At 46.3% G+C, this 65,954-nt stretch overlaps 2 protein-coding genes across 2 annotated transcripts; both read left to right on the forward strand.

Moving 5' to 3' along the window:
* The first annotated feature begins 26,447 nt into the window (after positions 1-26,447).
* LOC144124290 (uncharacterized) lies at positions 26,448-36,261 on the forward strand. Its single transcript, XM_077656926.1, has 5 exons — positions 26,448-26,558; positions 30,817-30,968; positions 34,896-34,963; positions 35,517-35,603; positions 36,075-36,261. Exons 1-5 carry the CDS (start codon positions 26,448-26,450, stop codon positions 36,197-36,199), a joined length of 543 nt encoding a protein of 180 aa, XP_077513052.1. The 3' UTR covers positions 36,200-36,261.
* Positions 36,262-41,069: 4,808 nt separating this feature from the next.
* LOC144125556 (uncharacterized) lies at positions 41,070-52,783 on the forward strand. Its single transcript, XM_077659041.1, has 6 exons — positions 41,070-41,172; positions 44,948-45,042; positions 47,558-47,709; positions 48,996-49,063; positions 50,195-50,281; positions 50,821-52,783. Coding segments are annotated over exons 1-6 (528 nt in total). The 5' UTR covers positions 41,070-41,171; the 3' UTR covers positions 50,946-52,783.
* The last annotated feature ends 13,171 nt before the right edge of the window (positions 52,784-65,954 follow it).

Raw genomic sequence — 65,954 nt, forward strand, 5'->3', positions numbered from 1 at the left:
CGGTCCTTCTGGCGCCTGCCGAAGCGAAGCACAAGCAACCGAGTGAGCTCCCGGATGCTTTCGGAGTAAGTGCGGTCCGGTTCAACATTAAAGAGAACACTGTTATTGCTAAACACCCCTGTAAAGCGCTAGAACTCTGCTAGAGTGGTGACCCGCAACAAAAGCCCTTTGCATATTGTGCACGTTAGCCAGATATCGCGCGGCACTAGCGCCGCCAGAAATGCAAGCGAAGGAAGCAGAATATCCGGCTGGTATCGGACTATATATAATATAAAGTTCTCAAAGCTCCCTCTTGCGCAAGTCAGAAAAAGCAAAGCATGCCAGGGGCGCCGATACTGACTTTGGCTTCCTATACTGGATTTGCTTCCTTCCATTACAAAAACTTATTTAGATATTCTCTAAACAGCCCATTGACCTCTGTCTATAAAGTCTACTGAAGAACCCTAGAGAGCAGTCTACGGGCAATACAAATCCTATAGACAGTCTAAGACAATCTATAGATTTACGACCATGCACTTTTATAGACTTTTGTCTATAGACAGTCTATAGACTATGAGTTGACAAAAAAAAAATATCTAAGAAATCGATAGTCTATAAGAAGTCTATAGACTATCTATAGACCATTTTTATAAGGATTGGCAAAACTGCGCGGACAAGACAAAGAAGAGAAAGGAATACGATGGCACGAGCTCTGCCGCATTCCTTCCTCTTCCTTGTCTTGTCTGGGTTGTTTTGTCACGATGAATTCCCAACATGCCCGTTCATCCATCGTAATTTGGTTTTGCGTCCCAAAGCGACTCAGGCAATGAGGGACGTCTCAGTGGAGGGTTCCGGAATTTTTCGACCACATGGTGTTGTTTAATGAGCACAGGCATGGTACAGTCTACGGGCCTTTAGCATTTCGCCTCCAATGGAACGGGACCGCCGTAGCTGGGATCAAACTCGGGTATTTTGGGCCAGCAGCCGAGGTCCACAACCACTGAGCCACCACGGTGCAAAGCTTGCTTGGTTTCGGCCTGAGTCAGAATGGGTTCTGAGGTCGGCCCACGTTTCTATAATTCTATACGCGAATATTCAATGTACCCATCGCACGTTGCTTATCAGAACTCATTTGTAGAAGCAGGCGCGCCGATTGCGGATTATTGGCAACGATTTTGGAGCGTCTGATGTGATAAAATATATCTTGACAAACGATTTTCATGCGCCATAAGCTCCCGATCGTAATTTTTGCACTCGTCATCGCTTTATGTTGCGTATAGTGCGCGCACTTAGAGTGCACAGAGCGCGTAGAGTGCAAACGCCTTCGCAAGTATATGTGCCACTATATATATAGTTTTAACCAAACACCTAAAGAAGTATTTTCCCTTCGCAATAGAAATAGTATGAAATCCTTGTTGAGCTACGCTGTTAATTTAGTATTCTATTTGATAGTTTCTATGTCTTTTCTCTTCTTCCTCCTTTTTACGAAGTAGCTTTTTTGTCTGTTTCTATGCCTGTATATGCCTGTTGCATTGCCTGTTGCCGGGCCCTCCCACTCAAGCCTATTTGACCTTACGGCAGGCCCGCATATGTACTTCAGCACTTGAAATAAGCAATACTATTATTATTATTATTACCATTCTTATTATTACTCGAAATAACTCACCCTCAGTGGAGAACCGAAAATGAATCATCTGTTTAATACTTGCACAACAACCGCCATGAAAAAGCACTGAAAACCTCGGCAATCCAATGCGGGATATATGTACAACGTGGAGTAGCTTTAGCTGCTCCAATACGCTGGTCGCTTGTAGATATGAGGATCATAAGAGCTATAAAAATCAAAGATCTTGAGGCCACAAATCATGGCCAGATTCCACGTACAACTGAAACTAGCGTCATCTGTTTGTACTCATTAGACAACAGAGCGTAACTGAAAAACGCTGTTGTAATGTTGAGGGATCACGGCGAGATACCTGGCGAGCATAGTGATTATTATGAACGGCTCGTCATCCCTGCTGCAAAACGTTTCTTGCCAGATGATTTCTGCGCTGACAACGAGTTGCTCCGACGGCCATATAAAATCATTATTTTGTACTGAATATTCGATATTCCCTTGGTGATTTTTAGTGTTGAGCGTCACGCTGCACAGTGCCAGCCGTCCAAAGAGAAAGCCTTTGTCCCGGTTTTCTAAGCTTTCACTTAGTTGATAGAGAAAGAGAGAGATAGTGGAGAAGAACCTTCATTCTGTAAACATAATGTTTCAAGCTTAGGCGTAGAGATTAAAAGCATAACTGTATAAAGTAGACTAGAATTCAGTCTACGAATGTCTATAGATACTATTTCAAATCGTAATCAAAGGAATTTCATGTAGCTTCGAGTTGGTTGGCTGGGTGTGTCTGCCGTGCATAAGATGAATTTTAATTTTCAAGATGACAAAAGGCACAGAGAACATGCAAAAGCATTAAAGCCCTTATCCAGGGTGTTTCATCTAATATTTTACACAATTAAAAAAAAGTATTTTTGAGTTATAAGACCGCTTTTGTCGGCATAGCATTGTTATTGGTGGAGGTGCGCGAACTGGCAGAATGGTTAGCTAATATTGAATAGTGAACTTTTTAACTATTACTGTTAGCCTCCTTAATTATTGAGGGGCGTATAGTCCACCGTACGTAATACCCATATCAGTTTTTAGAATTTCGAAAACGCGGTTAATATCGGCGGTGTGGCCCAACAAATTTTGGCTATTTCGACGTGTTACGTGTACTGGAGAGGACGTTTGCCGGGAAGCTTCACGAAAGCGCATGTATCTTGGTGCCATGTAGGCAATATTTGTGGCGCCACTGCGCCGATGGTAACCGCGCTTTTGAAATTTTAAAAACTGATATGCAGATTGCTTACAATAGGCTACAGGGCTCTCACACATTAGGAACCCTAACGATCACAGTTAAAAACTTTATTATTCAATATTAGAGAACCAGTCTGCTAGTTAGCACGTGTTAGCTGTATTCTGATATATTACACTGGGTAAAATGCTATGCCGAAAAGTGCGCTCTTTTAACTCAAAAATCCTATTTTTTGAAAATTGTGTAAAGTCGTGGGTGAAACGCCCTGTAAATTCACAAAAGCAGCTTTCGTGCACCAAGATGCAAGTTCTAGCTTAATAGAAGCACAGATCAGTTTGTTACAAACACGAACTAGTTCCACAAAACAATGACAAAGACACGGAAAGATGATAATTTAAAGTTTTTGAACCCTTAACGCAAAGGAGTTAAAAGACAAATGTAAAAATTGCATCTGCGTACGCAATTACACTGTCGTAAGACTTAAGCCAGGAGGCGCTGCAGAAATTCTTCATAAACATTTAGTAATCGCAGAGAAAAAAAAATAAAACCGACCAAATGTTAGATAATTTGATATGAGCCTTAAACGGCACTTGAAAAATAGTTCTATCATGATGCTGGAGAAGACCTAGACAATCCGCGTTGAACAGGTCACGTCGCAAGGACAGAAGCCAGCCTCTAAGCTGCATCTCTACGATTTTGCAGCCGCTTTTTACCTGTCCACTCAGAGATACGAAAATTGCCGACACGCAGACTGGAGCATACAAATTGTGAACTCGGGAGAGAAAATAAGCAATTAGTTTTAGCGATTCCATCTTCAAACGATCCCATTCTCGCCTTGACGTAAAAAATACTTTCCGTTCTGAAGTTATAGCGTTAACTGCCACGTGTGGCAGAAAAGCTGGCGTCTTCGTTGGCGCCATTGGCTCTCACTGAAGAATTCACAGAAAATCTCCAGAGAAGCAACCGATGTGCCATAATATCCACCTAGGTCATGTGACCTTTTGGCGCCATCACAGCTGCCTGCCCATCGAATTGTGGAAAAAGTGCCCACGAAGGCAAGTTACACTGAATTTAATTATGGGTGACGAGAGGCTGCTCGGAAAGAGCAAGCTTGATCTCACAAGCCCTACTGGTGACAGCAACTTGCTACCACGGTTTGGCTTTGCGCCGCCGTGGCAGGCTATTGAGCGCAGCTAAACTTCAGCCATTGCTGAGCGCTAAATTTGCTCCAAACTATCTTTCTGATTTAGTCTATCTCTAACTCCGACCTTCTGGCAATAAGGCAATAAAAATGAAGCTCGCAGTAACATAAAGTATAGCTTTTAAAGCAGTAAACTGAACATTGAGCATGGACATTGAACATTGACCTTTCGAATGATGTGACCGGCCGTTGCTCGCGAAGCAGAGCGTGCAGCCATCCTTCAGAACAAATAGGGAACGCTGGAGATGTCCGAGGCAGAGAAGAGTCTCAAACAACTTTAATGTATGTTTTTTTTTTAAACTCTGATAAACATTCAGCAGAGAGCTTCCTCACGTGCAGTTCATCCTTCGCAATAACGTCATTACTTGTCCCGCCCTATATTTCTTCACCCCAGTGCCAGAATTGTTTTCTAAGCTTGTAACCTCAAACAAATAGCTTCCAACAGACGTAACAACCTTAGAGCGAAAAGCCTCCCATATAAATTTGACTAAACTATACATGGCAAGCCTGTGCTCTTCCTCTTGTAATGAAAATAGGGCAGCGATCTTGACAAATCTTAAAAACCTTGCAGATATCTCACAGCGCTGGTTCTAGTTGTGATGCAAACCCTTCAATAGATTACCTTTCGTTGATGACGCAGGTATTTGATGCATTTCCTTCGGCAATCGTCTTACTCGATCAAGATATGGACGGAGATCTCGACTGCGCAAAATCCGTTCGGACAGATTACGACAAGGAGTCCAAAAAAGCGACCTATACGTGGGTACTAAGAGGACAAAATGGACAAGCAGGGTGAGTGTCAAATCACTGGGTAAAGCAGTCCGTGCTACTGCATCCAGTAGAGTATAATGCGCTATTGTTTACAAATTATTCCTTTCATGGGTGGAAGTTGAGAATTTCATAGTTGACGTGCATTGCAGAAACAGTGTTCGCTGGAAATGATATTTGAGCCAATATCGGGTAGGGGGGGACAGTTTATATCCTAAGCTCGATTTGCTGTTTGTTTCTACCGTAATTTAGGTAATGTACTTAATCGATAATTGGCGATCAGATTTCCGGGCTGTCGAAATGTTTATGTGCGCAAAGGTCTGGTATTTCGGGTGCGAATGCTCATGATGCGGGCAGTCAAGTAATGCTAGACCTCTCTAACACGAGCTTATGTCATAAAATTATGACGGTAATTACAAAGTGAACAAGGGAGGGGAAATCCTGAGGGTGCTTGACTTAAGCAGAAACATTCAGGCTTTCTCCTTCCTTGTTCAATTTGTGATTATCAGGAACCATCTGCCCAGGCTCGGGCTATTACGACGGTATATATAGTTCGTCGTATTGAGTTCAGAGGCGTAAAAGCAGCTAAGGCTATAGCTAAGGCAAGTACAGCCAAAAATATAACAGCCTTAATTTGAAGCTTATAGGAGTATAGACGCCTAACTTTTGGGTGCGCGTTTTTTTTTTTGTAGGAATGCTTAAGGCATCACTTTAGATTTATACCTACGTGGTATTCTCCTACGACCGCTAAATAATCGATAATTAAATTTCTTTCTCGTGCTGTTCTTGTTTCGGTTTCAACAGCCGAACGATGACTTTGACGTCGAGTCTGGTTACAGGTCACGTGAGGCATGAAGAAACTGCGATATAATCGCTGCTTCTACATTCGTTATTCCGGCTCTTGAGGGAGGCTGGTTTGAGCACTGCAGTCAATTAGAACGATGAAGCAACGATTATATCGCAGTTTTTCTATGTATATATAGTGTGACTAATATACCACACTTTGACGTCACAGCCATAGTTCGACTTTTGAAACCGAAACCGAAAAAGCCTGACAAAAAAAATCGATTATAAATTATTTAACGGTCGTAGGCAAATACCACATAGTGATTCATGCATAATTGTGCCTTCCGCGTCATTGTAGAAGTGGAAACATGCTTCTAAATTTAGGTGTCTATACTCCTCTAATGGTAAAGGAGGCGCAAACAGATACGTGAAAAAGCCGTTATCTAATACGTGGTCTCGTTCTCATGGCACGGAATACATATTAGACATGCTTAACTGAATAATGTTTTGAGTGTAAGAAATCTAATTGCGGAAGTTTTTCACTATCTTATGACGGTGATTGTGAGCGAAGTAACGCAAAGTAAGCGCTGTAGACAAGATGAAAAAAAAAACGGTCGCTTTACATAGACATCATGTGAATTGGCCGGGCTAGCATTGTGCATCGCCATTATTTTGCTTTGTTTATCTTTGTTTTGTAGTGCATACTGTGGCTATGCTTTCGGATTCATGATATTGCTATGTAATTCAGGTGGCACATAGAGTGCATTTGTGTTCATGCTCACACTCTGTATTCATAATTAGTCTTCATCAGCGCGAAAAACATGGACTAAGAGAAAGGGTGCCAAGCAGTGCTCTGTCTCACAAGTGAGAAGGACAGTAAAACAATAATAAAAAAATAAGTGTGTAAGCCACTGTTCCATGATCCTCAGGCGTTATTTTGTCATCGTGATAAGTTAATGAGAATTGTCTGAAACCTCTCATATCTGGAGAGGTGGGCTTGAATGCGTAATCCGTCTTTCCGTTCAGCTGTTCGATGCGAATCTGATTTTTCGTATGAAATGATTGGTTGACACCCCTCGTGCTGGTTTCTTGTTTGCCACCGTGTTCGCCGTCTCAATTCTATCATGTGGGTTTCCATGGCAGGTAATAAGCGCAGGAGACACAGACGTTACAATAGTTATCAGAGTAGTTCTATCCGTGCCTATCTGTTGCGCGGCTTTCGTTCTGCAGTTATCCGGCTTGTGGGCGCAAAAGCAGGTTGCCCACCTGGGACCTAGGCCACGCGAACTTGTGACGTATTCGGGCCTACCCACCGCGACAGGAGGCAAAGAGCTATTATATTCCTGGTGTTCGTATTCTCAGAAAAAGTTATTTGGGCTTGGATGACAATGCACGAAGGAAAACACGTGGTGAACTGTGATAACGTGATAACATGCCGATGCGGCCATTCTGTGTACCGCGTTGCTGCCACGTGCCGATAAGATCATCGAGTGCGTTAACGTGTGCGGTCACGTGATGTTCGACACCCTTTCCCACTTAACTATATTGATGTCCTGTTCTTGTACACTTTTGCTAATAAACGTTTGCCCCCGGCTTCGACGCGTCGAAATGTGAACGTTACAGTGGCGACGAACACTGCACTTGACGTTTAGGCCGGGGCCGGTCTTCGTCTAAAGATCTTCAGCTGCAGGCAGTCTCTTAAACTTTATGCGCTGACGTTATATTACCTGCACGAATAACAGTCTATCCCTTAGCGAAAAAAGGCTCTGCTAAAGATGCATTTCAAACGCATTTATTAATTTCGTATTTATTTTGCATTTTCTTGTCCCTATGCTTAAATTGCAATACCAATGCTTTCTAAGTATGCTAGGATTACTATTCTGAATATTCATGCCAATGCATAAAAAATGCATTTTCTGTCCGCTTACCTATTTATTATACGTAAAAATATACTTAAATCACGCATTGAATACATCAAAAATGTACTAAACATACACATTATATACATTAAAATATACAATTATTACATTAAATATATGCTAGAAATATTCAATAAATACATTAAAGCTATACTAAAAATATACATAAATACATTACATTACATTAAAAATACACTAAAAATATACAATGAATACATTCAAAATATTTTCACTTCGGCTCGGCTTACAAAAGGAGCGCTGGTCGCATTTGCCGGATAATACTGATCAGTGTTGTCAACAGCAGAAGTAATGACTGAACTCGTTAAATCATCAGGAGACCTACAATCCCAGATAAAACGCGTTGTTATCAAGAAGTCTAGCCATTGCGAGGTCACGTGACGGGACCTGAGCGTGAAAGATGCTGCCACGCAGGAAATGCCGACAGAAAGTGACGTCAGCAAGCACGAATTCTTCCGACAAGCCTAATACTTGGCTTGGCTTATATTTCCCTCGAGAGGGGAGACATTATCTCGCCCCGTGAGGCGCTTTTTGCCCAAAGCCTGTGGGCCCCCAAATTGTCGCACAAGCGTCGGAGTGGTCGCGTTCCAATCTACGGTCCATCTAGAACCGAAGTGTTAGTCGTAACTTGCGTCAGGCGCTGGTCAGGAGTAGAACTGTCGACCAACAAGTACATGAGCGTCTTTGAGAGCCGGTCGGCCCGGTCATTCGGGGTCATTTTCGCCTGCATGCTCGTGCCCGGAGGTGCGCATCGTGCCCTTGCCTGTACAATGCTATCACGTTGTCCACACTGAATTTAAATAAGTGGTGATTGCCTTTCTGCTAGAAGTTAACATAAATGAATGGACGAAAAGGGAGAGTTTTCACTGTTGCCGGAAACGTGATTTCGAACGGTAGGTTGTGCCACGTACGGCAGCTTGAAGTGTGCTACAAATATGCTGACTCGGGCTACCCAATTGTTAGAGTTGAAGTATACTACATTCATTGCCAACATGTCATTTCCCGAAACGCGATTTCGAGCACTAAATATTCAACGACAGCTTAAAGTGTCCTTTACGCGTACAGCTCATTCGTTAGAATTGAAGCGTACTTTGGACGAATTAATATCGTATTTGCCAAAGTACGCTTTCAATACATTGCCAACATGCAAAGGCCATTTCCCGAAACGCGATTTCGTGCACTGGATTGTTCTACGGCAGCTAAAAGTGTGCTTTAAATATGTTTAATAGGACTACCCGTTTGTAAAAATTGAAGTATACTTGAGACGAAATAATATCATATTTACGAAAGTACACTTTTATAACATTGCCAAGATGCTAACAGAATACGTAATTTTTCACGCGTTTGAAACGTGCTCGAAACATACTTTAAGTGACGTATACTTCGAATGAAATAATTCCATATTTGCCAAAGTACACCTTTAATATATTGACAAGAACCTAAAACCACATTCATATTTTTTCACATATTTGAAACGTGCTGAAAACATGCTTTAAGCGATGTATACTTCGAATGAATTAATTCCATAATTGCCAATGTACACTTTAATATATTGAGAACATGCTAAAACCGCATTCATATTTTTTTACGTATTTGAAATGTGCTCGAAGCATGCTTTAAGTGACATCTTTTTGGCAAATGTTAAGAATATATTTCGAGTACCAAGCATAAAATTTCCAGAACCTATGTCTCGCATATTTTTAGCGCATTCATGAATACAAATTATGTTTAAAATACATTATAAATATCACTAAGTATATTCCAAACGTATTAGTTATCGCTAAGGGATATATGTAGGAAAAACACAACTGAGCTCGAAATAATGCAATTGCAAAGGCGCTAATATTGTGTATTACAAGTCATCTAAAATACCAAGAAAACAGCCACGTGGCGAACATAAAAGGAGCAGAATAATGCGGAGTGCGGACATCCGGTGCGGCGCTATATTCTGGTTGAGAATCCCTAGCCTGCAATACATACACATCCAATAAAATGAATAATTTCGCGTGAAAGGAAAATGACTGAGAGTGGCATGCAATCACAATACGGACATGTCTGGTCACGTATAAAGCATTTTATAACCAAAATAAAAGGCACCAGCCACATCCCCGCTGCTATCAACAATGGGCGATACATGTGTGTGTGTGTGTGTGTGTGTGTGTGTGTGTGTGTGCGTGCGCGTGCGTGTGTGTGCGTGTGTGTGCGTGTGAGAGAGAGCAAGAGACGGGTATTCTACTGAGTGCACGAAAAACGCCTAAAGCCGGCATTGAGATGTTAAATCGAGAACTATGGGGCACGGAAGTCCCCATTACAGCGCAGGAAACCTATATCATCGCTCTTTATGGTATTAGGTGTTCATATTACGTTTTTCTCTGAAGCCAGAGACCACTCTGTGATCACGTATCATCGACGCAAGCGGATCATGCGTTCGAAATGAGAGCAAATTTAGGCTTCTTAGGGGTTGTCTACAAGCGCTTTCTTCAGCTTCTTTGACATCCTTTCCCCACCATAGCTGCAGTCAGCCGGTAGCAAGAATAAAATACGATATGATTAATAAATTACTCCTGAACTTACCGATATCTCACCAGAAGGCGAGGAGCTGGCATTATTATCTGCTCTTTTCAATTGTGTGCAATATAATGGAAGTCATACTCGCTTAGCTAAAGAAAAAACCAAAAAAGACCTCATGTTTGAAGAGCGCTATAATTAACCATTCTCATAATCCAAAGGCACTATTTTAGCCACCGGGATGCACGTAACAGCCAAAAATATTCCATTGCAATAACGCACCTTAGGCAGAACGTCGTTCGGGAATAAAAACTTTCTCATTACGCTTTTGGCTCTCTCATATCGATACATCGATTCTTGGCAAAAAACGTTTTTCAATTGAAAATAGTAAAGGAATCTAATTTTTTATCTATTGTAAGATTTCACTATAACAATGAATATATCCCCTGATCGCTCTTCGGGATAGTTGCATCTCTTTGCTATTGATGTTTTTGCTTCCGTCCTAGATGTTCCCGATTAGCTTTCTATGGCAGTCTTGAATACTCGATTCGAGCAATGGAAAAAGTTTAAAGCAGAGCTTTTGGTAAAAATCCGAAGAATGGTCTACTAACTTCAAAATTTCTATACGAGTATCTTACGATACTCTAATATTGAAAATTCTTCCCCAGGACTGCTGAGCTTGCGTTGGTCTCTTGTTTTGATACCACTAAATGGACTTTAACAAAACCAGTAAAAATAGAAAAATTTCCTTCCTGAACGATATATTGTGCACTTATTCTATATGAACGAGGTTTACAAGCAATGAGGTACCGAGCTGGTTCTTCTGAAACCTTCCGCAACCACTTCGAAAGCATCGGTAGGACGTCAGGCAACTTCCCAATTCTGCATTATATTCCTGCGCTTTTGCCCTGTCGCACGTCTCCAAATCTGGTTGCGATGGTTTATCTATATTCTGTACCCCCGACTTCTCTCTTCAGTATCATTGGCACGTAGGCGGAAAGTCGCCAAGAGTGTTCATTGACTATTCCTATTGCCTTTCGCTGACGACAAAATATTACCTTCCGGGACACGTCATAAAGAAATGCGCTGGGCATTATTTATATACGCACCAAAAGTAAATGCGAAATACTGTACCATAACGCACGCTCCAGTCAATCATTTTTTAATCGCGACTGAAATTTGCACCGTTGTTTCAGGACCAACATTAGTTACCATTTGAAGCCTGGAGCGACGCCAGAAAAGGCGGACTACCTATTGGACGACTGTAAGCATTAAGTTTGAAACAATAACATTTAAACAGAGTGCGCACCTGATCTCTGACTTTGGCAGGGTCTCAGTGGGCCAAAAAATGTTACATGCGTAAATAGAATAAGGCGCAACATAGGCAACACGAAGAACCAAAAGACGAAAACCAACTCCTCGTGTCATTCTTTCTCTTTGTGATGTTCCGCCTCAATCTAACTAAGCATGTAGCACAACCGGCCCAACGAAATACGATGCTCGAGCAAATTTCTGGCTTCGCGTAAGTGGTGGTTTTTTTAATAGCATATGGATGTGCCACATTTTTAATAGATATATTTCAGACCACATTATTCGATGCGGCACCATGTTTTCGCGCGAGTGCATTAAGGTAACATTTCTGTGCCGGGCTGCGAAGCATTCCATTACTGTGAGAGTCGATGAGCGTCATTATCAGACGCTGTTCAAATTGGCTTTGATATCATGGTGTGTTTCAACGACCGGAGCAGTGACTGCAATTGCAGCTGTTCCTTGGGAGTGGATTTAGAGCGCTCTCGTTTTCAACTCTCTACAGCTGATGGCCCCTGGAGGACAGCCGATTTCATTTATTCGGATTACAAGGACTGCGTCATTTTTGATATTCCGTACAAAGAGGGTGAACGTGAGTAACGACACTTGAATTTGGCGCGTATCCCCATGTTTTGCGCTGTCATGACCGCCGTAGCACGCTTAATTTTGCTTACGCCTGTTATCCTCTCATAATAGGCGCTTACTGAACAGGCATGGTATGTATGATAATTAGGGTGTGCGTGCTTCTGGTTTTTTCTTCACTTTATTGGAAAGTTCACACCAATAGAGAAAGTCATAATTCACTAGTCGAGCATGTTAACAAAGCATAACTAGCTCTGCATGGACGTAAGACAGCATCAAATGATTGCAAACGAAGTGAAAACCGTACGTTAACCCTGCTTATTGGTTTGAAGGTTTTCCTGCAGAGTACTAGCGCGCAAAATCAAGTTAGAAGAGCCACCGATCTCTGTACGTCCATTGATGTGTGCAACAGCATACCCGTATTATTCTTTTCTTTCACAACAGAGTGCGGGTTGTGGGTGGCACCCCAAGTCAAGGATGACGTGCCACAGAAGTGCAAAGACGAGTTCAAGGACATCTGCGACTTCGGAGTCGTATCTTACGACAAGGAAAGCTGCGGCGAAATATAGAAAGCCATCGTGCCTTGCAATTGTCTACGAGGCCCCGTTGAAGACTTTTGCTTGATATTTCCCTTGGCGGTTTGTCCGAATAATTCAAATAAAAGTGATGATGAGACTGATGGGGGCATCTTAGTACTGACGTGAACTTAACTGAATTTCACTAAACTGAAATATGTAAAGGCGGTTATGTGATTCCATCTCTGTAGCTCGTGTAGAAGAAGGGAAACAATTTAGCGAGGAGCCTGGGCAGAAAATATGACCTCGAGAACTTCTGACTCTTAAATGTGTTGAGAACAACAACGATGGAAGCTCCGGGTAACACTTGAGCAGCACCTGGTGTCGGGCTAGTTTTGTGATATCTTCGCAGAAACGGGAGGACTTATTTGTTAGTAGAAAAGTTAGAGCGAACTAGGCAACTCAAGTAAGGAAACGGGAAGATCGAAATACACAACAATTTTGGTGCTCTAACACAATAAGGGTCACAACAAAAAACGGATTTTTTTAATCTGTTGAAGCTCGGAGTAAACTGAGTTTTCGCGGGTAAGCTCGGCGGAGAGGCGCGCAAGCTCGTGGCCAGTGTAGCTTTCGCTACAAAAATGCGTTGCAGTGCACATGCAGATGCGATAACAGAGAAAGCTATACAAAAATAAGCATATATAAACAAGGGCAAACGCGCCAGCGCCCCGAAGTCGAATTTAACCTAATCGGGAAAATGGGGAGAAGTTTTGTACAGAAGGCAGTCATTCCCAATTACAACAAGCAGCTTGACATATGCGCAGAGAGCCATAATCTGCTCTTCCAGAACTGTAATTGTCAGAGCGCCGTCACGAAAAAAAAATGTGGGTGGTTTAGCTCTGGTTAAACCTGGAGTGACGCGATTGCTACAGCTGGCCGAGTAGAACTTGGTCACGTGACCAACCACGTGACGAACCACGTGATCAGCCATGGCGCCGCGCCGCCGGCAGCTGCTCCGCACCACGTGACCAACCACGTGACAGCGTGGCGACACAGCCACAGGGTGGGGGCGCCGCCACGCTGAGGGCTTGAAATGCTACAGTAATGTAGCAATCGCAACAAAACAACTGGACGATGAACTTTTGAGCTATAAAGTGTTTTCTTAAACACTTTCTTCGAAGCAAACCCTGGTGAATATATACCAGTCGCGTATCTAAAAGCAAATGGGAACATCGTCAAAATACTGCTTGTAGCACCCTTCAAAAGCATTTGTAAATCGAAGTTTTTTTAAAGGAAACTCGGCACAATATCTGAAAAGAGCGCGTGTATAACATTTCCATATTCACTATCTCAAAAACGTACCCCGAACACATGTCACTGTAATTTGCAGTATTCGTTTTGTAGTTAATATTGTGGAGGTCGCCCTGGAAGGCGACCGCAGCCACATTTATTGAGAGCTGCCGAAGAGGGCAGTGCAGCGGAGCTGCGGCGGCAGCGTCCGGCCATGGCCAAGGTCCCCAGCGTTCTTCCCAGCGCGTGCTGGGCAAACTTCGGACTCCTCGACACTTCGCTAGTGCCAGCCGCGTGGGTCACTACAGGGCTCCCCCCCCCTCCCTCCCCCCTCCCCCCAATGAGTAGTCGGTATGTGTCAAAAGTTTCGTGCAGGACGTCCGAGGTCCAAAGACCAGGCTCAGTCCGGGCGACCCTGGCTGTGGCGTTGCGGCCGAGTTTTTGGGAGGCGTCGAGGGACGCTTATGGGCAGGTGAAGAAGGTGAGGTAACCTACTAAGTGAACCCAGCGCCAGATGTTGTGGGGCAGCAGCTGCCGGCTCGCGCATGACGTGCGGCGCAGCAGAGATTGCCAGGTGTGTCGGGGGTCCCGGGAGTCGTGCAACTGTTACCGGTCCGAGCTGCCCGGTGATCAGACGGGCGGCTCCGAGAGGCGCAGTGAGGTGCGAGGCGGAGAAATCGCTGTGGTGGACTGCATGAGGCTGCCGGCACACGCGCAAAGCCAGCCGTGGACTGAATGGCTTCAACGTGGCAGCCGGCTGCACGAGTGGTGCCTTTGTCACAGGCTCCGAGCCTTTCACGAAAGGGAACGCTGGTAAGAATAATGGGAGGTGGCTTTGGCACCACGACAGCAACCGGGGACACGTCCGCTGGCATAGTGAGCCTAGACAGCTTGCGAGGTGGTGGCTGATGAAACTACAGCGTGGGTGGAACGTCAATCTGCAGTGGGTGCGAGGTTGTGTGCGCTGTACTCCCATTGAACCTGAGTTTGGCGGCGGCCGAGCTACCAGTGTCAGGCGTCCTTGAAGACGCGAACAACTGTGCGGAGCAAGAAGGGTCCACATCAGTGGCCTGGGTTGGCCTGAGAGTAGGCGCTGGTACTGGTTCAGGAACGACCGGGCCGGAGACGCGGGGCTGGAGAGGCGGGGAGGAGTCCAGGGGCTGCCGAGGCGGGCAGGGTTGTGACGAAGGCTGCGTGGGCGAGAGCGAGGCTGGTGCTGGGCCAGCTGCTTGCGGCGGCGAAGGCGGGTCGGCGGCGTCGTAGAGCGGCAACGGGCAGTGCGGAGTCGGTGTGTGGCTGACGGCAGGACGCAGAGCGGGCCGCACCGGAGGAAAAGACGGAGGTGCCGAAAAACTGTGCGTGGAATACGAAGGGGATCCACAGGTCAAAGAACCAGCCGGAGAGAAAGGGCGCGCGATGATTGGTACCTCAACCGGTAACAGCGCAGGAGGACTCACGAGAGTGTGGGAGGAGGCCCGGGCTGGAGCCGCTTGCGGACAGGTGGTGACAACCGTACTTAATTGCGTCTTGTGTCAAACAATGTGGTGCAGTGCTGGCAGCAGGATGGTGGAGTGGAGCGCCGTAAAAGCGGGAAAATGCTTCCTTCAATCCATCGAACAGGTGGTCGTCCAGAGCCGGAAGATCGAGCTGGTCGAATACGTCGGAGGGCAGCTTCCACTTGACGAGGAGGAACTGCCAAAGCAGAGACGACACGCCGTTGATGTACAGCTGGGCCTCCACTTGGGCGAACCATGCAATGGGGCTATGCGGGCGGAATGGCCACAGCTGTACTCGGGACAGGTCCTGGGACGTGATCGGGCGCCACTCATCTTGCGGTAGGTCCATTGCGAGGCAGGAACTCAAAGGTGCAGTTGCAGTGTCCCGCATGCGGGGCTTCGGGCTGTCCGAGGTCACCAACTATGTGGAGGTCGCCCAGGAAGGCGTCTGCGGCCACATTTATTGATGGCTGCCAAAGAGGAGACAGCAGCCGAGCGGCGGCGGCGGCGTCAGGCCCTGGACCTTGTTCCCAGCGCGTGCAGGGCAAACTTCGGCCTCCTCGACACTTCGCTAGTGCCGGCCGCGTGGGTCGCTACAATATTTTAGGGATGTCATGGGAGGAAAAAAATTAAAGTGGTGCATACGCGTGTCCTTTGTATTGTTAACCAGTCTGCGCGAACCATACGACGGTCTAGTTGCGGAAGCCGCATGAAACCTTCGCAGTCATTCTGCGGAAGGGATGGCGCATTCCTGAAGCATTGTACATGGGTGCTTATAAATGGTGGAGCAAAAAAAAATAACTGTACCTTGTAAGGCGACAAAGATCAGAAATCTAGAAGAGCATGCAAATCCGTATTGTAATATTGTATGGCGCCAACACTGTGAAGACGGAGCAAAAAAAAGAATATTAAAAGAGGTGCATGAGAGAACACAACAGCAATCAACCATAATACCTCTATACTTTTAACTGATCCTCCCCAAAATGCCAAATGTAGGTGGCCCATCTGAAAGGAAAGGTTTCTCCTGCGGCGCCATTCTCAAAAACATCGCCTCCTATTAAAAATGTTTAAGCCAAACTGTCACACGAGGTCGTAAGGAACGGAACTGCTTGTCTCCGCAATTAATCTTGCGTAGCGTTGGTTCTCGTAATATTGAAAAATTTCCGTTTTCGTTTCGTAATAAAAAAGTTTTGAAAACTCTGCAGAGTCTGCGTTTACAATTTGACCGTCCTTGCTGACTTGGAAGCTTACAAAATCATCCCTGGGAAACAACAAGACTGGCCACTGCATCCTAAATAAAAGGACCTTAGTGTTTCATTCGTGCTGGTAGGAATGAATGGAACACGAAGTAGCTGAACCATTGAACTAGAAACGTTTCGAGCAACCCAGGTGCTCCTATACCGTAGCTAGACAAGTATGAATTAATTTAAGGTTCGCAGATTTGTCCATCGTTAACTGAAGAAATTCTAAACTGACTGTCTTGTTTCACAGGTGAGCGTTATACTGTAGTGGTAATCTTCTCGTCCCGATGGGACTCGTGCAACGTACAAAATGCTTCCTACAATTATGAAGGGCAGCATTTCAACGGAACTGTGTCAGAGCATTACCAGTCACAGAAGAATCAAATAATGTAGTGTGAGCCAAATCCAGATTTCGGAATTCATGTATCTATTCATCTGACAGATTTTCTTTCCTTGACCATTTCAGTACTCGAACCGATCATTCACTTTTTTTTCACTCTAGCACTTCTTGATGCCATGTTGCCTGTGTACCGATCACTGACTGTCCGCCGTATACTAGCCACCAATACTAATAAATATATACTATATTGTCTCGTAGTGGTGACGGCACTCGAAGCAGCGATGAAGACGGACGAAAGGGTCTTCTAAAAGAAGTGTTTATTGGGCTGACTTGCACCCAAAATGGACTGAATCACTCGGCGGCGGCGAAGCGACAAGCGTGCTCGGCGGTCGTCGAACAGAATGCCCGCCGCTGTCGGCCGTGCTCAATTTAAAGCTGATAGCGAACATTCGAGATAAAGAGCGCAATGTTACTAGAACATTCCGGAACAACGTAGAATCAGCTCTGCCTGGCTGCGATCAATCGAGATAAATCTAGTCGCGTCTTGCGTCGCAAACAAAGCGATAAAGTGGTGTGGCTGCAGATTTGAAAACCGAGCAAACACTGCAAATATTCGCGGCATTACTCCCCTCTCAAAGAAGCATCGACCCGATGCATTAAAAAAAATAATGCGACTAGTAAGGGAAAAAAACGGATCTTGCGAAAATAGAGCATGGAAATGCAGCGGCCTTTAGCGCGCATAATACGGCTTCAGACGGACTACATGGACAACTTCTGGTCGTACGCAGCGTCGCTGGGATGCAGTCATTGCGTCAGGGATGACTTCATAATCCAGTTCACCCAGCCGACGAAGAACCTTGTACGGGCCGAAATAGCGGCGCAAAAGTTTTTCACTCAATCCACGGCGGCGAATGGGCGTCCACACCCAGACTTGGTCTCCTGGCTTGTATTCCGCGTTGCGTCTTCGTAGGTTGTAGCGTCTGGGGTCGGATCACTGCTGATCTTTGATCCGTAATCTGGCAAGCCTTCGAGCATCTTCTGCGCGTTGAAGGTAGACGGCAAGGTCGACGTTCTCTTCTTCTGTAACGTTGGGCAGCATGGCGTCTAGCGTGGTCATGGCATCCCTGCCATGGACGAGCCTAAAAGGCGTCATCTGGGTGGTCTCCTGCACTGCAGTGTTGTAGGCGAAGACGACGTAAGGCAGGATGACATCCCAGGTTTTATGTTCGGCATCGACATACATAGCGAGCATATCGGCGACGGTTTTGTTCCGGCGCTCGGTCAGTCCGTTGGTCTGCGGATGGTATGCAGTTGTCCTCCGGTGGCTGGTTTGGCTGTAGCGCAGGATGGCTTGCGTGAGTTCCGCCGTAAATGCTGTTCCTCTGTCCGTGATGAGCACATCGGGGGTGCCGTGTCGAAGAAGAATGCACTCCACGAAAAATTTGGCCACTTCTGCTGCTGTTCCGTTCGGTAGGGCTTTCGCCTCGGCGTAGCGGGTCAGGTAGTCGGTCGCTATGATGATCCACTTATTTCCAGATGTTGACGATGGAAAAGGGCCAAGCAAGTCCATGCCAATCTGCTGAAAGGGTCTGGAGGGAGGTTCAATGGGGTTCAGAAATCCTGCTGGTCGTGTGGAAGGAGTCTTTCGTCGCTGACAATCTCGGCATGTTTTCACATAGTGTGCGACATCGGCAGACAGTCGGGGCCAGTGATACTTGTCTTGAATGCGGCGGAGGGTGTCAGTAAACCCGAGATGTCCAGCTGTCGGCTCGTCGTGTGAAGCCTGTAGAACTTCTTCGCGGAGACAAGTAGGTACAACAAGGAGGTAGGCTGTTTTGTTCGCTGTAAAGTTCTTCTTCACAAGGACCTCATTCTGCACACAGAAGGAAGACAGTCCTCGCTTGAATGAAGCGGGGGGTGAAGAAACCTTCCCTTCCAGGTACTCAATGAGGCCTTTTAGGTTGGGGTCCGAGCGTTGCTGCTGAGCAAAAGAGCTTGCGCTGATGGGTCCCAGGAAGGCGTCCTCATCGTCGTCCGGCTTCGGTGCATCTACAGGGGCTCGTGAGAGGCAATCGGCGTCAGAGTGCTTGCGTCCGGACTTGTAAACGACGGTGATGTCAAACTCCTGGAGACGCAGACTCCATCGAGCGAGTCGGCAAGAGGGATCCTTCAAATTGGGAAGCCAGCAGAGCGCGTGGTGGTCGCTGACCACCTTGAACGGCCGTCCGTAGAGGTAGGGGCGGAATTTCGACGTAGCCCAGATGATGGCATGGCACTCCTTCTCAGTTGTCGAATAGTTAGCCTCGGCCTTGGAAAGGGAACGGCTAGCGTATGCGATGACCTTCTCCAGCCCGTCACGTTTTTGAACGAGAACGGCACCTAGGCCCACGCTGCTTGCGTCGATATGAACTTCAGTATCGGCGTTTTCATCAAAATGCGCGAGGATCGGTGGGGACTGTAAACGACGCTGAAGTTCCTTGAAGGCTTCTGCTTGCGGCGCTTCCCATTTAAATGGCACGTCTGTTTTAGTCAGTTGGATCAGGGGCTCGGCGATGCGCGAAAAGTTTTTCACAGATCTTCGGTAATATGCGCATAGTCCGAGAAATCTGCGCACTGCTTTCTTATCGGCCGGCGGTGGAAACTGTTCAATAGCAGCGGTTTTCTGCGGCCCGGTGTACTCCCTCCTTGCTAACGATGTGGCCTAGAAACAGTAGCTCTTCGTAGGCAAAGTGGCACTTCTCTGCCTTCAAGGTTAGGCCAGACGACTTGATGGCGTCTAGTACTGTTCGAAGTCTTTTGATGTGCTCTTCAAAGTTCGAGGCAAAGACAACGACGTCATCTAAATATACCAGACAAATTTGCCACTTCAGGCATGCCAGCACTGTATCCATTACTCGCTGAAACGTCGCCGGTGCAGAACAGAGACCAAATGGCATCACCTTGAACTCAAACAGCCCATCCGGAGTTATGAAGGCTGTCTTCTCGCGATCTCTTTCGTCGACCTCAATTTGCCAGTAGCCGCTCTTGAGGTCCATCGATGAGAAATATTTGGCGTTGCCGAGGCGGTCCAGTGTGTCGTCGATGCGGGGGAGGGGGTAGACGTCCTTCTTTGTTATGTTGTTCAAGCGGCGGTAATCCACGCAGAATCAAAGTGCGCCGTCTTTCTCACTAGAACAACCGGTGCCGCCCATGGGCTCTTTGAAGGCTGGATGACGTCGTCGCGAAGCATTTCTTCGACTTGGTCCCGGATGGCTTGTCGTTCTCGCGGAGACACACGGTAGGGGCTATGACGGAGAGGTCGGACGTGTTGATCCGTTACAATGCGATGCTTGGCAATTGGCGTTTGTCGCACCTTCGGCGATGTCGAAAAGCACTCACTGTAGCTTTGAAGCAGATTGCGGATCTGGTCTTGTCTGTTCCGGTGCAGGGCTGGGTTGATGTCGAAAGTGGGCGAGTTCTCTTGGTCAGGCGAATCTTCTGCGGAGGGGTCGGAGAGGGCGAAGGAGTCTCGTACGTCAGATATTTCGTCGAAGAAAGCAATCGTCGTTCCTCTGTTAATATGCCGGTATTCTTCGCTGAAGTTAGCCAGCGGTACTTCGGCCTGGCCATTGCGGAAATGTGTGATGCCTCTTGCGATGCTGATTCCTCGGCCTAGTAGCAACTGCATGTTCCCCTCGATGATGGCTTCAGCGTTAATGGCTTTCGTGGCGCCTACGGTCACGATAACGCTTGAACGGGGTGGGACGCTCACTTCTTCCTCCAGGACACTTAGGGCAACGAGATTTTCCCGAGTTTTCATCGAAGCGATGGCTTCGTCCGTCGAAAGCGTGATCAGCTTGGATCGCAGGTCGATGATCGCTTGATGCTCATTAAGGAAATCCATACCCAAGATCACTTCGCGGGAGCATTGCGGTAGCACAACAAAGGTCGCAGGATAGGTATGTCCTTTGACATTCACTCGCGCTGCACATCGTCCTGATGGCGTAATGAGGTGGCCCCCTGCGGTACGAATTTGTGGGCCGTCCCAAGCCGTTGTGACTTTTCTCAGCTGCGCAGCGAATGTTCCATTCATCACCGAGTAATCGGCTCCTGTGTCGACTAGAGCGGTAACTTTCCGGCCGTCGATAGTCACTTCTAAGTCAGAGGTCCTGGCTCTTGCATTGCACGTCGCTCTCGGCGTCGGGTCACGGCCTCGTCGCGTATGCGATTCGCGGGTGGGGCGTGTGGTCGAAGCTCTTCTGGGTGACGGCGTCGTTTTCAAGGCAGCCTGCGTCGTGGTCGGGGTTCTCATTGTGCGCGGCTTCGGTGCAGCGAGTGCCGGTTCTTCATGCGGCGTCGCGGGTGCAGCGTCTTCATGGGGCGTGGTCGGTGGAGGTTCTTCGGCGTTTCGCTCTTGAGCAACCTCACCTACAGAGGTTGCTGCCTTCAGTTTTCCCTACGGGGGCTGGGAGACCTTCCTTGTACCGCGGCTGCGTAGCTGCGGCGTGGCGACGCAAAGCGCGAGGTTGACGGCGATGGTGAGCGCGAAAAGCGGTTCGGCGTGTACTCTTCCCGACGCAGGTACTCGTCGATTTCCTGCGGACGTTGCCCGAAACGTGGTCGTGGGCGTTAATGGCAAATCCTCGAAGACCGATACGTCGGTACGGGCAGTGACGAAGAATATGGCCGGCCTCACCGCAATGGAAGCACAACGGCCGGTTGTCGGAGGTCCTCCAGGCGTCGCATTTCCTGGGGCTTGAGCGTCGCTCATAGGCTGGGCGGGGCGGGGGCTGGGAGGCGGCGTTGTGGAACAAGTGGCTCATATCGGGGAGGACGTGGGGGTTGTCGTTGGGGCTGGGCAGTCCTTACTGCAGCGGCGTAGGTCATGGCCTGGGGTTCTGTGGCCGTCGGGGTGCCAAGTGCCTGTTGCACTTCTTCCCGTACCACGTCCATCAGAGTCGCTGCTTGTGGCTGTGGGGAGGATGGCAGTAATCGGTGTAGCTCCTCTCGGACGATTTCGCGGATAACTTCCCGCAAGCTGTCGCTGGTGGTGGCCGGCGTGTCCGAACGGATTGCACAGGCAGAGGAAGTACGATTGTACTGCCGAGCTCGGACGTCGAGGGTCTTCTCAATCGTGCAGGCTCCTTGCATGAATTCCTCGACTGTTTTTGGCGGCTGGCGGACGAGGCTTGCAAAGAGTTGTTCTTTTACGCTGCGCATTAAAACTGAACTTTCTTTTCCTCGGTCATCCCGGGGTCGGCGCGGCGAAATAGGCGCTTCATCTCCTCGACGTAACCGCGGACGGGCTCATTCGGAAGCTGGATCCTGGACTCGAGGAGTCGTTCGGCTCTTTCCTTCCTCACGACACTGGTGAATACCTTCAATAGTTCTCTCTTGAATAGCTCCCATGTCGTAAGGGACGACTCGTAGTTTTCGTACCACGTGCGTGCGGAGCCATTCAATGAGAAAAATACGTGTCCAATTTTTGCCGCATCATCCCACTTATTGAATGGCGCCACGCGCTCAAATTGATCCAACCATTCTTCAGGGTCTTCGCCTAGGGATCCATTGAAACTTGGCGGCACCCGCGGCTGCTGCAGTATGATCGGTGTCGACATCTTCGGCGAGGTTGCGGTGCTCGTAGCCGCGTCTTTTCGCTGTCTTGTGCGGTCCGGCAGTTTCCAGAACTCAGGCTCCTCTCCCTGGAGACGTCGGCTGGCTCGCTGAGCTGCTGGCTCGTCCTCGGGTGCGAAGCGCTCAGGACTGGCTTCACGACTTGAAGGGGGCGTCCGGAACATGGAAGGCTACCCCGCACCTCCACCAGATGTCACGTAGTGGTGACGGCACTCGAAGCAGCGATGAAGACGGACGAAAGGGTCTTCTAAAAGAACTGTTTATTGGGCTGACTTGCACCCAAAATGGACTGAATCACTTGGCGGCGGCGAAGCGACAAGCGTGCTCGGCGGTCGTCGAACAGAATGCCCGCCGCTGTCGGCCGTGCTCAATTTAAAGCTGATAGCGAACATTCGAGATAAAGAGCGCAAAGTTACTAGAATATTCCGGAACAACGTAGAATCAGCTCTGCCTGGCTGCGATCAATCGAGATAAATCTAGTCGCGTCTTGCGCCGCAAACAAAGCGATAAAGTGGTGTGGCGGCAGCTTTGAAAAACGAACAAACACTGCAAATATTCGCGGCAATATATTCACAAGGCTAATGGCCTAGGAGTAAGCGATTTTTCACAGAGGCACAATTGTTGCTGAGATTCAGAACTGCGGCGGTAGTTTTAGGTAAACTTGCAAGGTAGTTGTCAAGTGTCAAGTCGCCCAATATTTGCCGGGGTCTCTTTTTTCTGGAAAGCCTGTTTAAATACTTCGCCACGCTCCTTCTGTAGCGTCCTTTCTGTAGCGCTCCTTCTGTAGCGAAAACGATACGCTGGGAAACGTTACCTTGGACTGACCATGCATCCTCCATACGGGATCAAATTGCAGCTGTCTGAATTATTTGTGCTAGTACTAGCCAAGAAGATGGGTTCTTTATGACCATGGTCAATTCTCCCGCCGAAGCATCGAGAACAAGCTTCTCTTAGCGGCGACACAGCGAAGAATTGACTGAAGAAAGTACGTGCCAGTCTTCAGTCCTGTTTGTCTTCGAGAGCGTGGCATGTTCCAGTGCCCCATTTTGAGCTTTGAGCACGTGTCTACTTCCAGAACACATGCAGAATATAGCTAGTAGTAGTATTAAAAAAGTTTATTTCCGAAGAAAAAAGTCGGGCATATGGGGTGGCGGAGAGATAGATTTGCAGCTTCAGTTGACAGACTTCTCTATTTCGAGAATCCGTTTGCATCCGCCGCCGCCGCCGCCTTGGCGCTTGTCACGAGCATAAGCTCTATGCTCGGGTCGGAGTCCGCCAGGAAAGGCTTCCCACTTCTCTAGAATAGGACTAGCTATCTTGGCTAATAAAGGGCTCTTTGCACAGCCCCACGTGACGTGGTACTTCGTGGCGTATCCCCCGGCTACACGCACTCTCTTTCACGCATCTATTCGGCCACATTTTATGATATACGATATAGCAGTAATGACCTGCGCCTCACTCCCCTCAATGGGGACACAGACAGCGGAAGATAGCGGCATAGCTCTAGCCCTGAGGCAAATCGGCCGGGACTGAGCTACCGGATAGAGACGGGTTCTGAGGCTGCAGCTGGGGCATACAGAGATAGAAGGATCGACTGCAAAGCCACGAGGATCCTCTCCGAACAAAGAGAACATGGCCAGGGAACTAGCAACATAAACATTCAACACACCATCATTTCTGTCCCCGACAATGAGATTGAGGGAAATGTCACGGTAGATACCGCTCTCCGAGGGTTCACACACTAGTGGGCAGGTTTGCCCGTCGAACGCTTCAGCACGCCAAAATGTTTCAGGGAGGCAGTGAAGGCATTGTTGGGAGCGCACAAGAAGTGCTTGGCTCCGGCAGACAATCTCAACAGGAAACAGGCCACCATGCTCAGACGACACCTAGTAGCATTTCCCAATATTTCGAAATGAAAAACCAAACTTTAGGTTTTGGGACTGGTCATCCGATCAAGACAAGCCTGTCGAGACATTAATTGAAGGTTGGTTAAAATTGGCTCTTCAAGCTTAAGTAACATATCAGTTCAAATTCAAGATCTTGAATATGTATATTTGATTGGCGCAGTACATGGCATGACTGCAAGGATCCTTTGCCAATGGTGAGTCTGGAGACGTCCAATAAGAGTTCAGAAATGGTACAGCACATGCTTTCCACGTGAAGAGTATGGAAAGAATAAAAATGAACTAGAAATACAATTATTGGCGAAACAGATATAACAGCAAACTGACACGAAAATGACGCAGCATGCAAACACGATTGACACAAAACAGAAATCTTGTAGCGAAATTCGCGTGCGTCAAATAAAAAAAGGAATGTATGAAGCAGTCTTACATAGGTTTTTATAACCATTCGAACATAAAAACAAGAAGAACGATTAACAAAATGGCCCATAGACATGACTTTATATGGATTATTCCGGAAGGATAGATGTGTTATGAAGTATAAGAATTAGCGGACTCAAAGACAACACCTGCGAGCTAGCCCGAGAGCCTAGCTTGCGAACTAGGGATCCAGATGCATGTAGCAATGTTGCTTGAATAATTGAACAAGACAAATAAAGTCGACTTGTTGTGGGCGACGAAAAAATAAAACGACTTGCATCCCGTATAGCTCACTGCCGTGAGCTCGCGTGATTAACACAGAAGAAAGCCAGGCCTTCCGGGAAAAAAATGAATCGACAGACGGTGCAGTTACTGCCCAGGTGATAAAGTTTTTCCGCGCTCTGCCGCGCGTACATATAGATAATGTAAAATATTTCTGCACCATTTTATTTGACCTTGCACAATGATCTAATGGACATCCGCCGTGAACAATTATGTTGCATCCGGCACCCCTGCTACTCACCGTCACTGTTCAGACACCGAGATCGCGCACGTGTCAAGCTTGAAGCCCTTTTCCTTCGCCTTGGTCACTGGAAGTCGCGATCAGGGTGGTCTCTTTGGTGCCATAAATAAATTAGCGTTAAATATTGATTATGGCATCAGGCATAATGGCACTTACACACGACGAGGAATTGGCCAGGGTAGGGTGCAGTGCGGATACAAACGCGCTCATGGACAAGGAGTGGAGTAATCGGTTAATTTTGTGTCCTAGACCGGAACGCGGACAAAAAAAAATGAAGAAAGAAACTGAAAAGAAAAAGCAGTGAATTCTCAACGTATCCGAGGAATCTACCTAATGTATTTATTGTTGTTGTTGCCTCAAATACGGTGGCACATATCCACGGTGGGGGATTGGCCAGCTGATGTGTTTATCACTGTAAGGAAAACCTCGTCTTAGTCTGTGAAAATTCATCCTTTCCCTTCTTCGTTTCGGCGATAGCGCAAGTACCCCAAGTGAAAATATAGTCTTGTCCGAGTGTTCTTTCTGTCAAAATGTAAAGGGCAGAAAACAGCATAGTTTACTCTTAATAGAAACTTGGGGGGCACTGAGCTACATAGTACTGCACAAGCTTCTCTATTTTTACAGCTATCAGTCTGAAAATGTTCTCTACAACATTCACCATGTGGTTTCGGTTGTTACTTTTTTTACCCATGTTAACAATAGCAGTCGGTCAGACGCGAGTTCTGTTTCGAGTGCGGTAGTAGAGGTGTGGCGCAATTTGCGAATGAAGTATAACAAGCCACATATTTTATATCTATACACTGCGCACAGTTGAAAAAAGGAAGAGTAAAATGTCTGGATGCTGCTTCATATCCGCAGCTGAATTTATCCTATTTCTTGAGCGTATGGCTAGTGGAGTGACTAATATAAAAGTTTCGTAAGGGACAGATTTAAAGCATGAGACAAAACTGGCAGTCTCTAGCTATAATTGCATTCTTCCGAGCTCACAACAGCCTAGCATAAAAGGAAACGTCAGACAAGAAATTCATGACAAGGTTTCGTTTGGACATCCTGTAAGCTTTTTGACGTTTTGACATCGATACGTTTTTTTCGTTTTGGCTGCGTCAGTAACCCCGCACCAAGGCCCGTCTTTGTTTAAAAGAAGCGATAGTGCCTATTTAAGGCTTAAAAGTTTCTCTCCAGTTTGCATCATGCGTTCTCCGCTAGTCCTAGTTGTTGCGTGTATTTTAGGCTTGTCGGTCCCATTGGCTCCGGCTGAAGCAAAGCACAATGAACAGCGTGAGCTCCCAGATGCTTTCGAGGTAAGTGCGGCCCGGTTTGACAAGAATTAGGAGGCGCTGTTTTTGCCATACACCGGTGTAAGAAGCTGGAAGTCTGATGTAGTGCGTCTTTCTTCAAGGAACGTGCTTTGCATGCCGACCACGTTCACCAGTTGCTGCTGAACGGTGGTGGCACTCGAAGGAACATAGCTGTAAAATGCAGGCTGTCAGACTCCCTTCTAACTCAATGCCAGCAGGTGCTGATGAGATAAAGCAAAACTTGTCAGGCCCATTATCCCTCACAGGCACTTTTGGTTGCAGTTGGAATCGTATTGCCTGTTTGTGTCGGCCCAGGTTTCTTTATTCATATCTGAGCACTTTCGAGATACTGTTTCTGTTTCGTTCGTAAGACCCCGAAACTTTGTATAATTACTCGTGCTCAATCGTATATCATCGCTAACAGTTTCGGAACGTCTGCCGATCTAGCCAAATAACTCCCCCTGTGTGCCGAAACAGTAATTCATCTTTGCAAGTGCCTACATGCGAATAGCAAGGCTAAAGTAAACAAAAGAGTAAATCTACATAAATTATTTAGTGATTCCCGTGAGCAAAACTGCTTACAGGGTGGATCAAATGCGAGGACATTATTTAGCTTCTCAATTTTGCTGCCTGCTCGTAGGTATGAGGAATTAGGAGGAGTGTAGACAAGTCGTCCTGATGCTAAATGCTCGTGGTCAGCTTTCTTAGACAACAAGAATTAACGCCGTCTGTTGGCCGCCAATAGAGACAATGCAGAAATCAGTGGGACATTTTTTCCTTCAATTTTTAAGAAACTACAATGTGCAGCAAACTTTTTTGCGTCCATAGTGATCATCATGACCTACTCTTCCTTTTGATAGAAAAACCTTACCAACCCAATGCTTCTTCAATCCACATCGAGTAGTTGAGGCTGGATAGAAATTAAGTGTGTTATACTGAATATTTCAAATTATCGCAGTGCTGCCGAGTGTTCCTCGATGCCTGGCACAAGGTGGCAGCCTTGCATACTAAAAACGTTGGTCCAGATTTCCTAGGTTCGTATACAAGGCTTTAACTTGCTTGGTAGAGACAGACAGAGAGTAGAGTAAGCATTCCTTTCGAAAAGAGAAAGTTTGAGGTCAAGGCATAAGGGAGAGAAGAAGATCTATATAAAGTTACCTTGCTTTCAACCAGTGAATATCAATAGATAATTCTTGAAATAGTGAACAATGGGATTGCGTGTGCTTCACTTAATCAATGTCCACAAGAAATGAAGTCGGACGGGAAGAAAAACGCCACAAAGCGCGCACTTGAACGGACCTGAGCGTTTTATGGTCTCTCTGTATCCGTCCGTGTTCGTTTTCAGCGCTGCGATCGAGTAACACTTGTTGTGTCATGGTAGATTCCTTATTACTTGAAACTCGGAGGTCTGGTGTGCCGGCCGCGAAATTTTTTCGCGAGGGATTTTCATTTTTTTTTACAAAATCACAAACAGCACATGAAACTCGCAATAGCGCTAACGCGCTCAGACATTAACTTTAGCTCCTTGGGTATGCCGTGCTGAATACGTTAATTAATAAGAAGTTAGAAGAAGAACGAGAAAAGAGTAGCGCCTGCTTAAGGAATTCCGCTTTTAGTACAATATACCAAAAGGCGCTGCTCTCGCTCTTTTATACGTATGTTGTCGCAGAGAAAAAGTAGAGATCCCGTGAAATATTTGATCATATCAAACGAGCCTTACACGCCACTGGGCGAAATAGATCTTTCGTGATACCGAAGCAGACGCAGAAGGTCGACTGTCAATCTGAGTCAAGTGTACCATGTCTTAAGGGCAGGAATTAGCCTTTAGGCTCTTTGTTTATGTGTTCACAAACGCTCTTTACCGGTCCACTCAGAAATCCTCTATCTGTAGAAAGAAAAAATAATAAAATAAATAAGCCCAAAGCGAAAAGAGGCATTTCACACAAGGGATGCCATCTTCTGCGATCTCAATCTCGGTTTGCTGTAAAGCATTCTTTCCATTCAGTGTTTTGCTATGGTCGCTGTGCGATTGATGCATTGTTCGGACCTGGCAGCGAAAAAAGGTTTGATTGCAGGCAGCGGAGAATTCTTTTTTTTTTTTTTTTGGTGTGGAGGAACGTCAAGCACTGCTGAGCTCTTAACTCGCGCTTTACTGCCTCTCTGGTGTTAAACTCGCTAATTCCTGGTATAAAGCAATTAAGAAATAAAATTGAAAGCTGCAATAACATAGCATGCTCCCATTCAAAGCATAAAGTACAAGGCTAAACTGAAATATTCGGCAATGCTTCTTACCAGCGATGTGACCGAGCATAGTTCACGACGCACTGTAGGTAACCAATTGGTTAACCTAACGTACAAACCGAATGTTAGGGATGTTGAAGGATGACAAGCATCGCGAAGAGCGGTACTGCATGAATCTTCCAAAAACGGGTAAACGATGTGCAAGCACTTTTCTTACGCGCACTTCACCTTTAGCAATAATGGAATTATCCGTAGAGCTCCACATTCTTCAGGCCCTGTTTGCTGATTTTTTTTGTGAACCCGCAGTTGAGTTTAAATTGCTTTAAAACATATAACACGTTTAGAGCCAATAACATCCCACACTCTAAATACGATCTAGTCTTTTGGAGTGAGTGAGTGAGTGAGTGAGTGAGTGAGTGAGTGAGTGAGTGAGTGAGTGAGTGAGTGAGTGAGTGAGTGAGTGAGTGAGTGAGTGAGTGAGTGAGTGAGTGAGTGAGTGAGTGAGTGAGTGAGTGAGTGAGTGACATTTATTCAAGAAGATTGACTGAGCTCACTGGGTGGGCCCTCTGTCCAGGGCTCCGAAGGCTTCTGCCGACCTTCTGGCAATGAGAAGGTACATTGCTGGTCTTCGGAGTCTGCGCTCGTCAGTTTCTCCTCCCACAGCTCCAGGGCCACTTTACGCGGCTTTAGATGGCTGCTGCTGGTGCTGTTCCTGACACGAAGAATGAAATGGAAAGTGCGCGGGCCTGCGCACTGGCTCAAGCCGAACCACAATCGCTGCCGCGTATATGCCGAAAGTAGGAGAGTTAAAAGATAATAGAGCAAAGATGGTGTCCTTCTTCAAAGCATTCGTGTGTGTCCCTATGTGCATATGTGTGTCCCTATTCAAAGCATTCGAAGCGTTAGCAGTTAAAAAGGTTTTCACCACTGTTCCGATCTCTTCCATTCGCTAACCTCAACGCCTACGGTGCCATGTTTAAAAGCCTCCTCCCTCTACTAACTTCGTAAGGGGACATACCTGCGTATATTTAGCCATCTAAATCTACCCGGGACTTGGGTAGTTTGCCATCGATCTTAAAGAGGGTGAGCTAGAGGGTAGCTCACACTTTTTGTATTCCAAACAGGTCAGTTCGTGTAACTTGGTTGCACACTATATACGGCTATCTTCAGCTATTACTCTTGTAATAAACATTAGGCCAGTAATTATCCAGTACACATAAAAATATGGGTGGGTATCTCATAGAACTGGCTACAATAATACTAGTAGCGAAACTTCTCATAGAGTCAATGTAAAAAAATAGGCGGCCTCTTGTGGTCAAAATTTTGGTGCTTACGGATTGCAACACCGCTCGTGGTTAATGACCTAATGGCGTTCAAGTTGAAAACCCCAAGATTTTTAAACATGTACCACCACTCGGCATCAAAATCAGTGAAACATATGCATTTCCAAGGATTCATAGGTATACAACTGTCCTTCATATAACACAGGGCAAATTGTTTTATTCCTTGCGTCCAGATGGCACCGTCATCGGCAAGACGTGGAAAGTGAATACTTTGACGGATCACTTTTTGAAGCCGGTGTTGCCAGCTGTTACAAGCGTTGGGACCCGCCGCGGTGGCGCAGTGGTTAGGGCGCTCGGCTATTGATCCGGAGTTCCCGGTTCCGAACCCGACCGCGGCGGCTGCGTTTTTATGGAGGCAAAACGCTAAGGCGCCCGTGTGCTGTGAGAAGTCAGTGCAGGTTAAAGATACCCGGGTAGTCTAAATTATACCGGAGCACTCCACTACGGCACCTCTTACTTTCTTTTTTCACTCCCTTCTTTATCCCTTCCCTTACGGCGCGATTCAGGTGTCCAACGATATATGAGACATCCTTTCTTCCAAAACCAATTATTATTATTATTATTATTATTATTATTATTATTATTATTATTATTATTATTATTATTATTATTATTATTATTATTATTACAAGCGTTGGGCATAACTTTCTTTTGATTACGTTGCGTTGTTGTCGCAGATATTCGAATCATTTCCATCGGCAGTCGCCATTTCTGATCAAGATCTGGATGGAGATCTAGACTGCGTCAAAGGCGTTCGGACAGACTTTGACAAAGAGTCTAAGAAGGCGACGTACGTGTGGTTGCTCAAAGGAAAGAATGGTCAAGCAGGGTAAGTGTCAAATGAATGAGTTAAAGGGGAATTTGTGCCACTACATCGGTTACAGTAAATACAATTTTCCAGAGTGGAAGCGGAAGAGGTGTAAGAGTGAAAGAGTGGAAGGAATGTAATCTATTCTATTATATTCCGTTGAAATGCAGCCGAAAATACATAGGGCAGAAAGGCAGATGCCTCAATGATAGGTTGCGAGAACATAACAATGATGTCAGGAATGGCGTCCAAGGGCATCTTGCTGGGCGCATCAACGCAAAAGAAAAAGATGGAAAAACGAAGAAGTGTTCTGGATGTTAAGCGAATTTTAAAAGCTCTCTTGTCACTGATTGCCACAAAGATCAGCTTACAAGGGAAATTATAGAGGCGTTCAATATACTGCCGCAAAAAGAAGATATGTGCCTCAGTGCCGCCTCAGTGTTTTTATCTGACAAAGAAATCGATTTCATGTCTGCTTATCCGTAAATGGTGTTCGACGATAACGTTGTTTGAGTGCTTCCTTTATTTCAATGGTTTACCTCTTCTTCACTGTTAATAAAGTGCTTATATTGCCTGGTTTCATGCAATAAAAGTTTAGTTGTAAGTTAGCGCTCGTCCTTTTTGTCTCCCTGCGTCCGTGTCTGTTTAGCGCTATGTGGCACGTGATAGAATTTCCGTTGACAAATTTTTGTTTCATAAATGCTAGTTCTCAGATGCATACTCAATGTGCCTCACTGAAAGAGTATGACAGCTGCAAATAATTTTGGAGAATATCACAGGAAAATTATTCATGTCCCGAGCTCCACTTCTTGCTGTTTGTTTTCAGCAAATTTTATCTAACGTACAGAACCTACAATTCTTGATTGAATTTCGTTGATGGCTAAATGTTAATGCGGGAACAAATCGAGTACTTAATGTGAAAGTGTGAGACATGAAGCGGGAAGTGACCTAATTCTACATTTCTCCTGCATGAGCGTGAGTAAAGTCAGCAATATATCGGCTTCCGCTCGAAGCTCTATGGAAACCGAGGCGCGACCTGGTACTCGGAGGAAACGTTTTCGATTGCCTCGTCTCACTCACGTGGTACTCATTTGCTCTCAGACATGCTTCACTCACTAATGTGGTAAGTGTAGGAAAGTCTATGAAGGATGTTTATTACTATAGCTTACGACTACGACTGTGGGCGAGGAAAGCAAATAAGCGCGCTAGCCAAGGTGCAAAAGAAAACGCAGAAAATATGCGTTCAGATGCTGATTCGAGAACTGCCACGAACGGAAATTCCAAGTGCACCGTGCGTATCTCTAATATTCATCGTTGATGGTACCGGATGTCCACATTTCCCTTATGCCACACTCCGCATTGTAATCACGTGACTCTGACGGATACGGGTGACGCGTTCGATCAGGGTGCCAGGGCTACCTGCGCGTCTTGTGAGAGAGAGAGAGAGAGAGAGTGAGAGAGAGAGAGAGAGAGAGAGAGAGAGAGAGAGGAATAACTTTATTGGCTCCCGTCAGAGAATTTGACGGGGAGTCAAATCACTCTTATTCCCGATCATTCCCCCCTAGCCGTCAGCCGGGATCTCTTGGATTGTGGCGGCAGCCTTTGCCAGACCGATGACTTGACGCTGGTCTTGTTTTTCCCGCTTTTCCTGCTCTCCAAAGCTATCTCAAGTCCACATCATGTGGGCCAAGTCCGCAATTCCATCTTGTTTCTTTCACCGAGGACTAAACACCTCGGGGTGCCATCTGCTTAAAAGCTGCGGATTCGGAAAGACTCTCGTTTGCAGGTTCCTCAACGCTACCTCCTCTCGGAAGCTTTCTTGTGTGCACTTGGGTACTGCTGATGTTCTAGGCTTTAATGATTAAGGATCTCCTGATGCTTATTAAGCTCTTAATCGAACTGTAGGGGCTCCTCGCACAAGCCACCACCTGGATCCCGGTGAGTAAGGCCCCAGGGCCAGCGCGTGCACGTTGCCGTTGCCTCGTAACCCTTGAGGCGCCGGCACCCAGACCAACGCAACCCTCTCTGCCGGAGCTAGGCCGACTGCGGCAATTGTTACTTCCGCCGCGGATATTCTACTCGCGGTGTAATTTCTGATTGCCGATTTAGAATCGCCAGCAATGATCATCGCCAGAGGTTGCCTCTGGGCCAGAGCAATGGCTAGCTCCTCCGCCTCGGTGAGAATCTTTTTAGCGGTCGTGTTTGGAGGAAGGTAAAGGGCCCTTTAATCCCATTTTTACTAATAATGTCTTGTGAACCTTTAGGTATTGGGTGACGTTTACAGTTCTGCTAATCACGAAAGATTGCATCAGTCTACGAAGATTGGCCTCCCTCATGTTTGTGTGTTTTTTGCCCATTATTTTGAGAAGTTCACTAACGTGGCAGCTTGGGCTTTTTGGTAATGCATAGTAGGATTGAACAGCGTGCACAAAACGAGGACACAAGGAGAGAAACGGCGAGACACGAGCGCCGCACTGCTCTTTTGAGACGCCAACACGTTTGGCAGGTGCGCGCTTCGTGTCTCTGACGCGGATACACGATCTCCACCGTCGGAATGACGTTGCCGTTGATCCTCGGAACGACCCCATGATCCGGAATTTTTTTCTGATTATTTGACATCGTTCAGCCGCTGCTGTTGCTGAATCCATAGAGCAAGGTTATATTCTAAAACTATTTACGCCTTCCCCGTTAACTAATTACTGATGTTCATCATTATGATTAGACACTGTATGCGTTTATAGACTCTTCTGCGCCAAGAAACATCTGCGCAGTCGAACGTGTGCATTAAAATTGGAGTTGAAGCGTTTCTCTGAATGCATGGACCTAGCTCCCTTTTAAACAAATGTATTAGAAATACCGGTTTCTTGTGTCTCAAGAGCTCCATAAATAACCACTCTTGTAATTCAGTGACATTTTGTTTGGCACAATGATGCGCTGAAAGGTGACTCACGCTACATTTTGTCAACAGATATCAGGCGGAACATCACTTGAAAATCGCCGCTTATTCATGGCGGTGTTTGGCGCTCGCTACGGTCTCCTGTTGTGTGGTTCCTTTGCTATTACTAAATCGATTTTAAGAAAGCCAGGAGAGATTAGCTAATTTGGACCGCTAATTATATGGTGTGTTTTTGTGCTGTGCGTACTACGATCCTCCAAAATAAGGTATTGAACCGGCGATACAATTGATCTGTCCATGTACTATCAGGAATCCTCCCGCGGGCGTTTCGAAACAATCGGATAGATTTAAGAAAACATTCCAATCATGTAGTACACTGGCGAGCGCTTTTGATGTGTGAGATCCCTCTAAATTCGCCTTCGGCTATTTAGCGATTTTCTGTATCCTCGCTTTCGTTCATCAATTTCAATTGCAAGTAGGCGGAACGCAGACAAGGAGGTTCATTGCGTGCTTCTGTTTTTTTTATGCGAAGCATACTAGCCGCACAACCGAGCTCTTCCTTGCTGCGCCGCGCGCGGCCGCGTAGCTACCACTTGACCTACATCGGCGCACCACGTGATATGACGTCACAACAGCTGTGAAAGCTGGGGCTCAACTCGTGCGCTCGCTTGCGGACGCGCAGCCTCCGCCGGCGGCCTAACTCCCGCTCCTACCGCTAGGAGATACTGATGTCACGCAATTGTATAAAAGGCGACGCACTCGTTGAGTCAGTTGAGCAGCGAGATGTCGGCCAGGGAGAGGGCGGCTCGCCAGACCGCAAAGCGCAAGTTACAAAGAGGCACGGAAACGACGTATGCTTCGCATCCTAGGCTTAACCATAAGCTAAGCCAGGCCATTTTTTTCCTGCAAACCAAATTTAACTTCCAGTCTATGTCTTAAAGTAATTCGCCGGCCAAATTTTATGGTTTTCGTTCCAAAAAAATTCGAACTCACTACTAGGCCTCTCGGCAATTACACATTTATTGCATTTTGCATTCGCACTCTCATTTCAGGACCAATATTACTTTCCACCTGAAGCCTGGAGCGACGCCAGAAAAAGCTGACTACCTTTTGGACGACTGTAAGTATTACGCTCATGAACACATATTTCAAGAGTATGCTAACTCTGTCTTTCACCAGGTTTACGTAGGCGGCTGCAATAAAATTCGATCTGCTTAATTGGAAGAAGCCGTAACAAATAGCGACACCAGCGACACAAGAAACGAAATGACGAACAAGACGCTCACAGTGTCTTCGATGTTGCACCTAATTGTATTTAGGTACGCAGCACCAATAGGCCCGACAACATACCTTGCGGAAACAAATTAAGAGCTTCACCCAGGTGGCGCTTTTTGGTTATTAGTCTATTGATGCAATGCATTTTTATTCATATTTTCTGTGCAGATTATTTAGTCCAGCACAATATTTTGAGTGAGAGCATTAAGGTAAATACGTACCTGTCCTGGGCTGCTAAAAATTCCTGTTTTGTGTGGGTGCATGAGCGTGATCATCAGACAGTGTATTCCAAGGCCCTATGATGTCAAGGCCTTTTTCAGCAGCCAGAGCAGTGATTGGGAGTGTGTCTGCTCCTCCAAAGTGGATTAAGAGCACTGTGATTTGTTAACTCCTTGCAGCTCACGGCCCATGGAAGACTGTGCAATACCTGTATTCGGATTACAAAGATTGCGTTGTGGGTGACGTTCTATATAAGGAGACCGAACGTAAGTAACGACACTGGAATTTGACGACGCCCAACATTAGGCACTTATCGTCGTATTTTGTGCTGTCACGATCGTACCAGTGCGCTTAAGTGAGCTTAAGCATCAGCTTTTTTCTGCTATTTTCTCATAAACGTTTTTCAAGCCATTACTGAATAGACATTGTATGTATGAAAATTAGGGTGTGCTTCCTCCAAAGCATCTCATTTCAGCCAATATTAAGGTCCTCACTAATGCAAAAAGTCGAAACTCATTAGTCAAGCGCCTTAATGAATTACGTTGTTTGTGATGCTCTAAATTACCAAATTATTACAGAAAGAAACGGTGTGAATACCGGACGTTAAACATGTTTATTGGTTAGACTGCCGGGGCAAAGTACTGATGCACGGAATAATTTTGTAACAGCCCCCATCTCTACTCGTTCATTTATGTGTGTCAGCACCACTCCTATAATATTAATTTCCTCCACAACAGAGTGCATGTTGTGGGTGTCGGACCAAGTCAAGCATGACGTGCCACAGCGGTGCACAGACAAGTTCAAGGACATCTGCGACTTCGGAGTGATGGCTTACGACGAGGACAGCTGCAGTGGAATATAAAATGATATTGAGCGTTGCAAGCCTACAAGACCCAGGCGGTGACATTTCATCGATATTTCACTCGGCGGTTTCCCACAGTCAGTGCAAATAAAGGCTGTGGTCAGACTGATTGGAGCGTCGAATTTGGTCGGAGAGAGGACAAATTCAGAATGAACTAAAATTTAGAAAGGCAGAAGTCTGAGTCCTGAAATATGAGCCTTTGAGTAAGGGTGAAATAATTCTATGAAAAGCCCCGATAGGGGCTACTCTTTTTGTGTGGCCACAACAACAGCCGAAGCATTCTCTGGGCAGCACTAGAGCAACAGATGCTATTGGGCTAGTGGTTGCCTTCTCAGCAGGACCGGAAGGTCTTCACCAACTGCCCAACTCCAGAAAGAAAACGGGAAGATCTCCTATACGCACGAGTAATTTTTCAGAGGCTCATCATCGCCGAATACAACTAGCATCATACTGCATGCAGAAAAACACGCAGTTAGCTCTTCAAAACCGTAACCGTCCGAGTAATATCAGAGAAGAACAACTGGATGATAATCCCCCGAGTTGTGGTGTTTTCTTTAACTGCTTTTTTCGAAGCATTACCTCCAAAATATGTGTTAATCACATACGTCAGAAGCAAACCTGAATAGTATATTTCGAAACCGCCTTGAAATACGGTTGAAATCATCCCCAAAAGGGTTTGTCAATCGCATTTTTCAAAAGGCATCCTTCTTCAAAAGGCAGAACATCTGAAAAGGATGTCTCTATAGCACTTTCAGCTACTTGGTCACCAAAGAATCTTTTAAAACAACATATCAGGTAACAGGGCCCGCTAACATTCGCAGCATATGCGTCATGCACAGTGCTCCAATTTATATTTGAAGGATGTCCACCGAGAAGAAACTGGAGCTGTTAATTCTGTGCGTACTTTCTACTGTTGGCCAGTATGCGCGAGCCTTAGTGCGTTGTTAGGCGATATCGCTCTCTTGAAACGTTCATCCTAACTCAGCGAAATAGGTGGTGCAAACCTCTAGCCCTGTACAGCTTGCGTCATCCTTGTGCAAAGCGCTCCAGTGACGCACTTCTGTTTCTAGAATTCGGCGCCAAATCGCAGCTTCTAGCATGTAGAGGAATCGCTTGTTCCGAAATAGATCCGCACAGACCAGCCAGCAAGGTGGGTGCGAGCACCTGGCCCGTAAACGGTGGGCTGCTTTCTAATTTACATTTTTATTGCACTGTTCGAGTGCTCTTCACAAGAGTGACGCCTACTGTACAGGTAAGGTTAATATAATGTGACGCCGAAAAAGTAATCGGATCTTGCAAAGAAAAAAAAATAAAAAAGCTGGGACAGATGAAAATTGCTTTTGATCACACTGCACATTTATTTTTTGCTGCTTTTGAGGCTTTTGAGGGCGCAAACTTCGCGAAGTTAAACGCCCTCAAAAGAGGTGCATAAGAGAACACAGGAGAATCTGAACAATACTTCTTCCCTTTTTAGTTACCATCGTCGCACAAGCAAAGGTTCGTGTCCCATATGAAATAGAACCGATCACCTGTTGCGTCACTAACGACGAAATGCGTGACGGAGGCGTTTTATGTTGTCTCGCATGCGACATGCGCGCGCTAATAGTCGACTCATTTCCGTAATGCTGCTACATTCGGAATGGCAAAGGGTGCAATCAACACACACTCAGGTCATATTTCATTAATTTATCGCTCATCGAACGCCGACCAAGGAGGACGCCTCCTTAATAGCGATGTTTTTGACGGGGCTGTGTGGTGCGAGAAACGGATTAAGAAATTTTAAAATGCGAGCAACGTTTCTCCGCCCTACTGCCTCGAACAGCTGTGGCTGTAGTTGGGGCAGGCTCTTACAGATCATAAAGAGCTAGCACAAGTGTTTACAATATATCGCGATGATGCATTCTGACCCCACAAGGCCCTTTCACAGTTGTGTGCCCAATTTTAAGCGGCTTTTTCCTAACGTAGCCGGCCTCCACTTCCGAGGGCGGCGGCTTAGTGCTTTCTGCGTCCTGGCTTTTTCTCGGTTTCCTAAAATTTGCATCGCAACCGGAAAGTCTGCAACATAATGCTTATTTCCAGGCATTGCTGTTTTTGATGTTGTTTACAATAAAACTATGCGCCAAACATAAGTGATTTAAGAGCTGTATACACCCTAATGTCCCAAAGTTTAAATTTCTGACGGTACGCCCACAACTCATGCACCTCGAGTCGTACTGCAGGCAATAAAGTTCTAACTTTCAGTTAAGAAAAAACGTTACTTTGGATTCAGGGTCTAGAACGACTTCCGACAAATCTAATTTCAGAATAGATGACGGCAAGCATTAATTTCAATCTATCACACTACAATAAAGTGCGCATTCAATCACTACACTTCCTGTGCTGCAGCTACTAAACGACGTCGAAGCTTTGTAAACTTTACCAGTTTAACGCATTTCCTTGTATGCTGGCGGGAGGCGGCAGCGTGCCTATGTCGTATTTAAAAAGATCCTTTTCTCACAAGCCCGAAGTTAATTACCCTAAGTCTTCATGTTACAAGGAGGTATATTTTCAATGCCTTATTGACGCTATGGGTACAGTGACATCGAAATCGACTCTTCCTGTGCGCTTCTATCAGAATTTTGTTGTTTCCTATCCCTTTGCAGCCAGCGGGCCTGTGAAGACTCATGCGCTCATTTACAGTTGCTCCTATTTACAACCAAGGCGAAGGGTACCGGCGATTACATCGTTATAACCATAGCTTCGTTATAGGCCGTGTTGACCGAGCTTCCAAGGGGAATCCTCATTTTTTCGTTATATCCAATATGTCGTTATAAAACGTTTCGCTATAACGAGGTTTGACTGTATTACAGTTTTAAGGAATGCGACGTTGTAGGCCTGCCCTAAGACGAGAGGGAACGTAAGAGATGAACTGGAATCGTGCGGCACCCGGCTGTATTATCCTGCGATCGAATGACCGCGCCAGGCTGTATCTTCTTGTAAGAACGAAAGTTTTTTTTTTTTTGAAGTTTGCTTCTATCAAACTTGCACACGCTCTAAGCCTAGTGCTTGTCTAAATGATGCAAAAAGAAGAGTAAAGATCAGTGGGTTGAATGCAAAATAATGTCTAAGAGCTCCCCGTGTCGTGCTGACAATACTGCGTACGGTGCACTGGTTAAGCAGAACATGTTGTCGAGCTAGTTGGCGAATTATTTCTGACATGGTAAACACACACACACACACACACACACACACACACACACACACACACACACACACACACACACACACACACACACACACACACACACACACACACACACACACACACACACACACACACACACACACACACACACACACACACACACACACACACACACACACACACACACACACACACACACACACACACACACACACACACACACACACACACACACGTAAGGTTACAGTACGAGCGCAAACTGACAACTAATTTTGTTAGTAGAACGCAGCACTCTGAGGGCAACGGAAAACAGGCGCAGTAAAAATCGCGAATGTTACAAACTGCAGACGCCAATGCAGAATCTTACATCTTATCCAGAAAGGCTAGTTTACTGTTGTACAGCTAAACAGAAGAATTGCTGATACAGTCATGCCCGTTTTTCTTTTTCTTTCTTCCCACTCGTCCTGTAGCCTGTCTCATGTGTGCGTATGTTTTTTTTTTTTTCGCGGAACTGTACCATGTCAGAAGCTACACGTAGCATTAATGACACAAACCCCAAGAAGAAATAAGGAACAAACAAGACGGGCTGCTTGCACTGCGTTTCAACACATATAAACCTTATTGGTTTATCGTTTATGGTTTACGGGGGTTTAACGTCCCAAAGCTACTCAGGCTATGGGGACGCCGGAGTGAAAGGATCCGGAAACTTCGATTACTTGGGGTTCTTTAACGTGCTCTGACATCGCACAGTGCACGGGCATCTGGAATTTTGCCTTCATTGAAATTTGAACGCCGCGGCCGGGGTCAAACCCATGTCTTACGGGACAGCAGCCGAGCGCCATAACCACTGAGCCACCGCGGCGGCTTCTCTGTCGGCAGTGTCCTCAAAACGGAAATAGGAACGACAGGCGTCAAGTAATATCATCGAGGTAAGAAAATACCTTGCCTAGGGAGGGCTTGTGTCCCCTCCCCATCTGTCTACCTACCTAGCAATGAGCTTGATTTCCTCCGATGCCTCTAAAATTCTTGCATATTTTTTTTATATTCCCGCGAAGGAGTGTTAAACAGAGACGCGCGTTTTTCTCGGTAAAATATTGGTAATTCGCTCTGTGTGTGTCATTCTCTCGTCTTCGTCTCTTGTGTTCTGATGCGGTATAGGGCTTCGTGAAAATGAACCAACAAGCCCTTGTTTTTACAGCTTGAGCTTCACTTTATAGGAGCGAGTTGCGAATCTTCATTAAGCCCTCGCAAGCACTCCTATTCGGAGCGACGTTAATGAGGATGTTTTTGCGAACAGTGCTTCGGGCTACATACTTTTCTGCTTCGTCAGCGAGAGACAGAGCGACTGCGCTATGACAAGGCACGCTTCACAATATTCTGGCAATATGAAAGAGCGCGACTTTTTACCACCACAGTGATAGTAAATCCCACTAAACGCCATCGTTGCAATTACGTTCCAGAGTGTCAGATGGCTGCAACAGCAAAACGAAGTGCCATTCTCGTTGGACAGCCCCCCCCCCCCCCCCACACACACACACACCTTTATGCAATACGCTCGAGGGAGGGCCGTTAGCGGTATGCTAAATAAATAAATAAAGAAATTGCAGCTGTCAAGACTTGCGACAGGTTTGGGTCCACCAATCAGAGCGGAATTAACAGCATTTTTCTCTTCCTCAATTCGCATTTGCGCACCGAAGGACTTCGTGGTTGCAGACTTCCAGTGCAGGATACTGTGCCGTGGCGCAAATATCTACTGCCGCACCCGTTTCTGCTGCAGAGAGCATTTCAAGTAAGGTTGTTTACGAGCCCTGTGCCTGATTTCACCGGATTTTTACAGTGCTTAATTATATACCTTCTTGCTCCTGTATGTGTTGCGTTTTAACATAGGCATGGTTTGCCCACGTCGGCTTGTGGCCGAGGACATGCGTGTCTTTAGGGAAGCTGCAGGACAGCTGGAGAAATTCTTAAAGCTTCCCACGCATTCTGCGCAGTATCTACAAATTATCAGGCCCAAGAACTATCGCTAGCAAAACTGCAAAGTTTTGCGTTTTTCCAGATGTGTTAATTGGGTTGATTAAGGAGGAAAAAGCAGGTCCACAGTGTTCGTTTTTACGGAGTTAATACGTTTTGAAAAGATAAAGCATGGGTACAGATAAGCAGTTAAAAGGGTATGTCAATGCTATATAACACATAAAGTAAAGTAAATCCGCCACGAAATGAAGCAGCCACTTGTACGTTAAAATAAAATAATTGGCTGCATCACAAAGTGTTAGTAAGTGGCCTGTAACATCATGGTGAACGTGCGTCGGAGTACCACTGAAAAGGTATATAGGTTTGTCATGAGATTAAACTGTAGGTATGTATACAAAAGTACTGTTATTTTTATTAAAGTTGAAAACGTTTCATTCCTATTATTTGTCGAAAACAAAATTATTTGGAACAAAAGAAACGTGTACTTTTAACGTTTTGTACACCAGCGGCCACATGAGTTGCCAGAAAGTTAAGAGAGTTTCCAAATCTTGTATCAGACACGAACCTCCCAAACTACACCCAAATAATCGCACCACATGGCAGTTTATTAAAAGCTTCTCTATGTGGCAACAGTTTCTGCGACACTAGCACCTGCGGAGCATAAAACACTGCCTTCTACAGAAGTGGTTGCACGTAGTATGTGTCTGGCTCTATGGGCGATTGTTTTCCTAATCTGCCGTTCTTTCGTTATTTTTCTATACTCTAACGAGAGCAATATCTTGCTTTGCTCATATACAAATTTTGTTTAAATATTTTCAGCGAAAGTTTTGTTAGGGGAGTGATTGTATAGGTGCGCCCAAGTGCGCCGCCGTCAAGACTGCGAAGTTACCGCTTTTTCGGAGGTTGGCACGTCATTCTCTAGCACAGATCAGGAATTCTGCTTGAGAAGCTTAAAATTCAGACCACCTCTGGTCTCCTGAAGGCAAAAATGGCATAGAACATGAAGGACCAAACGAAGATGAGGCAGCAGATGAAGATGAATATCATTCAACGCCTGTGTCTTGGCCACTCCCCAGTAGTGGGTATTTGCCACCTTTATTTGAGGCCAACCAACCAACACAGATGAATATCCGCCTTTACTTTGTTGAACAAGGCGCCGCACATTGAGGTGCAATAAGGTACTACGGTGCGAACCACATTCCAGTGAAAGTGCCTAAGAAAAATTCTTCCCGTCCCGTTTGAAGGTGCCATCATGGAAGCGGCGGACAAAGCTGCAATGCAAGAAATGCATAGTGTACCTTTTTATTGGTCGAAAGCAGTTTTCCATTATGTGAAATAAAACTAACTCGAATATGCAAGAACGTCGGCTGGTTGGTTTTGGTTTATAGTGTACACCACACTTCTTTGAGAGTACGCTGCCCAGTTATGAGCAAGAAGGATTTGTCGTTGCTCGTCCCTTCTTACGCGTGCTTAGTTCAGGTTCTTTGTAAGGAGCCTGGATAAAAAGACCCAGAACGTGAAATGAGCTCTCATATATCAATGTTCGTGCGCAAGCAGCGTCAAAACTGACTGTGCAAGTTTTGTAGCTTCAAAACCTAAAGACGTCCTCCTCTGTCCACGCTTGCGTCCAGCGTGTTTCTATTTCTCCTTGTGGTCCTACTGAAACACAGAGATATGTCGCTTTATATGAGTATTCTTAACAAATAGGCGTTTGGTGTTCTCTATTTTCTTCTGTGCTGTTGCGCTCAAGCATGGTCATTGTCGGCGTGTAAATGCATGTTTTCCTATTTTCTTAACACAGCGTTTCTATTTTCTCTGTCGGAAGTGGTGTTGTATACAGTGTCGTAGCCATTATTCCTCTTGTGCGAGGTGATCACTGTCATGCGAAGCCTATTTAACTGGCTTCTGTGAGAAATCCCAACATAGTGTGCACTTGCAAACCCGGTCATCAAAAATTCACAGGGCTCGGACTGGAACGCGGAAGATGAGAAAAAAGACTTCCATTATTTTCGTCACACCCACTGGCGTGGAAGAAATGACATCTGCGCAGTTCACTGTGCAAGCCTGGCCGGTGAAATGATAATTCCAATTTGGCTCGCTGCATATGTGGAGCCGCCGTATGAGCCTGCTTAAATTCGGCCCCTTTACTATAAGTAATATAAAACAGCGCGAGCAGCAAGCGCCGTCAGTTGCTGTGGCAATGGCTTAGATTTAGGACAACAAGCGACATTAAGATTAGGACATTTAGGTATGGACGGCCATCTCTTGGAATTGAATTCGTGCAAATGGATAAGAGCATCATCATCAGCCTGACTACACCCTAAATGTCCTAATGTGTTTCTATTTCTCCTTGTGGTCCTACTGAAACACAGAGATATGTCGCTTTATATGAGTATTCTTAACAAATAGGCGTTTGGTGTTCTCTATTTTCTTCTGTGCTGTTGCGCTCAAGCATGGTCATTGTCGGCGTGTAAATGCATGTTTTCCTATTTTCTTAACACAGCGTTTCTATTTTCTCTGTCGGAAGTGGTGTTGTATACAGTGTCGTAGCCATTATTCCTCTTGTGCGAGGTGATCACTGTCATGCGAAGCCTATTTAACTGGCTTCTGTGAGAAATCCCAACATAGTGTGCACTTGCAAACCCGGTCATCAAAAATTCACAGGGCTCGGACTGGAACGCGGAAGATGAGAAAAAAGACTTCCATTATTTTCGTCACACCCACTGGCGTGGAAGAAATGACATCTGCGCAGTTCACTGTGCAAGCCTGGCCGGTGAAATGATAATTCCAATTTGGCTCGCTGCATATGTGGAGCCGCCGTATGAGCCTGCTTAAATTCGGCCCCTTTACTATAAGTAATATAAAACAGCGCGAGCAGCAAGCGCCGTCAGTTGCTGTGGCAATGGCTTAGATTTAGGACAACAAGCGACATTAAGATTAGGACATTTAGGTATGGACGGCCATCTCTTGGAATTGAATTCGTGCAAATGGATAAGAGCATCATCATCAGCCTGACTACACCCACTGCAAGGCAAAGGCCTCTCCTATGTCTCTCCAATTAACCCTGTCTTTTGCCAGCTGCAGCCACCGTATCCCCGCAAAATTCTTAGTCTCATCCGCCCACCTAACCTTCTGCCGCCCCCTGCTACGCCTGCCTTCTATTGGAATCCACTCCGTTACCCGTAAGGACCAGTGGTTATCTTGCCTTCGCATTACATGCCCTGCCCAAGCCCGGTTATTCCTCTTGATTTCGACTAGGATATCATTAACACGCGTTTCTCCCCTCACCCACCCTGCCCGCTTCCGGCCTCTTAATGTTACTCCTAGCATTTTCCTTTCCATGGCTCGCTGTGTTGTCCTTAATTTAAGCTGAGCCCTTTTCGTTAGCCGACACGTTTCTGCCCCGTAGGTGAGTACCGGGATTAGAACACAGCGAGAGGGAAATGAAAACTGTCACGAAATGCGTCTCGCTTTCTTCCGACGAAGCAGTGCAACAAAAGAATCACTAAGAATTGCATAAGAGTGCGCGAGTGGATAACTAACACCCCTCAGTCGCTGTCTGGTCTATATCATCTTTACGATTTCTATTACAGTGGAGGCAAGCGTGTTATTTCTGGTACTCTCTATTGCGCTGGACATGGGACAAGCGAAACACCATTCACGTTATGAAATCACGGATCTTGTGAAGGTACGTACTCTATTATAAATTGCCTTTCACCAGTATTCAAACTTGAGTTGCGAACCAGTGAAGGCAGGCACTTGCGCGCGCACAGCGGGCCTTGCACAGAATTAAACCGTGAGCCGCGTCCTGGTTGGCGCGACATATGCTTTGTCCCCGCAGTTAGTCAGCTTTTTGGTGCGCACAAGTCGCATTAGTATCGAGGAGTGCAAAGGGGGAAAGGGAATAGATCTTTGTTTTGTTGGTTATTAGTTACCGTTTATGTTGTCTCCTTCTTGAAGGTGCTAACCCATGGTTACTGGCGAGCGCTTCCTTGCTCACACCAGAGCGATACCTTACCCGCGTCGTGCACTCGGAGTAGATTTGGCTACCACTATTTGCTGCTTTCCTACCGACATTACCAGCTTAAGCACGTACCAGCGACTAGCTGTGAGTCAAAATTTCATGAACTAAAATCTTCTTTTCTTGTTCGATGTGAGAAGCCACTGTAAACTTTTTGTGCTGTTAAGCACGTGAATTCAATCATTCAGTATTCTATATCTCTGGAAAATGATGTCCAGGCCTGCCGGTTCCAGTCCCATTGAGGCAGTGTCTTCTATTAAAAGGCTGACAAAGAGAAAAGTTGGATTATCTAGCGCAACGCAAGCGTCAACGTGGTTGGGTAGGACGTAATTGCTTTCCATTTGTGAAGGCCGAAATTAATAGGCTAAGAGACGAATATGACAAGTTTGTCTCTTTGTTCGGAATGGCTAGCTGAATGAAGCAAGCACGCGGGGTTCCTGTCAGTCGTCAGGATCCAGAAGCGAAGCAGTGCAAAAAAGAAAATATTTAGTGGAGTGTTTTCGTTGCGCGTCGAAATCATTTTGCTGGAATGCGGGGCGAGTGCATGTGTGTACGTCCCCGGCACGATATTTTTTGGTAACGAGGAAAATGAGATACCCCTAGGATTTGACCTCAAGGTGCTCTGTCTGTCTGTCTGTCTGTCTGTCTGTCTGTCTGTCTGTCTGTCTGTCTGTCTGTCTGTCTGTCTGTCTGTCTGTCTGTCTGTCTGTCTGTCTGTCTGTCTGTCTGTCTGTCTGTCTGTCTGTCTGTCTGTCTGTCTGTCTGTCTGTCTGTCTGTCTGTCTGTCTGTCTGTCTGTCTGTCTGTCTGTCTGTCTGTCTGTCTGTCTGTCTGTCTGTCTGTCTGTCTGTCTGTCTGTCTGTCTGTCTGTCTGTCTGTCTGTCTGTCTGTCTGTCTGTCTGTCTGTCTGTCTGTCTGTCTGTCTGTCTGTCTGTCTGTCTGTCTGTCTGTCTGTCTGTCTGTCTGTCTGTCTGTCTGTCTGTCTGTCTGTCTGTCTGTCTGTCTGTCTGTCTGTCTGTCTGTCTGTCTGTCTGTCTGTCTGTCTGTCTGTCCGTCTGTCCGTCCGTCCGTCCGTCCGTCCGTCCGTCCGTCCGTCCGTCCGTCCGTCCGTCCGTCCGTCCGTCTGTCCGTCCGTCCGTCCGTCCGTCCGTCCGTCCGTCCGTCCGTCCGTCCGTCCGTCCGTCCGTCCGTCCGTCCGTCCGTCCGTCCGTCCGTCCGTCTGTCTGTCTGTCTGTCTGTCTGTCTGTCTGTCTGTCTGTCTGTCTGTCTGTCTGTCTGTCTGTCTGTCTGTCTGTCTGTCCGTCCGTCCGTCCGTCCGTCCGTCCGTCCGTCCGTCCGTCCGTCTGTCTGTCTGTCTGTCTGTCTGTCTGTCTGTCTGTCTGTCAGGAAGAAAAAAAAGGAAAGTGCACAGGCTTGCTCACTGGCTCAAGCCGACCCACAATCGCTACCACGTGCAGATAGCAGGAGAGTTGAAAGATGGGATAGAATGACAGGATAGTACAGACGCGGTAAAGACAAGGCCGATCCCGGAGGTAGTGCAATACCGGGCCAACTGGTACTTACCCACGGAGAGAGTCTGCATTTTTTTAACGCGTACAAAAAACACTCAAAACTCAGGCGTTGTCCTTTGGAGTGATGATGCTGAAGTATCATTTGTAACAAAGCATGACATCTTGCTGCCTACGATCTGGACTCCTGCCACGGTATACCGCATATGTCCACTTCGTTTCCTTCATTAGAAAGAACAGAAACAAATACGTAGAGTAAAACCATTTCCTTTTTTATTTCTTCCCGCAAACGCAGCGCTAGAAAAGCCGCATTAATGCTCCCTTTTTACTGTCACGTAGATTTTTTACCTCCAGATATGCATAAGTAGTTCACGCTAATCTGCACGAACTAACTCCAGCTAATTGGAACTTTATCGCTAGATGTGACTTAGCTTAGGGAAGCATGTTTAGGTGCTCGCTAAAGCGCGGCTTAACTGCACATTTATGGTATTGCTAAGGCAGGTGAGATACACGTAGCAGTGACACACATTGGTTTTCGGTAGTTTTCTGAAAAGTTCTTTACTAAGAATGCCCGTGCGCTCACCCGTTCGCACACCGAAAGATTGTGGAAGAAATTTACGCGCACAAAAATCGGTGATCTGTCTTTTTCCCACCGATCGCAATTTCTTTCTGCAGATATTCGAAGCGTTTTCGTCATCTGTCGCCATGTTCGACGAGGACCTAGACGGAGACCTGGACTGCCTGTCTGCTGTCCGTACCGACATGGACAACGAGACCCAGACAGCGAGTTTCCTGTGGATGCTCAAAGGACAAAACGGATATGTTAAGTGAGCTTAATATGTGTGTTGAAAAGGCATCTGCAGTGAAGCTTCAGCTATTCATGACCGAATTAGACGAAAGCATGTATACAAAGAAAACTGGTACAGCCCTGACTGCGATAGGATGACGCTAACGAGATGATTGCATGACACACTATAGGTTCATGTCTGTGTACCACGCTTCTGGAAGTTGCTGTTTTAAGTAGCTTAGCTGCCGTTTCCGGAGCGCCAAGCTCAACGGAGCCTCAACACAGCGCTGAACGAGAGGCGAGCAGAAGAGAACATGGAGGCGAACCTAAACGAACGTCGCGTGCATTGCGCAATCCGCACGCCCGCGGTCTACTGCGGAGCCGTGGCGCCATCCTTCGGCGCGGCGTGGAACCCGTTGTAAACGGAGCATTTCACTCTGCCGCACGTCTGCAGCGAAGGATGGTTGATTATGGCCGAGATAAGAACTTCGTTTCCACGGGGTTCCGTCTCTAGAATGTGCTACGCCGGTATTTCAAGGCATTTCATGCTTTCTTCTACTTGCAACCACGACAGAGCGCGTTTCTTTTTTATTTTCAGAGCGTCCTTCGCGCCTCATTAGAAAGGTATCATTAGACACTGGAGGCTTAGGCGATATCATTACTCCTGGAGCGGCTAGTACAAAAATAAAAGACGGCCGGCGTTACAATCATTAGTCCTGAACGCTCTCCTTGAATCGAGTAAAAACTGTGGTTAACGAATTCTCGGGAAGTGGCCACGCATTCGTTAATGGAAGGTTGCAATAGAGCACGCCATTGTTGCTACTAGCAAAGTTCAGCTTACTTCGTGGGCCTTGTGTGCTTGTGAAGAATACTAGTGCTGCAATACTCACACGACAGCGTTAGAGCGGGCGTTCTGAAAAAAAAATGCCGTGCGCTTTGTCGCATTAATTCACGTTGAACTGTGCAATGAAAATAAATAAAACGAGTTAAATTGTGACTTTCAAGTTGCATCATGACTGAAATGCCATTTTGCTGCATAAAGTTATGAAGTAATTTAAGTTTGCTGAACGGTAATTTGCAGCAATTAGTTTGGAATGGAACACGTGACCCCTGGATTCCGATTCAAATGCGTTACCCCTAGGCTACTGAGGCACGTTCGTTCAAATTGATACCACAGTGTCTATCGTGCCTATTGATGTGTGAAAATTTTGCGTGTAATTAAACGAGTTAGTTAAGAAAGCCGCGAATAACCATTAACGCTGTTGCGTCATAGCCTTAAGGCCGACCTTAAGCGCCCCAATAATTTTTTTCTGCCTGTCTTTTCAGCAAAAACTTCACTGTGCATTGGAAGCCAGGAGCGACGCTAGATGAACCTCTCTTCCGAATAGACAACTGTAAGCATGAAAGTTTCTGGTTATCCGGACTACAGAAGACGGCGTGCACTCCGCCATTACATTTTACCTGTTTTAGCCAGTAGAAAACGCCAACGTTTATCGACATAAACTAAATAAACACTGCTCCTTTTTTATGCTCAAGTGAGTGCAGGCTGCACGGAAGAGATAACAATACAAGTTTCTATACTGCCCCCCAGATAGGCGTTTTCATTTCGGAATCTTTGAGTTCCGGTGGAGTGGTGGCTGCTAATAAGTCTGTTAAGGCCAACCTACTTGAGGTGAACTTGCTTGAAGAACATTGCGCGGCCAGCGTAGGCGCGGCGGCACGGCGACACGGCAACGTATATATCTTCGCCGGGGTGTCGCACAGTCGGCGAAAAAAGGGTATTGACAACATGGTGACGTGCTCTGAGCGGGCCCTCGCTTCGGGGTGAATTCGGCGTTTTGATGCGTTTTTGCGACCTGTTGTAAATTAGTGTAGTTCACTTATTGGGCTTTCATTTCGTCTTACTTCGCATACAGCAAAATGGATGCGAGATAAATGGGACCTATGTTCGTTTTGTTTGACCATTCTGCGCCTGTTTGCGTTATTAAAGGCGTCAGTTTGTTGTCAAGAAAGGTGCCTTTATAAAATGAAGATGGAGTCACTATGGACCGAATTCTATTCGCGTTTGTGCAGAATGAAAAAAAAAATGTGCGAATTCGACATACAACGTGAGGGGCTAAAAAAATGCCTTCATTTAGCGCACGTAAACGTGCATGTGCCATTCCAAAGCTTTCTATTCAACATGATGCGCATCGCTTTCGTCGCTATGTTCACTCGGCTGTCTTGACGAGTCAGAACAGGCGGGCGGAAGTCACCAGGTCTATAGAGCGTCTGGTTGATCTGCGTTCACAGTCGCATTCACCGTTGCTACCGAGCGGCCAGCCTCTCGGCTAATATACCTAGCTGTTCTTGATTGACGACGAACCAGCTAGTTTTTGTCCGCCTGCTGCTGGATGCACGCCACCAGATGGTGTTCTTTGTTTTTCATCAGAAAATATTTCGATGTGGTCGGCCTTTATGACTTGTATCACCTCATGCTTTCGGTACTGGTAGCAACAACTTAACTCCCGAACCTTTCCTTGCAGCTAACGGCCCGTGGGAAACTGCCGATTTTCTTTACACGGACTACAAGGACTGCATTGTAATGGACTTTCCATACAATGGGATAAAACGTAAGCGTGCAGTCAACTGACAGAGAGTCTAATCTGAAGTGACTGACGTCCAGTTTTTTGTTTTGTTAACATTATGATTTGACTTAAGTTCGGCAGCTACAAAGACGGTAGAAGATAAGTTTATTGCCTGGAAGGGCACAGAGGTTAGCCGCGATGATGAATATCTCGCCCGATAAGGTGCACTGGAAAACAGAAGAGGAGAAGAAAGAGGGCCATGATGGATAGCGATGTGGTCAGGAGAGATAAGGACGGTAATTTTCGATTCCAACACGAAGAGTGGCTTTCTAAGGAAGCTGGTCGCGTACAGCTAATCACGAACTATATTGTAGCATGCTCATCGCGTTCGTCTTGTTGAGTCAAATGAAACGTAATTGACGCAGATATTACTCCCTACGTATTTATCATATATATGTGATGAATTGAATGCTTTCACGCAGTTTACGGCCTCAGAGCCTGTGCGTACGTTGGAGTAGCGATAGAGGCATTAATTTATGTGCGCTTCATGCGAAATCTTGCTCATACACTCATATATTCCGCAGAATGCTTGCTCTGGATTACGGAGGAACACAAGGCCGACGTCCCCCAAAACTGCATAGACCGATTCAAAGAGATCTGCGACCTGAAAAAGATTGTCTTCGACGAAGGCAGCTGCAGTGCTTTGTAAGAAGTCAACGGAAATCCTACGAAGCCACCCTGTTTCATCTTCAGAGCTTGTATATGCAATGCCCTATTCGCGAGCTTGTCAAACGAGATAACTTTGTGTCTTCTGAAGAAACTGGCATGTTTTTACCACGGCTGCAAAAGAAGGTTAGAAAAAATTCGTCACGCAGCTGCCCGATACTACTGGTTTGTATAGGAGTGACTTTTTCATGCAGGCACACGAAACTATAACATATAACCCAAGTATGGGACATCGGTAGATGGAAGAAGTAATGCAGTGCTTTCAAGTAACAAAGTGTGTGGTACTCCAACTCAAGTGTTATAACTGCAACCCGTGGGTAGTGGCGACGGCAGGCGGGGAAAAGCGCGTGATGAGCGAGAATGCGAGCAAGAAGCAGAGTACGACGTCAATATTGGTAGCCTGCATCATCCATTCAGATAAAACATTAATGTTCGAATGAAGGCTGCTTTGGCAGACGCCAGTTTAGAAAATAGGATTTGAGAACCCGGAGTCACAGTTGCGAATTCGGGAAGGGGACCGGCCACCCAGCTGTGGGCACAGCTGTCGTTTCTGTTGTCGAGTCATGCCTACCCGTGTTTCTATCACAGGCTTCAGTTTCTACACGATCACCGCAGCAAAGGTGAAGTATGGTGGTCATTCTCAGCTACCTTAAAGACAAATTTCGTTTAATTTGTGGGCGCGTGGTAGGCACGAGCCCACAAATCAAACAATAAATCTCGACCTTACTGGCTGTCGACAGAAAACCATTTTCGGCATGTTAGTTTGTGTTCACCTTTTGTGCACTGCATCTACCGGCACCCAAATATTTTACCGAAAGGTTACAGCAACATAATCGCTTTCTCTGATGCGTCTCGTACCTCAGTAAAAAGGCACTAACTGCATGCAACTGACGAAACAAAAAAAAAAGCTTAGAGATTGCCCACGGGGTGGGGTTAAGAAGAGGCCCTTCACAGGTCGATACGACAGAGAACAGAGATCGTGCCCCGAACTAACCACCTGCTGCCCTGCCTGCAGACTGCTCGTGATCCCATTACCACAGATGGCAGGATTGCACTCGAGTTCATACGATTCCCAAATTAATTCGTCAGTCTCGTGCCCACCGGGATAAGACCTTTTGGTGTCAGCTGTTGGATGCACGTTTTCAATCAAAACACGCCGCGCTGAAAGGAACGTATGGGCCCCTTACTTGAAGAATAACGTAACCAAACTAGAAATGATACAGAGAAAAGCCGTTCGTTTCATATTCAATTCATATTGCCGATTAGATTCACCATCGTCTCTGATCAGTGCTAACAACATTTGACGTTGGAAAGCCAACGAATGATTTCCAGGCTGCGGTATCTGTATCCGCTCAACAATCACCAACTTGGTATCAATCCACAATTGTTCATTTATCCACGTGTGAGTCATCAAGCTCCGCACTCCCACCATCACCATCTGGAACCAATCTTTTCACGTACTAACAGATTTAAGAATTCTTTTTTTTTTTTCCACGCACTGTCACCCAGTGGAATGCACTTCCAAGAGATGTTTTTTTCCGCTGATAATGTAACAGTTTTTGAAGAAAGTGTACGAAAAACCCTGGGTTGATTTCTTGCTTCACTGATTGCTGATTCATTTTTGTCCCCTTTCTACTGTATATCACGCGTTTGCACTGCACCCTGTTTGTTTTATATTTTGTGATTGCTTGCCAATGGTGGCGCTGAAATGCATTTTTCTTGTGACCTGTATTGCCCTGCCTGCTTGGTCTTCAGTGACTGCAGCATGTTTTAAATAAATAAATAAATAAATAAATAAATAAATAAATAAATAAATAAATAAATAAATAAATAATGCCATTGCTTCCCTGCCGCTCGTTCCCACATTCAAAACAGTTCGAATTTACGCCGACTCCCTCGCCGCCCTTGAACTACTTAAGGCTGTTCGACGCACATTCCAGATTACACAATCAATTCATGTGCTCTGCGCAAAGTACCCATGTCCTGTGCGCATACACTGGATTCACGTCCATACTCAGGATTCACATAACATTCAAACGGACGCTATATGACTCACCTTGACACATCAGACGACCCGCCACCTTCCCCTCTTCCCCCCAGATCCGTTGTTCGATCACTCGGTAGTAATCAGCTCGCAGAAATATGATACGTAGGTGCACCGTTTTATCTTGGTCGACACTTGAAACATTTCGGGCACGTGTGTCCCGCTTCTGTAAAGGGAGACGGCACTCCTGCCCTCCATCTAGCCCTTTTCGGGTTCCCGTCCACATCCTGAACGCCGACCGCTGCTAGTATGTGTCAAAGCTGCAGTCGCTTTTGAATTTTGATCTTGATAAAGACTTAGCCGTCGCCTTGAACCTCTAGTGGGCGGTTTCTTGCTTCAAAGATGCGATAAGGCGTCTTATGTCAAATATTATCAGCGCCGCTAAATTTTGCCGCTGCGCCGTACCGGCGCTGAAGTCGCCATCCTGTTCTTGGTCAATCTTCGCAAGGGTTAAAACAATTCATACTAAAAAAATTTTTTCCGCCAAAACAACACACACGGGAAAGACGACGACACCACGGGCGCTCACCATGATCACCAACTAGCCCAGCAGTTAACTCTTCTAAAGTTAAAACAATTGCTTACCACTTGGCTGGATTGACAGGTGCCCATTGTGCTCCAAATGTGGAAGTTGGCCAAATGTTTAAGTGAATCTCCCAAACTGGGTAGATCTATAATTTCTTCCAGCTCAAAAGAAGAGTGTTGGCTGTGTTCAAGAAAAATTGTGTGCTATCTGTGGAAGCTCTGCACTGGATAGAACTACTGTTGTCCACCCAGGCCCAGCCACACCTCTGCAAAGGAAAGTTATACCCCATTCTGGGAAACTTCGTAGTAAGAAAAAATTCGTCCTGCTCCAGGGTTCGAAACTGGGAGCATCGGTTCACCAAACCAGTAGCCCTACGAACTCGCTCATGGTAGGGCGAATGCGAATTGATTAAAAACTCGAAGTGGGCACAGTGCTCGTCAGATGTTCAGGGTGGTCACTGGTCGTCATTTGGAAAGCGTGCTGGCTAATTTGAGGTGGCTAATTTGAGGTAAACTCCTCTGAAGTTCGCCGGAATTAATGGGAACCACGGAGCAAGCATAGCCTGACAAATTACTACCTTCTCGAAACGGTAAATCACATGTGAATGCCTGGCTTGAGTTTTCGGTATATATTTAGGGTATTGCGTAGCAGCTTACCAACGACTCGAAAACGCTGATCAAACGAGACCGCAGGTGCAAGAATTCAAAATGAAGGTTGCCTATACCACACAATAAGGCGCCAACAAGAGCTAGATGACGAGAACGTCAGGTCAAGTTAGGAGATTAATAATGTTTGCATGGCAGTGATCATAATCATTTAAAATAGTATTCTGCTTACTGGCTTCGAAATGTTAGTTGGCAGATTTGGTAGGAAAGTATGATTGTCCTAAAAAGAGTAATACCTCTGATTCTTTCTTGCCTTTCAGAACAAAACAATGAGCTGAGATTTCAAAGGCTACCCAATGCATCCCTCCGCGCTAAAGCGCCCACTTTCAGCTCCGTCATATAGATTGCGCCACTATACCGGTCTAAGAAAATGGAGTCTGTGCTTTGGCGGCTGTTGTAAACAGCGATCTGTGACTGAATTTCTTCCAGCTCAAAAGAAAAGTGTTGGCTGTGTTCAAGAAAAATTGTGTGCTATCTGTGGAAGCTCTGCACTGGATAGAACTACTGTTGGGCACTCGGGCAAGCGAGTCAAAGCATCAGAAACTTCAGAAATAAATCTGCACGATCAGGCGCGGCCTGGGCGATCTGAAAGTGCAACCAGACCCGAGACGCTGGAACGCGCCGACACCATCATCCGCGCTGACCAGCACATTACGGTTCGTATGTTGCCTGAGCAGCTGTCTGTAAGTAGATGAAGTGAGGCGGGAATCACAGACTTAGGAATACTCCAAGGTATACGCACTAGGTAGGTTCCACGAAGCCTCACAGCTGAGCACGGAGAGCAAAGCGATTTATTTCCAGCTGCTGGGGCGCTTGGATGCTGAGCAGTAAGATTTCTTGTTATGATAGTAACCGGTGATGAAACCTGGGCTCATCACTTGGAGCCGGAAATCAAAAGTCAATCGACGGAATGGCGTCATCCAAGTGCGCTAACAGGACGAAAGATTAACATGGCTGAGTACGCCCGAAAAGTCACGATCTGTTTTTTGGGGCAATGATAGAGTAATGGTTGTGGATGCGCTGTCTAAGAGCGAGACACATTAAAACACTGCAGAAACTTAAGCAGCGCTACCAGCGTGTCCGAAGTTACAGGAGTACGAGAGAGATTCTTCTCCATCACCGCCCTCGCCCTCACACCAGCCTGGAAGCAAAAGAAACAATTTCCAAATTTGAGTGGACTTTGCTGCCCCATCCTCCTTACAGTCCTTACTTAGCACCGTCTGATTTTCATCTTTTCGGGCCGCTAAAAGATGAGCTTCGCAGATCCAAATTTCAGGCCGACGAGAGCGAGATTTTTGCCTTGAAGACAAAACTTCACCAGAGGGAAAATAGCTTGTGCAATGCAGACATTCACACCCTTGTTAACCGGTGGCGCAAAAGCCTTGCAGGCTTTTATGTGTTGTTTCGACCCTGCTGGCGACACGACGTTTGACCATCCGATTACCCCACAGAAAAAAAGGATGCCTGGCTGGGAAAGTACCTGCGGAAGTGCCTGCTCGGAGGGAATGGCCTTCCATTTGACTGGTTCCCAGCAAGAAGGGCACCTGGGGCAGCGACCGACGATGGACAACAGGATTATAGGTGCCTTCAAGTAATTAGCCGTGTCCGACAGGAGCCGGCCTCTACCTATATAGAGAGCTCGCCGCAGTTGAGGCCCACGGCGCCGCACGCATCACCCAAGGCTTGCACAACGCTTACACCTCTGTAGGAAATAGCAGCGGACTTGTGATTTCTCCTCGCCTATTCCCACGGGTGACTCCGCTTGCTACAGTGCCGTGCAACTTTGATAGGTTCCCATCTTGAAGAAATGTACCTCGTGTTAGATAGGCCACCGCCTGATAAAGGGGCGGAACCTTAGGGGATTTAAGGAGCGCACTGGGGGAGAAAGGACGCTCTGGGCCCTGGCGACAATGCTCATCCAGTCGTTTGACGCATGAACTCGTAATTTTTTACTTTTTGCACTTTCTTAATTGTGTAAATAAGTTTCACCAAAGTGCCATTCTAACCCGCTTGTTTTGTTTTGCCAGATTTCAATTTCCATCTTTCTTCAGCCCGAAGGCTAGGATATGCCAGCCAACGAAGTGCGAGTTCGAGTTAGCCCCTGCGTCCACGAGAGTGTTCAAAAAGGGAGCCCTGATTCCACTAGAAAAACGCAGCGCTATTTAAAGTACTCTTATGCCATTATGCACAGAAGATGAAAAGCCCGTTCACTGCGCGTGCAAATGATACAATTTTTCGTGGGTTACATCAGCATCCTCAGGTTGTGTAACTATTGCGAGTCTTGTGTATTGTGGTTTTCAACAAATAGATTATGACTTCAACTAAAAATTTACACTATTGCTGCTTTTTATATGCGCTAATCTAGACAGACATCATTCTGTCGCAACCTATTGCTAACAATTGCGTATGCTGAAGAACAGCTCCAAAACAAGGAGCTATAATTGTACAGGCCTGTACCGCTGCGGCATTAAGAAAAATTGTTGTCTCTGCTGTAAAGGGAACACCCCGAATTTCACCTTGACACACGAGGCCAAAAGCAAAGAAAAAAACGCAACGAGCGCTGGCTGTCTAAATCTGGCGTCGGTAGTCAGAACTTATCATGCCTTCTTTCTTCGTCCTGGTCTGACGTGTCCCGCTGAACCTCGAGACGTTTGAAGAATTATTTGCCCTCCAGAAAGAACATGGCTATGGTGTCGGTTTTTAGTGGTCAACTAGTGATTTTTTAGTTATCCACTCATTTTAAAAGACACTCGGGCTCCGCACAATGAGCCGCCGAATTTTGAATGCATGGGCGTCTATTCAGCTACGCTACCCGTCTACGTCCTTAGAGAACGCTCAAAACTGTTTGGGAGAGCTGACGTGCCCGTCAACTTTAGTGCCAGCTGCAAGCTGGGCAAGATATAGAAAACAAAGATAACCAGCGCATGCTGTGAGCACGCGAAAGGCAAGGGCTGGGCTGTTCTAGTCCTGACGGCCCCCAAGAGGTTCTCCAGCCGATCAAAGTCAAGGCAAAATTTTCGTGTGAAATTGCGGCGGGGGGGGGGGGGGGGGGGGGGGGGGGGGGGTTGGAAGATTGAAGGACTGAACAAGGCCGGCAAAATCATTATCGGCGCCCTAGCCACATATAGAAACATCGTAGAACATTACAGCTAAGCGTGGAGAGCTGAGTAGTTGGTTCTGGGTATAATTATGAGACATCATTCCAGCGTACAGAAACACACGGACAAAGAAAATAGACACTGCTCCCTTTATGTGTGTGAACACTTTCTCGACCCTCGTGAACCTTCTAGTCGGGACCACATGTCGTGCAAGAGAACTGACGTCCGGTGTCAATGGTCTCTACTCTCTTTGTCCGTGTTCTTCTGCACGCTGGAATGAGCAATATTACAGACTGGGGAGAACATACCCAAGCAGCACATGCCATCGGCCGAATATTGCAACAGGATGGTCCCATCCTGGTCCTTTGTAGGGCCGACCTTTGCCAATACGGCTCCAGTGTTGGGCCAATTACTTGTGCTGCTTGGGTACTCATCCGGAAGCAGCAGAAAAAAGCAAACAACACTACGGACGCTGCAAACCCACACGTTCCTCAGGCCTAGCATAACAAGCAGAATCAACTCGTACTAATATCAAGCCCCTTGCAAGTACTGCCGCGAACATGATGACCATACCACAAAAAATGACGTGCTAAGAGAACACGAACCTCGCCAAGATAGACCTGAACAGCGGGACCACACCCTGAGCAGCGCTGACCTGGAAACGCAGCGACAGCTGATACCTATGACCATGGTGACTGTAAGATCCCACAGGGTCCTGGTCTGAGGGCAACAACCATTACGAACACTCCTGAATTGAATCAAAGTTTATTCCTCGTCCTCTTCAGTTTTCAATTAACAAAAACTCGTTAACCCAAAGTTGCATGCGCCTGCATGCGCCATCACACGCTTCACAAGGAGAATGCTCAAGGCTGCCGGTGATACGCTCCATGCAATTCCTTGGTATTGGCAGTTTCCACGTCCTCGTTCCTAATAGCATGTTACTGACATGGCCGGAGATAAAATATTTCTGACAGCCCCTACTTCCTGGCCTTAATTTTTTGTTTTTATTCTTTGGGGCGGCACGCGGATAAGGCCCCGTAGGAAGCGGCTATGTTCCCGCTGCTAGCCTCAATTTTCATTCTCTGGTAGTAAAACTGTTCTGGATCCACTGTACACTTAGTTCTCGGTTAAGCTCGCTGCACTGAGCGCTTAAAGCTGTTCCGCCGAGAAAGAAATCGTCTATTGATCCTCCGCTGCGAGACGAAACAAATATAATAGCTGAAAGAAGAGACCTAGCAGCAAGGCAATGAAAATGTACCTGAATGTGTCGCGGTCCATGGCACCGATAGCGAAAGTAAGTTTTAGCTTGATGTTTCCTGCTTTTTAAATGTGGCTGCGTGCAAAATAAGAGAGGAAGAATAGGTGAGATATACGCAAACAATTTTGAAGCGAAAGCTTTACTACGCCACCCAGCGAGCCATTTAGGCTCGTCGCGCACTTCAGACGTATGCCGTATGCCGTGTGTCTCCTCGCGGGGGGTATATATGAATGCACTTCGCCTCAATACTTACCTGATACCTGATTTAATATCTGCTGCTGGTCCTTGGACCCAAGATATTAAACTTATTTTTGGAATATGGCGGAGTGCTATACGTCCTCTGGCACGGGTCGGCCCGGTATTGCACTGCCTCCGGGATCGGCCCGGGGTCTATGGGCCTATTAGCGCGCGGCGTCTTTTCTATCTTTCCTTTCCTTTTCTCTCCTATCCTTTAATAATAATAATAATTGGTTTTTGGTGGAAAGGAAATGGCGCAGTATCTGTCTCATATATCGTTGGACACCTGAACCGCGCCGTAAGGGAAGGGATAAAGGAGGGAGTGAAAGAAGAGAGGAACAAATAGGTCCGTAGTGGAGGGCTCCGGAATAATTTCGACCACCTGGGGATCTTCAACGTGCACTGACATCGCACAGCACACGGGCGCCTTAGCGTTTTTCCTCCATAAAAACGCAGCCGCCGCGGTCGGGTTCGAACCCGGGCGCGGCGGCTGCGTTTTTATGGAGGAAAAACTTTAACTCTTCTACTTTCAGCACACGGCCGCGAGCGTGGCCGGCTTGAGCCAGTAGGCACGCCCGCGAACTTTCCTTTCTTACTTCCTGTCAACAACAGCAGCAATGTATTGTAGTCGCTACGGAGAGCGCGAAAGAGACGAAACAAAGACAAAACGAAGCGATTAAGAGACAACGCGCTCAAGAGACGCCAGAAGAACGCACCGCAATACAGCGCATTTTCGGCGCTTGTTGCAAAGTAACCGCACTGTGTAAACAGGTAAACGTGCATCCGATGCAGAATTTAAGAGGAAGGATTGCTATCATAACCAGAATGCATGCTTGCTTTGTTTTGCTAAACGAGGAGCAGAATAAGCCAGCAGTAGATGTTGAAATCAAAAGTCACAGGATCCGTAGTAGAGGCCAAATATAATTTGCGAAACACTGTTTCAACCGGAAATGATCTGAATCCTCAAGATGCTAACCAGAGTTTGCAGGATATTCAGTAGTAGTTGCACTCAATCAAATGAGAAAATGAGAAGGTACGTGTTGTAAACGGGTCTCCGCTGCTTCCGAAAAAGGGCCAAAGGAGTGCTTTGTGCCTGTTTGTGTGTGCGTGCGGACTATGTGCTGCGATAGTTACAAGTGCCACAAAACTATTCCAACCATCGATGGGGTCAGCAAACTAGCGTCGTAAGCACAGATAGCGGTACACCAGAGCTTCTAGCAGCCGGAAAGTGCGCTGACCTTTGGGAGGGACACCTGATCCTCCCGCAGCCATCCCCAACGGTGCTAGCCGGTTTGTTAAGTGTTCGAAAGTGAGTGAGTGAAATGAGTGACGGGCATCTAGAGGAGCCGCGACGAAGAAGGACTATAGGGGCCATGAGGACCCTGGGGACAAGATGAGATTTCGAGGAGACGCAGTGGAGGAAGGACGACAAGCGAGAAGAACCATGGGTACCTCCACTGTTGGGGCGGGGTGAAGCAGTTACGCCGTTGGATTAAATAGTGTAGCTATGCCTTTTGATGAATTTGTCCGCTACGTTACATGCCTCTACAGACCGAAACGTTGTCTGTTAGCCTGATGCTATTCGCTGTCATCGCCTTATAGGGGAAATTACTAGGTTCACTACGCTCCTCCACAGTATATATAAGCGGCGTACATAAGCTTCACGAAAACGTGTCGTTTTCTGTCTACCGCAACGATTCAGTGGCGGTTCCTTAACTGCATTTAGGATTCAGACCACGTGACGAGCCCTTATCGTTCAACCCGGAGCAAGGTGAACCCTGAGCAACAGACCAATGATAAAGTTAAAGCCATGTTCTTATAAAAAAACTTCAATTTGCGTTTGTGTGTGGATGTTTCATCACATAACTTCAACTGTTTTTTTATGACGACATTATTTCTGCCGACAAGCACAGTTGTCTATACGACTATGTGTGCGCTAATTGCGGGTAAATCTACGGCCGATCACGACAAAATGGGCAAAATCTACTCTAGGTGACTTAAGACCGCAAAGGAATGAAACCGGCATTACATACGTGCTAAATAACATTCGCCGAAATAAAAAGAACACTGCACTCTAAAATAAGCACGAAAAAAAGTCAGCCGAATTCAGAAAAAAAAAGTGATTAGTACAAACCCTGTATTTATTAAATCAGCACCAACTTCTCCGTATGACACACCACGCAAGCCGCATGTGAAGGCTTACCATTAACAGTAAATGGTTAAAAATTAATGGTTATTTACCCAACAAAAGAAGAATTTCACCAATGTATGAGGCCTACTGTAGAATAGAGCCTCAAGAAACTCCTGGTGGTTCTTCAATATGGACCGAAATCTCCGCACTTGTGTGGCCGTTCCACACATTTAAATCATCATTCACTCTTCGGAGACACAGATGCCTCTTATTCACTGGAAAATAAAATTATGTTAAAAGCAGAAAACTCACTCATCCGCTCACTTTATGCAATGCTTCCATGTGAAATCACGGTAGGCAGTTTACTAATACAATTGCCAGATTTATCAACCAGTCCTGTTACAGCTTCGGGATGCAGTTAACACACTGACGCTTTGCGCAGCTACTGGCTATTTTCAACTTTTCGCGAGCAAATCCTTCAACATCCGAACGTGCAGTACACTAATGAAGGTTGTCACAGCTGATCGGATTAGCACATGTTCTGTACTGCAAAGCATTCGGCAGTGCAGTGTGATCATCCTCGCTGGACGAGCAGTCAGCACAGAGAACCAAGGTAGGGCTGGCCCTGGTCAACCTCGAAAGCAAGCTTACAAATCGCTAGTATAGTATATTTTCTTTGCAAGCGTGTGTACTAAGTCTGCAAACAAAGCAGCTCGAAGAATACAGAACTCTGTACTGGAGAGTGTCCGTTCGGAAATTTTTCTTTACTTTTAAGTTCCTTTTAACTGGCTGTATTTAGCAACAGGCGTCCAACCCTTTGGTGCCGAATTTTTCTAAGAGGCAACAACTCGACAATTCCATTTTTTTTTTCGGAAACGCATCACGCATTCTCGAATAGAAAGCGCCATCTCATGTAAACATGCAGAATACAGCTCTTCTAAAACTGAAAAACAAAGGGCGGCACTTATTTATTAATGCTTGACAGCATGAGAGTTTCTCACGTAAGGAGATTCCTGGTTGAGGTTTCCGGGGTTTTCTTCGGCGTGGACCATACCAATATTTAAGAGAAGGAATGGAAGGCGCAGTGTGTCTTGGCTAGCAGTCAACGCTTATACTTTAGGAGGAGTGTTTCATTCCTCCAAGACCATTCAAGCAGTTAAATATACCAGCCTTGTCAATTCAGGAGATTTTATCTGATGGTGGTAGCGGTCAAAAACTTTATCCAGTGAAGATAGTTTGCAGGCCCGAAATGGCCTTTACTTGGGTGGAGTATGTAGTGTGGGACACCGCTGGACGAGGCAGCTGCTCGCGCCCGTTGGACTGGAGACCTTCGAGACTCCGGCCCGTCCATCTGAGTAGGGCTTCCTCCCATGGTTTTTGGGAAGGGGAAGTGATTGGGGGAAGGAAAGGATTCTTCTGACAAGCCCAAACCACGTGGACGTTATCGGATACTTCCCCACAGTGATGGCAGCACCCATCAATTTTGGGTTCAAAATGTTTGGTATTTCAGGACCCAACGAAGTGCTTATCTGCCGGCGCCTGAGAGTTCGCTCATCGGCTTTACTCGGATCCTTAGCAGGGACCGGAAAAAGCCGTTGATGTTCGCAATAGAATTCCAGAATTTCCCTGAACCGCAGGCGGTACTTAGTGGGGCGCTCACGACTCAGATAAAGTATCGTGTCCCGCTGCTCATGTCATCATCATCTACGCTCACTTCAGAGCAAAAGCCTCTCCCACATCCTTCCGATTCCCTCTTCCGATCTTAACGTTACACCTATCATTTTTCTTTACATAGCTATCTGTGTTTTCCTTACCTTAAGCTGAGCCCTTTTAGTCAGCCTCCACGTTTCTGCCCCGTAGGTGAGTACCTGTAAGATATTGCTGTTGCACACTTTTCTCTTGAGGAATATGGGTAAACTGTCGTTCATGATCTGTCAGAACCTGCCAAACGCGCTTCACCCCATTATTACTCTTCTAGTCATTTCACTCTCGTGATCCGGATCAGCTGTCACTAAGTACGTATTCCTTTACCTTTTCCAGCCCCTCGCTACCAATTGTGAACTGCTGTTCCCTTGCTAGACTGTTGAACATTAGTTTGGTTTTCTGCATGTTAATTTTTAGACCTACCGTTCTGCTCTGCCTGTCTAACTGATTGGTCTTGCTTTCCAGTTCCTCCTTTAACTGACTTAAGAAGGCAATATCATCACTGAATCGCAGATTACTAAGGTATTCTCCATTAACTGTTATCGCTAACTTTACCAGTCCAGATCTCGAATACCTCCTGTAAAGAGGCTTTGAATAGCATTAGAGTAATCGTGTCTCCCTGCCTGGCACCCTTCCTTATTGAAATTTTATTGCTGCCTTCATGGAGGACGATGGTACCTATGTAGCTGTTATAGGCATCTTGCGGTGTTTTGACATAAAGCTCTTCTACACCCTCATTCCGCAATATCTGCATGACAGCTGAGGTTTCGACTGAATCAAATGCTTTTTCGGCATCTATGAAGTCAATAGATAGGGCTTCGATATATTGTGCAGATTTCTTCGTCACTTGTTTATTGGCTGCTTATGTAGAGCAGATTTATTCAAAGATGATCACAACTGCCATATTCGGTTATATTTTTTCAATCATGCTCATTTAATTCCAAGTGTCGTCCTCTCAGCTCTTTTTCGGACATTTTCCATCTAGAATTCTGTACTGTTTCCTAAGCCTTCATGTGGCAATGTGGAAGATAAATTACATTGCACTGTTATGACACACAGGTGGTTGAGGCGCATGCGGCGAAGAGAGACTGCATACCAGTTATAATTGAATTTAGGCATTTTATCCTTTCCTTTTAACCGGATGAGAGTACCTATATTTCTTCTCTGATCCAGTTGATACAGCAGGAACCTCAATCAACCCCATTGAAGAGGGAGTCCGCGGGGTTCGTCTGTTGCGATGTCGGCAATTTTGGAGAGACAGTTCGCATTTTCAAGCGTATGAAAATAGACGACAAGCATATTTTTGGCAGCAGTGGACAGAAATATACAATTTCTTACATCTGAGAACGCACGTGCAATGAGCGGCAAGCACCGCTGCTGTGCGCTGCAAGCCGTGTTGCCGAGTAGTGCTGCAGTCGCCCGGCAGCAGTCGGCGGCGTCACTTGAGCACAACGAATTAGGCCATTTTAGTTATGAGAAACGAGGCCGAACATACTAAAACTTCTAGAAGATGTATGTTCTAGCATGTTCTAGAGCATAATAGCACGTACATAGGAACGCCTGTCCTACGAGATGTCAACAAGCTGGCTATAAAGCGTTTTACATTTTGGTACTAGCAATCATCAGCACTAAGTTATCGCACCGCTGCAAAGTAGAAGCGATTATACGACACAAACAGAACGCTGCTTGCATTTCATTCTCAATGAAAGCGCAGTTTCTGCCTTTACACTGTGTAAAAAAGATCTCCTCTCTTGTGCATAGCCGTCGTCGTCATCAGCGCTTTCCTGGGAGGATTTCGCCCTTGCACGGCAAATACTGAATCTTATATTACCTCGGAACACTCAGACGTTTTGCGAATGCACGGGCTATTCGCTCAACAAGACGCAGAAAACGTCGAGCATAAAATCGACAGCCACGGGACCTGGAGCAGTATCGCGGCGCGGCTGCGCGTCGGGCGAAGTGAATGCGGCGAGTGTTGTTGGTCGTTAGGGGACGATGAGAGTTCGTGGCATCGTGATGTGAAAAGGGCGAAAGGTTTATTGCGGCCTGACTACTGCGCTGTAGGCTACGGGCCACCGACACTGATTGTATGCCAAGCATCGGCGTCGGCGTAGTGTAACAAAGCAAAGTGTAACATATAAACAGCATTTGCATACGCGGATTGCCAACTGAAATCTTCTCAAGCGAACTTATTTGTTGCAGAACTCAGTGCTGGCCCTCGCTCGCTTGGTTTTTCTGAGCCTATGCCCGTGCTGATCAAGCTTGCCGGAATTGATGTTTAGCGTGTGTACCAGAACACAAGACGCAGTAGTCTTCGTTTTACAATTTTTCGGGCCCACTTCAGCAGCGTTGCTTCTCATTCATGGTTCTGTCGTCACAACAAAGCCCGGCGCTTTGAACGAGAAACCGAAATCATTCAGTATAAATTTTGCAGTAATGAATACTAACTGCGCATATATGAATCAAGTTCGCATCATGCTTTCTAGAGCAATGTCAGGTGTATGAAGCAAAGAGCACGCGATGAAAAAATTATGTTGTCAATCCCATTACTAGTGTCCGGCCTAAAATGATTCGATGCATGGCGTTTAAGCTGGTCCTGTCCAGACGCATATGGGGGCAGACAGATTGAGGACGCGCGTATTTGAACTTGCTTGCAGTATCAACGGCTGTCAAAGGAAACAGAAGAAATCTGTCTCGCTGCCGGACGGCTCCCAAGGGGATCCGTGCGAATTTACCTGGCTGACTGACTACCGGAATGAAAAAATCACGTATCTGTGGACAAAGGTCACACGGGTTTTTATAGGAGCCATCTGGGTTCTAGTTATGTACGGGTTAGTATGAGAGGCGTGCTCTACAGACCCGTACAGGACAGCTAGAATCCAGATGACTCCTATAAAATCTCGTGTAAACCTCTGTCCAAAAATAAAACGAGTTTTTTTAAGTAGGGTATGTTCTCACTTGGTTGCCTCATTCTGCAATACTTCTGGATAAATTTACCCGCATAAAAAGCGCTCATACGCCTACCATTTCTGAACAGAATAAAGTGGAATAGGCAAACTGAACGCATCTAGGAGAAATGACAAATGCAAATTGACCGTACAATGTCGAAGCGCATGAGATACCTGGTAAGCGTCAATTTAATTATGCTGTTTTCTACTTTGTGAATGTTGCTATGAAAAACAAAAGCATGAAAGATGTCACTTTTTCTATCTCGCTTATTTTTCTACAAAATGCCAACTTGATTGGTCTGGTAAGTACACGAGTGCACAGCAACCTCTCTCTGAGCGCTATGTTTTACCCTCGTCTCCAAGTAATGGGGTCAACGCCAT

This window comes from Amblyomma americanum, chromosome 3 (assembly GCF_052857255.1).
Source record: "Amblyomma americanum isolate KBUSLIRL-KWMA chromosome 3, ASM5285725v1, whole genome shotgun sequence".
NCBI lineage: Eukaryota > Metazoa > Arthropoda > Arachnida > Ixodida > Ixodidae > Amblyomma > Amblyomma americanum.

Excerpts from the sequence above, each read along its gene's own strand:
- LOC144124290 (XM_077656926.1), top strand. The coding sequence starts at position 26,448 with ATGCGTTCTCCGCTAGTCCTAGTTGTTGCGTGTATTTTAGGCTTGTCG. Across the intron at positions 26,559-30,816 it reads AGCTCCCAGATGCTTTCGAG|ATATTCGAATCATTTCCATC; the intron begins GTAAGTGCGGCC and ends TTGTTGTCGCAG. Across the intron at positions 30,969-34,895 it reads GGAAAGAATGGTCAAGCAGG|GACCAATATTACTTTCCACC; the intron begins GTAAGTGTCAAA and ends CTCTCATTTCAG.
- LOC144125556 (XM_077659041.1), top strand. Across the intron at positions 45,043-47,557 it reads AAATCACGGATCTTGTGAAG|ATATTCGAAGCGTTTTCGTC; the intron begins GTACGTACTCTA and ends TTCTTTCTGCAG. Across the intron at positions 50,282-50,820 it reads TCCATACAATGGGATAAAAC|AATGCTTGCTCTGGATTACG; the intron begins GTAAGCGTGCAG and ends TATATTCCGCAG.